Source organism: Juglans regia, chromosome 3 (assembly GCF_001411555.2).
Source record: "Juglans regia cultivar Chandler chromosome 3, Walnut 2.0, whole genome shotgun sequence".
NCBI lineage: Eukaryota > Viridiplantae > Streptophyta > Magnoliopsida > Fagales > Juglandaceae > Juglans > Juglans regia.
Window position 1 is genome coordinate 19700910 of NC_049903.1, and position 72089 is coordinate 19772998.

At 39.7% G+C, this 72089-nt stretch overlaps 3 protein-coding genes and 1 long non-coding RNA gene across 4 annotated transcripts; 1 reads left to right on the plus strand and 3 right to left on the minus strand.

The window, feature by feature from the left end:
* Positions 1-5211: 5211 nt before the first annotated feature.
* Positions 5212-10992, minus strand: LOC109005136 (transmembrane protein 184C-like). Its single transcript, XM_018983934.2, has 5 exons — positions 10803-10992; positions 8248-8545; positions 8033-8155; positions 6808-7098; positions 5212-5672 (listed from the first exon to the last, which is right to left on the minus strand). Exons 2-5 carry the CDS (start codon positions 8509-8511, stop codon positions 5463-5465), a joined length of 888 nt encoding a protein of 295 aa, XP_018839479.1. The 5' UTR covers positions 8512-8545; positions 10803-10992; the 3' UTR covers positions 5212-5462.
* Positions 10993-13148: 2156 nt separating this feature from the next.
* Positions 13149-25634, minus strand: LOC109005135 (quinone oxidoreductase PIG3-like). Its single transcript, XM_035688471.1, is given in 7 exon segments — positions 13149-13448; positions 14146-14304; positions 14460-14567; positions 14642-14674; positions 14677-14722; positions 17694-17873; positions 25380-25634. Coding segments are annotated over 7 exon segments (978 nt in total). The 3' UTR covers positions 13149-13251.
* Positions 25635-31526: 5892 nt separating this feature from the next.
* LOC108980784 (endonuclease 4-like) lies at positions 31527-42541 on the plus strand. The gene is made up of 10 exons (XM_018951790.2): positions 31527-31764; positions 31859-31974; positions 32422-32602; positions 37680-37790; positions 37878-37933; positions 38856-38939; positions 40008-40100; positions 40307-40374; positions 41147-41220; positions 42090-42541. Exons 2-10 carry the CDS (start codon positions 31861-31863, stop codon positions 42206-42208), a joined length of 900 nt encoding a protein of 299 aa, XP_018807335.2. The 5' UTR covers positions 31527-31764; positions 31859-31860; the 3' UTR covers positions 42209-42541.
* Positions 42542-62839: 20298 nt separating this feature from the next.
* LOC108980785 lies at positions 62840-70223 on the minus strand. Its single transcript, XR_001994434.2, has 3 exons — positions 68855-70223; positions 68174-68325; positions 62840-63049 (listed from the first exon to the last, which is right to left on the minus strand). It is a non-coding gene; the product is annotated as an uncharacterized LOC108980785 (long non-coding RNA).
* Positions 70224-72089: the final 1866 nt, after the last annotated feature.

Genomic DNA, 72089 nt, shown 5'->3' on the forward strand with positions numbered 1-72089 from the left:
AAACTAAAACAGATTTATTTATGTAAAAAGGGGGGCGGTTACAGAAAATGCAAATGCATTTTACATACAACATTCACCCACCCCACATTCGCCAATCCTATCTTAGAAGCTAACCTACCTCAGAGTGTCGGGCTCGCTACTCAGTCGTATATTTCATTCCTTGCTCCTCTAAAGATTTCGGCTCCACAAGGTCTTAGGTATCTAAGATCGTAAAAGTGAGATTTTGTCCCATATCCAAATCCTTTTTAAATGGTGAAATTGTTAGACGTCATTCTAACACATCTATAACTCCAGGTATATTTGATAGGAGTCATTTGGCCTCAACTGCCACAGTGTAGGATGACAAAGACAGATAGTTAGGGCATGGTCCGCACTTCCTTACAGCCTCCCAACTCCTCATTCCGTCCTTGAATGAGGGTCTTCTACATGACGTCAGGCCATACCACTAGGTTCAGATGATATGACTCCCGAGTCATAATCCCTCCAGCAGACACATTTCGGATATGACCTTTTAGGTGGAGTGTGGGCTTCTGCGTACGACACTGCCACTTTTTTGAACATCTTCTATGTTGTTCCAGAAAGCTCCCATATGTGTCGCAGTCTATCCTTAACTATTGCTCGTCTTGGGTGAATAGCTCTTGTCTCATTAGATGCACTAGCCTCTTCAGCTTCTCGTTCTCACCTGCATGGCGGGCTACTTTTATAGCTCACCTACCATGGGGTGAAACACTCATCTCCACCTTACTCTGGGTCATATATGCCAAGACGTCTACAAGGTACTTGCTCGCTCATATGTTGTACTAGCTGCACCTGCAAAAATTTTCTGCACCAATCAATGGAGTGTTCCTCATCTTTATTTCTACTCAGCTGCATGTGGCGCTTTGTTCCGAATGTAAAGGTCTTGGCGAGATTTTGTGGTGCCAAGGGTGCCAACTAGGTGGTCAACACCCAGGATTCGATTGGGTAGGAGTGCCTCATCCGAATGGAAGTGCATGTGTGGGATACAGGTATAAGCTTGCAGCAGAAAAGATAAATGTTTAGTCAATAAACTAGATCTTACAATACTAAAGTCTAAAACACATTTTAGAAATAATTACTGTCATTTCTTGTAAATACTAACATAGAGTTACATATAACCCAAAATGATATGGTCATCACCTAATAGGCAGCAAACCGATTACAATTGGTCGCCCCTTTCCAAAAGGCTAAGTACAACTCAAAATAAATCATGGCTCCAACAAAAGAGACATCCTCCTTGGGCATCACTCCTAGTTCTAACTCTGCATCAAAGTCTATGGTTCCGTGAGTAAAACCATAGGTACGCTAGAAACTCATGACAAAACCTGCTAATGAGAGATAATGCTCCTGAAGATGCAACAAAGAGTTCATGTAAATAGCAAAATGACACATATATGTTTGCTTTGGCAAGGAATCACCCTCGGAGGAGTTACCATCTTACACAATGTACTTTAAAGCATGAAGTACTATTTAGGTGAAAATCACCCGTCACTCCAATAGGTCAAATCCATAAAATCACATCGATCTCACCTGGCAACACACATAGATTCATCATTCAGACCTTTTCGTCACCTAATGGGTAAATAGGGGATAAGTTGCTCCATTGCTCGACATCGCTAAAATCCCTTTTACCTAATCGACATCGTGCAAGCCAACTCATCCGTACCCCAATGTAGGTCAACTCTCATACAAAGATAACATGTTGCATATGGGAATGTCTACCCGGCCAACCAACTTGAAAACCCCAACATGTGATATGCCTGGGGATTATGCATCTCGACTATCAAGTGAGGTCAACACAATACCACCCCACCCGAATCATTCACAGGGAATCCCTACCTGTTTGAAGCTCATGGCGATGTCTCGCAAGAATGGGCATGGGAAACTTCATTCCACCCCATGCAGATTGATGCACAGTACTCATACTCACACAAAGATAAATACATTCAAAGTCTCGAAAAATAAGAGATGAACATAAGATAAACATAATAATCTAAAATAGATTTATTTATGTTAGAAATGGGGAGGTTACAAAAAATGCAAATGACTCTTACATACAACATTTACGCCACATTCCTCAGTCCTCTTTTAGAAGCTTACCTACCTCATAGTGTCGGGCTCACTATTCAATCGCATTGTTCCTTCCTTGCTCCTTTGAAGATTTCAGCTCCAAATCCTTTTATAGGGTAGGACTTTCAAACGTCCTTCTAACACATCTTTGACTCCAGGTATACTTGAATAGGAGTTCTTTGGCCTTTACTGTGGCACTACAAGATGATAGAGACAGACGGTCAGAGCATGGTCCACACTTTCCTACGGCTTGCCAATTCCTCAGTCTGTCCTTGAATGAGGGTCTTCCACGTGGTGTTGGACCATACCTCTAGGTTCAGATGATATGACTCCCCAAGTCATAATCCCTCCAGTAGACCCACTTCGGATGTGACATTTCAGTTGGAGTGTGGGCTTCTGCGTACAATACTACCATTCTTTTTGTCATCTTATGTGTTGTTCCAAAAGCTCTCATATCTGTCACGATCTATCCTTAATTGTTGCTCACCTCGGATGGGTAACCCTTGCTCACCTTGGGTGAGAGTAATCCTTGCTTGCCTTGGGCGAGTAGCTCTTGTCTCATCAAATCCACTAGCCTCTTTAGCTCCTCATTCTCGCTTACATGGCGGGCGACTTTTCTAGCTCGCCTAGCATGGGATGCACTCATCTCCACCTCGCTCTAGGACATCTTGTTAGGGACCCTGGTCAAGTCCCTAAACACTATGACCTTCGTGCCTAAGATCTCCTTGTGATGACCGAGAACCCATTCCTCTCTTGCTTGGTTCGTAAACAATGGTTACCAAGGTGGCAATTTTGGTAGAGTGAGGTTAGGTGTTTAGGCTTGGCTTGGTGTGTGAGGGTTGTAATGGGTGATAGAGGCAAATGGCAATAGATGGTACTAGGGTTGGCGCCACCTAGGGTTTAGGATTAGGGTTGGATGAAGGAAGATGGAGTTAGGGCAAGATGTTGGGCGGCTAGGGTGGACGGCAACAAGGAAGGGATTGATTGATTGGTTGGGAGATTTTAGGAAGGATTCCTAAAATCTTGGAATTTCAATAAGGAAAGATATGGCCGGTTATGGGGGAGAATATGGTCAACTAGGGTTCCTAAGTTATAGGAATCCCAATATGGAAAGGGAGGTGGGCGGCTAGGGTTAATCCAATTAAGGCAAGTGTTGGCCGAGAATTGGACTTGTATTCAAATGTGATGGTGTTCGGCTAGGGCAAACAAGGATGGAAATGGGGTAAATATGGGAATGCCGTGTATGGAAGTGGGGAATTGGCTAGAGTTTTATAAGAGTGGCGGCAAAGCTATGTATGAAATGTGGACCAAGGCAAACACTATAGTGGGCGATACTAAGTGTTTGGTTGGATCAAATGGGGCAAATGATGGATTTTGCCAATGAACAATCCGAAGAACTCAATGTATTCTCATGAATAATTCAAGAACAATTCACAAGCAATACACATAAAATAATAGTATCAATGGAGAGAAAATAGAAGATACTAGAGTGAATGAATAATACTCATAAGATTGATAACTTGAATGACACTTATTCACGAATTACAAAGTGTGATTCTCTCCTTAGGGATTCACGAATTGCACCCCAAAGAGCTCAAGTGCTAAGCACCGAATTGTTTGATCTCAAGAATAAAGTCGTCCAAAAGGAATTTGTCAAAAGAGATAAAAGAAAAGACTAAGGGTTCTATTTATAAGAGTTACAACTTGGAAACCTCCAATAGGTCCCTTGCAAATTAATAATAATTAAATAAATAAAAAAGAAATAAGATAATGCCATGGACCTATCTTGGTCGTGACATGCATGGCCCATGGTGGGCTAGAATGGTGCATGGTGGTCTTCGGGTTGGACCATGGCTAGGTGGCACAACATGACTTGTTGATGGTCATGGCATGGTGCCATGCACGGACTTGCTGATGGGTATGGCCTGGTGCCATGCAAGGCCTGATGATGATGAGGCATGTGTGCGTGCTGCATGGCCCAGGCTGGTGGCCTGGGCGCTGGACTGCAAGGCATGGGCTAGAGCCATGCGCTGGATGGCATGCCTGGTGGGCATGCCATTGGCCTGCTCCGCAAGGCACGAGCTGGAGCCGTGCGTTGGATGGCATGCCGTGAGGCATGCCACTAGCCTCGCTGGTGTGCGGCTTGGGGCGCATGCTGGGGCGTGCGTAGGAGGGCGCGCACGTAGGCGCTTGTGTGTGGCTACTCGCAGGCGTGCGCAGTGGGGCGTGCAGGCTCATGAGCATGGTGGCGCGCAGGGCTACGCACATGTGCGTGCGCTGGGACGCGAGCGGAGGCGTGGGTGTGTGCGGGGGCGTGCGCTGGCGCGCACACATGATCGCGCCCAGGGGCGTGCGCAGGCGCGCGCTCATGGGCGTGCTCATGGGCGTGCGGGCACTAACCTCGCTGGCCTGCGTGTTGGGCACCCCATGCGTGTCAACGCACGGGCCAAGGCATGCATGCATGCTGGGTGTCCCGTGCGTGTCACGGCACGGGCCAAGGCATGCATGTAGGCTAGCCGTGGTGCTATCCTTGCCTTCCAAGGGCAGTGTCGAGACTTGTCTCGAGGCCACTTTCCTAGGAGTTTTAACACATCTACAAGGTATTTACTCTCCCTCCTGTTGGACTAGCTGCACTTTGTAGCACTCGCATCAATTTTCTTCACCAAACAATGAATTGTTCCTCATTTTATTTCCACTCGCGTTGGTGGCCTGTCCCCTTGCACTGGCAGGGCCCTCACATGTGTACTCTAACAATAAAACCCAACTTGATTAGTGCCTTTGATGTCGAGTTAGTTCAAAGAAAAAAAAGTAATTCTACATATAATTATAAAGCACGTAAATACCATGTAATTGCTTTGAAAAAGAGTAGTCTATTATTAAAAAATTAATTTTTTATATAGATCCCATATTTTATTCATTTTTTTCAAAACGATTATACAACAGTTGCACAATTCACGATTGTAAATATATTTTCTCAAGAAAAAAATTATAGTGTACCCAATGGTGTTTTTTGCACTGACTCTGCCAATATCAACTGCTACTGTTAAAAGGCCATTTATGCAATGAGTACAATAAAAAATGAGTTGTGTAATTCAATGGAGGATGGTTTGACAAATGAGTACATGTAAAACTGTTTTGTTTATTTATTTTAATTAGACTTTATAGTTTATACTCGCTCAAAATAAAAGTTTTGAGTAGAACAGACAAGGGGGTAGTATTATAACAACAGTCAAGCAGCAAAATTATTGGTACAAATCTCGTCTTTCAAACCACGAACATGATATTCTCTACATAACATAACCTCCATAGTCCATATCCATATCACTATGCTCGATGAATTTATAGTTTCCCACTTCCTATTGGGCTGTTTCAAATCACTCGTTCTTCTTATTTAATATCATCTTAGATTCAACTTCTCCACTGTAAGGTGCAACATGGTACGCATATTGCTGGAGAACAGAAAACACAACCATCTCCAAACATATCAACACATTCTGTATAGCTTCTTCAATGTGCTCCACGTCTAACCAAAAATGATGAGACCGAATAATACCCATTGCAGCTAGTACTTCAAGCACAACTCCCTGCATTTGGTCAGATAGGGTAATTTGTGAATCAGTAACCAACTCTGTATATAATTATCATATTTAAAGAGGGCAATTCAAGAACGAGTTAGAGGGAAGGAAAGAAAGATGAGTGAAAGAATATGAGAGTTGCATAAGTATGGAAAATTTTGAAGACAAAAAATAGCTGTCATTCGCCATTCAATGTATAAGTGGCATTTATGGTGATGCCAAGAACCATGAATCAAATCATAGCCTCTCTTTTTTTTTTTTTTTTTTGGTACATAATCAGAAAATAATAATTAATATATATTTAAAGCACGAAAAAGGTTAAAAGATACAGGATCCATACATGTCAACGGATTAAAGCAGAAGTTATTTAACTCCCTCAAGTTGTCAACTTGACCAAAAAATCCGAACTGATTAAATACCAACACGTTTTTTATTTTTTTTTTCAAATGATTTGGCATCATACAACCTGGAAAGAAGTCAAAGATGCATCAAAGTATAGGGCACTAAATCAACCATGGAAGACATTGACTCTTTAAAGAATCTCTACGCAGTCCTAATCAATGTAAGCCATCCACAAATAACTTGGGGTGCTAGTCTCCAAGAAAAATGTACCCAGCTAACAAGAACTCTGCCTAAAGTACAAAAAGATATTAAAAGGAAAAGGTGAAGAACTTGAGTGCCCAAATTGGCAGTGTTTTAATCAGTTACCGATGCAACCAACTGGAAATTTATGCAGTGCAAAATATATTTATTTGTGCATGAAAGTTCAGATGGCTAGAACAACCTACTCAAGTTATCTTAATCATCATGAGCTTCATGATTGAATTCGTCTGAAAATGATCTGTATTATTTTGGTCTTTTGCTTTTACGTCTAGAAGAGGTCCATTCTAGGAATATTCAAAAGTTAATAAGGTTTTCTGTAGGGACTGAAGAAGCCTAGTGTCTTTATGCCCAGCCTATTATGCAGTGAGAGGTGCTGTAATTTCCTGAGCACTGGTGCTTTGATTGTTGTTGCTTTTGGGGGTTCTGACGTGGCCTTCATGCCCTTCATAAGTCTGTATTGGGTTCTGTTATATCCTAACGAGGTTTTTTTTTTTTTTTTTTTAATCCAATAAATAAAAATGAACGGACTGAGAAACCTTACCTGCCAAAAGCAGAAGAAGACAATCCCCTTGATGCACAGAAACTTTGCAAGTGGCTTGTGTGGTTCAAGTTCCTTTGCAAACACATGGTAAAAGACAACTAGAGAATATAAGGCCAGTGAAACTGAAATGTTTAGAATGAAGGTGAATGTCCAGCTCAACCAACTGGGGTACATGCCAAGTATTTGTAGTGTTATCATCAAGATAGAACAAAGTGGGCGGATGATGACAAACTGCCACGTCCAATATTTGAGGAGCTTAAGGGTACGGTGATCCAGTCGCACAACATGAGGCTGCAGTTTTTGTACCCAGAGCATGTCAATTATCTCAGATGGCGAACAACAAAAAAAGAAAATTCCGATAAGAGTTAACGAAAATAAACTGAAGGAATTAGATGCGTGATGCTTTTCATTACCCCCGACTCAAAAAAAGGTTGTAAATACCAAAATAGTCCCTATATTTTGGTTTTTGGACAGATCGATCCCTATATTTTAATTTTGAACTTTATAATCTCATTTTAAGAAACAAAAAAACATTTAAAGAGTCACCTGGCTCTCCACCCAGGCCTAGTTTTTTTTTTCCTTAAAATGAGTTTTTAATTCTATTTTACAAATGTCACTCCATCATTGGGGATGATGGTATATTTAGAGAAATGATATTTACAGTTATGGAGTGCGTAAACGCCTCGCAATCTCTTTGAAAAAAGTGAGTAAATAAGGGATCCACATGGAAAAAAAAAATTAATTTTTTAATAGTAGATCCCACTCTTTTTCAAAATGATTGCATAGTGTTTGCGCACTGCACAACTGTATGCAACATTACTCGTATATTTAACAAAGTAGTACATTTTCCTAATGGAAAGATCAAAATGATCAGTGTTTGAAATACATGAGTAAAAAGTTCATCAAACCTAGAGTATAGAGACCAATCTGTCAAAAAGGCAAATTACATGGAATATTTTAGTATTTGACCCTTAAAATAATCCAGGATGTATTCAGATTTGCCCTGCTCATTACATCATCTCTCTACATGATATTCTAATCATGCCAGCATAAAAACAACCGACATACTTCAGTCCCATATCAACATGTTATTGGAAAACATTACTGCTCACTTTGCATACCCATGATAAGAATTAAAATCCATTTGATCACTCTGCTGGATCCTATTTGTAATCCCATAGCATAAAAAATCCTGAACATTGACCAAGTATAAAATATTTCCCACCTGGAAAAAAGTCATTGGAAATGAATGGTGAATTTCTCTTCCTTTAATACCATCTGGCACAATATTTTTGCTAATAGATATATTCAGGTAACTATACATCAAAGCCAGGAACTTAGCAATCACCTGGAAGGAAAAAAACATAAGTTAGTAGTGAGATGACAAGAGCAAAGTGGGCCATGAAAATGACATGTCACAACCGAGTGGAAGGCACTGACCAGAGCCTCATAACATTCCTTAATAGAGTCCAAAAACATGAAGAACGCTTTGCTTCCCCGGATATCTAACAAACCCACAAATGAGTCAATTGCATATATGGGAGCCATAAAGATAATAATTATAATAGCCTTCTGCTCCTTTGGGTTCTTCCAGAAAAAGAGATGTTGCGACAATAACTGTACTGTGAAGTGCATTGTAAGCATCACACAAAATGCAGATCCAAAGTGAGTCAGTTGTCCAGGGTTCATTGTACTTATATCCATTATTCCACAATGGGATGAGAACAAAACTCAGACTCTGTAACAATAATCAACAAAGGAAAAACATATTTAGGAGTTTAGTTCATTAAGCAGGGAAATAACATTCAGCCATATAACCATTGATAATAATCAAAGAGATCTCACCATGTAACATTTATAAGCGAGAAGCAAGTTCATGTTGCTTTGTGAGAGTAACCTCACATATGTTGATGTTTGTTGTACTAGTTTCATATGACTAAAACATGCACATAACTCTAAAATTATGCTCATTATGAAATTGAAATTAGTTTTTGAAAGACCCAACCACTGCCTTAAATTCTCCTTCAGAATAAATGTGCATACTAAAACCATTATTTGTCACACCCTGTACCCAGAGTGTTAGGGGTGAGTTCCTGCCACTTAAAATAAAATCCCAACAATACAAGTATAGACTCCAACAACAAATCTGTTGACATTTTCTAAAGAAGAACAACGAACAATCATTTGAAGAAGGCTAGCCCATTCGACAATCCATCTTCAAACTATATGGACATCACACTGCATCTTCCCATTTCCACTAGACAAAGTGCAAGGGTCCATGCTGCCTCATTATCAAAGAGGGCTTCTGATATTGCAGCTTCCCCTCCTAAGATAAAATCTTGCAAAAGACCTATATCCAGCAAAAGTCGTCTTCCCCTGTTGAGACTTTGTTTCCCTCACCATCAAAGAGAGTTAGCACCTTTCCCATTTCAATTGGCACAAATCTCCATCCCCCCATCTCAGATACTTCTGGGAAGACAATAGAGCCTCTACAGCCATCACCCAATGTATGTCGCCACCATTACAAACCACCCATACCTATTCACACTACTCTGGATGATGAAAAGTTTATTTTGTTTCCTCAAGCACCTAGTCACTTTGAACCAACTCTTCCAACGTGATCCTCAACCACTCAACGATCTCCCTCCATGGCTGCATAACATGATGTATCCCTTGAGTTTAAGCTAAACGAAGAAAAGGCCCCTCATTGTCCACTGAGAGCTCCAATACTTTAGCCACTATAGCAAACCATTTGTGAAAACCCATCTTCCAATAGGTACAATCATGGAAGAGGAAAACAAAGAGGGAATGCCGAGTGGTGAGAGAGAAAGAAGGAAAATCCACAACATTCAATGTACCAATCATGACAGCATTACATATACCAGTAAAGAGACAAAATGTTTGCAGCACATATAATAGCCACTGATGGTGGATGAAAAACCCTCCCCTTCCAAAATGTAATACAATTCTACATTTTAGCATAACTGAAGTAACTAAAGAAGAGCTTGGCAGCAGATAAGTTTCTAGTACAGATTCATGGGGAAAAATATGACCAATCATTATTACAAGAAAGCTCTGGTTATTCAGTTCAATACCTATCATTGCATTTGCATCTTTAAAAATAAGTGGTAAAGTATGGGTTCCACCACAATTATCCAGGAGCAGCCAAATATCCCACTCTAAAAGGGAATATGAGCAAATTCAATGGAGCCAAATGAACTAGACTGAAGAATCTAAAATGGGATCGCTTGACTTTTTCTTTATCTAGTTGTGAAGTCTCGAATAATAATCAGTTAGCAATTTTCTTCCCTCCCTTAGAAATTCACCTAATGATCAATTGGTGTGCCAGTTGATTAATTGGTTATGGAAATGAAGGGTGGGGATTCCAAATATATGGCTTCTTTCTCTTCCAATCTTATTCATCTTAAATAAACTAAAACTTTCTACTCTCCAGAATTCAGGCGTTGATTGAACGAACTGCATACCGTTCCCCTGAATCTTCAATTCAAGTAAGAAACAGAGTTTTAATAACTAAATATTGCAGGCACACCCTAAATAATTTAGCATCAGACAGTAAATAATGCGAATCTTATAACATCAACAATGAACTTGTAAACGCGTTGTGAGTAAAAACAACTAATTGGGGATTTTTTAATCATATCCTCAAATTTCTATGATTACTATCAGCAATCACAAGGAATAGAAATCAAAAGCATGAGACTAGGAAAGGCACTTTTTCGCCAGTGCTTTGAGAGCAGTATTTGGCATTTGGGAGCTGAGCAGCATAAGTAAATGTGATCTTCATAACAACGAAACAGACTTTCAAACACGGCACGCAGTATAAATAGTAATCGTACTCTTACGACAGTGAATTCGGAGGCTCTCTAGGTTTAATAACAAACAAAATCAAATATCGGAGTTAGTCAAAGAATCGTCGAATAAATCTTAAGAAATAAATAGAAGAAGAAGACGACGAAGAGTGGCTTCGGAATTACTTATGAAATTCGTTTTCTTCTCGGTAGTTTGGATCAAATTGATTGGATCAACTGCAAAAAGCTTTTGCTATCAGGTTGTAGCGTGATGTCCGAAATCCAAAAGAAGCCAGTTAAAGGTGCGAAAAGCTGCCCTCGGGAAGTGCGATTGAGATGGAGAGAAAGGAGAGAAGGAGAAGAATAATGCTAGTCTTACCAATGAGTTTTACCAATGGTTTTTACCGCTTTATTTTTTTTATTTTTTTATTATTATTTTTTTTTTACTTAATGATTAAGTAAGTAATTTTTAATAATATTATGAATTTTTTTATTTTTTTAAAAATATTTAAATGTATTAAAAAAATACATTAAAAAAAATACAAAAAAAATAAAACTCACAATTACATTAACGGTAGCTCCCAGCGGTGGCCCTAGCGCCACTCGAAGGAGAAATGGAGAGACTACGACAATGAAATCAAACAACACGTCTATTTTTCTCTTTTGATAGTCGATAAATACTTCTCCAAGTGGAGTGATACTTCAAGAGAAAAAAAAAAGACAGTTAGAAAAGTGATTTGTTAAAATGAGAAATGATTCCTATAATTCTTAAATAGGTAAGTTAGGCTCAAATCTTTATAAAGAAAAATAGATTTTATTTTAAAAATGTGTAAAAAATATATATTTTATACTAATGGGACCTAATTTTTTTTATTAAAATTTTATATGAAATTTATCTATTTGAGATTTGCGCTTAGCATCACTCTTGTTAAAAAATAATGTGTATAACTTCTAGATATGCAAATATCGGACAACCTGAAAACCAAAAAAAAAAAAAAACTCACCAAGGGCCGCGTATATCTAAAACTTCTATTTAGCATTACTCAATTGTTTAATAATTATGTTTTGTAAAGTAATGATACCCTTCATCTAAAATATTATAATCATACTTGCTAACTTATCATATTTTAAGTGGTTTTATGGGCCAATAGCTTGAATATAAATCATTTAAAATGCATCACATAATAATAAATGTAATTTGAGATTACAAAATTACGAAAGAGAGAACTAGTTTTTTATTATTGAAAGAGGTGGAGGTGATTTTCTTAATTTTATTAATAAAAGTATAAAAATTAATAATATAATCTTAAAGATATTGGCCAATATTACAATGGCGATATATCGAAATTTTCAAATCCAAACATTTGTGCCCACTTTTTTCAAAATTCAAACTTCAAGACAGATTTCATTTCTCTATTTTTTCAATCACTTTAGATTTTGGTGAGATGAGGAATAGCCAAGACGACGTGGTAACATAGTTTTGGTGGATTGGGTCCACTTTCGCCTCCACCATATCTATAGGATGATTTTTTCAAGCTTTTTTAGTTTTTCTTCTCTCCTCCTAGCTCAGTCTATGATGCCACTTCATCACGCCACTACCCAACCTCTGACCTCCAAATACCGAGCAAAATCGCTACAAAATAACCAACTCATGAGGCTCATGCACGGCCTAGACTGCATGTAGGCTCCATGCGTCAGTGCCTATGTGATTTTGGTAGTGACATGTGTCGCACTAGCATATTCGACGTCCTCAAATCTGTTAGATCTAACCCACCCACCCCAACATACAAGGTGCGTGGAGGACCAACATATATTATGTTTCTTAATTTTGAATGAGGGTAATATTGTTATTGTAATTTGTACTATCCAATTAATTCAAGTAGGGCTATTTTCTAACAATGTGATCCATTTGGATACAGAAACAGTTTCATCTCATCTCTTCTCATCACTATAATTTTTTTAAATTTCCTCACAAAATATAATAAATAATTTTCTTTGATCATTATCATTTCCACCCATCACGTTGGCTTTTTGTGAGGTGTTTGAAGATTGATTATCTTTGTCATCTTCAAACAATAGTAAGATGTTTTCCTTAAAGTGTGTTAGAAGGTCTTCATATTCAAGAAAAGTGTTCATTGTTTTGCTGATTATTTCATTCATTTCTTTAATTGAAAGTTGTTAGTTTTAATAATGATTTCTCCAATAGTCTAATTTTTTTAACGTTTCCATACTCACTGTAATCATAGTCGTCTTTTGCTGAAGGACCATAGTATCTTCTGTGCCATAGAATAAACAAGGGATTTTTGTAATCACCAGGATCATTCATGTCATCATGAAGATTTACAATCTATATCATTTGTCTTCATAATTTATTCTTATAAAAAAGAATGTATCATAAATTATCATCGATGGGAACTATGCCATCTTGAGTGACTTTTGTTTCAACAGGTCACACTGGAACAGGACATAAACAACACTAAATTTCACAATACGTACAAAATAATCCAAGTTTCCTAAGTTACAAGCCTGCAACAAAAAATATGCATCAGTTGTAGCAGATATTCGAACATCACATATACACATCCCAAAGGTCTTAAAGCCATACTCATTTAAGAGAGGAGAACTGATCATTCTGTCATGGAACAAGAAGTATCTTCCCAATATGCTTGCTACTTTCCATAAGCCGGTGAGCCTCTGCCGCTTCAGATAATGGGAAGGATTTGTAGACCACAGGTGTGACCTTTCCTGCGATGATAGCAGGCCAAACATTCTTCTCCACCTCATTAATGGTCGCTGCTTTATTTTCTGGACTTCTGTATCGCAAGCGAGAAGCTGCATTCACAAAACACATATTCAATCAAAGACTATAATTCTCTCTGCATTACTTTGAAAAAATGGACAGCACAAACGGAGTTGACATTTTAAGAAACATTTAAATCATCATGGCAGCTCTTACAATGAAACATGGAATTTCCAGCGAGTTTACTATTGGAGAAGGCAACTAGAAAGACATAGAAATGATTTCGGAAGCACTTTTCATTGATTAAAGGATGCATTCATAGGGAAAACAATCGTCAACAACCTCAAACTTCCAAAAGAATATTCTAATGAAACAGAGACAAATGACTGTACGGATGTATGGGCCTAAAGTTTTTCCGTAAGGGTCTCAGTTAAATGGTTGAAATAATGTGCAAAGCCTTTTTGCGATTCTTGAATCAAAGATGAGTGGGTGTATCAAATATGAGATCCATTTCTTTGTTTCAATATTGGGTCACTTCTAACTTACGTGTGGAAATAATAGGGGGGAGGGGGAGGTACCTCTTTTACCCAGGAAAATGCTTCAAGGCAGAGTTATTAATAAAGGTAGGCAGAATGTTTAGTTTTCATTCTATTGCTCAACTCGTGATGGAATGAAGAACAAAATAAGCAAACCTTTAAACGGTATTTCAAGAAAGGGAAAGATGAAAGCTCATCCAAACTCCAAAAACTAGAGACTGAAACTCAATATTAATGAATACTGTTGTAATACCTTTCACTGTGAGACACCTAGCAAGCAAACTGCTAAGATTTATTTCTGTAGCTGCCCCACCCATCATGCTGATAAGAAGAAGCCTCCCACCAACATTTAAGCTGTCAAGGTTTCGCTGAAAATAGGCTGCTCCAATATGATCCAGAATAACATCAACACCTGCCATTGATTACTCATGAAGTTGGCATTACTCCCCACCAACCACTAGAAAAAAAAAAAAAAAAAAAAAATCTATACCATACTCCCTCAAACATTGAGAGATGGTGAGATATTGTTAAATGAAGCATATGTGATCGATCAAAGCTGCAGCATACCTTTCCCTTCTGTTTCTTGCTTCACTCGGACAACAAAGTCCTCGGTCTTGTAATTGATACACACATCAGCTCCAAGATCCTTACAAACAGCTAGTTTTTCTTCACTCCCTGGTGATCAAGATCTGAAGTATATGAATACATGGATACTGAGTTTATGTAATGAGATGAGCGTGTTGTTGGACCTGCTGTGACAAACACTTGTGCTCCTTGGTATTAACTATCTGAATTGCAAATGTACCAATACCACTGGAGCCCCCATGGACCTGAAATTTAAGTTTTCAATTCATAATTAAGTGATGAATTGGGACTAGACTGGAATATGAATGAAACTGATTTGAATAGGCTATATATCATGTAAATTGGTTTTTCTCAGTATCAACTACAACCACAATGAATCTGGTAGGACCTCATGTGTTGTGGCCCATGGCCAAGCCACTAGCCATGTGGAGACAAGGCTAGACAGCCCCAAAACAGCCTCATAGACTTGTCAGCCACATGCCAACAGCCATGCTAGCCATGCTAGCCATGCCCATGGCCCATGGCCCATGCCATGGGCCAGCCTAGCCCACCCATGCGCTCATGCATGTCATGAGTCAACTTGGCTCATGTCAACTATGTTATTTTTCATTATTAATTTTTATTTAATTATTTATTTTCCAAGAGACCTAATGGGGGTTTCTAAGTTGTAATCCTTATAAATAGGACTCTTAGGCTTTGCATTTACATCTTTTGGCAAATTTCCTAGTGGGTAGACTATTTTGTTCTTGAGATCACCATTCGGTGCTAAGGCACTTGGGCTCTTTGGGGTGCAATTCGTGAATCTCCTAAGAGAGGATCACACCTTGCAATTCGTGAATAGGTGTTATTCAATCTATCTTGTTCTTGCAATTTGGTGCAATTCGTGAATCCAAGTTGTTGTTCTATTTGTTATTTTGAAGTTCAACAATAAAGAGGTTTATTTCATCTATGTGCAATTCGTGAATCATAGTTGAATTGACTATCTTTTGTTCACTTTGTTCTTGATTATTTATCACTTGTTCATCGTGTTCTTCATTGTTTTTGGTGTACATCCATTCCATTGCTCATTTGTCATTCTTTACATAAGTTTGTCAACTTACTACAAATTGTTCCCTCCATACACCTTGCCCTAGCCGAAATACACATAGCCTCCACTCCATATACACCATTTGGCCAACTCTAGTGTTGCCCTACTTTCCATATTAGTTTACATTTCCACAATTGCCCTTCATCTATCATAGTCATAAAACCCTAGCCACACCATCCACTTATCATATTCAGCCATCCTAAAGTCATCCACCATAAACCCTAGCCGCGAACCTCAAGCCCTATAAGGAAACTCATTCCTTTTAGGAGTCTTGACTTCCTCTAATTCAAATTCAAATTCAAATCCCTTAATTTAAGGAATTGCAAATCCTCTTCAATTCCTTAAATCACTATTCCTAAAATCTCTCTAGTCAACTATTGACTTACCATCTCAATTCAAATTCGAATTTCCAATTCCCTCCAAGATTCCTACCACTTAGGAATCTTCCCTCAATCATCTCTATCTACCAATCCTAGCCAAATTCGAATTCCCTTCTTTCCTCAAAGATTCCCTTCGTCTTTCAAACTTCCATATCCATTTCCAAATCATTCAAAATCTAACCAACCTTCCAAAGACCAAGTCAACCCAATCCCTTCATCTTAGCCACCCAACATCCAAAACCTTACCATTTCGGCAACCCTAGCCAACTGAACCCTAGCATCACTCTTCCACCTCATTCCTAAACCTTAGCATCATTCTAAACTCCAACCTTAAGCCAACTTTTCCAAATCTCGAAATTCACCCTAGCCATCTCACAAAACCCTAGCTACACTTCACCATTCCTACCCTAATCACCATCCAAGTGGCCCAAACATCAAGGGCAACCCTTAAGCCATTCTCATTACATCAAACACCTATAATCCTAAGCCAATCTTCCAAGACCACACCAACCCTAATTCTACCATAGCCCACGACATCCCTAGTTGCATCCAACCCGAACCCGAACCCGAACCCAAACCTCATATCATCCATTCAACCCTAGCCTCCATCATATTGGCACTTCACTCAAGAACAAGTCTAGCCGCCCACATTGATTTGCCTTAGCCTAAACACTTAACCTACCCAAACACATCATCATCCCATCACTCAAACACCATCCTTTTATAGAAGGCCAAACAAGTTGGCAAGAACACTCGGTCACCATCATCACCAAGACGAGCCCGTGGACCTTAGTGTTAGGGATAAGACCGGGGTCCCTAACAGAATCCCTAAGGTACCTACTTACACTATAGTAAGATATTTCAGGCTCTTTTAATTAAGATATTTCAGATTTTTGTTAATTCTACTGGTCAACTCGTGAATAAGGCATATTAATTAAGTGTTGCCTCGATTTGAACAATTTTCATTACAATATCTTTTTGTTTCCATTTTTTTTGTTTCGGCTTTTACCTATTCATTCTTCTATATATAGGTAAGCAGGGATGTGAAGGTGTTTTTGTATAGGTAATAATTGATAAAGATATTGAAAAAGAATAGTTGTTCCTCGCCTTAGAGTGAGACACTAGAAATTACCAATGGAGCTGAAATCCCAACAAATAATCCGAAACCCCTGCAAATGAAATAGCACAAAGGCTATCCACTGCAAGGCTCCAAAGAAAAATATGGACATGACTGATCCAATGGCAAGAGAAATGCCTCACTGATAACACATTTCAGGTGGGAAGAAGAGGACTCAAAAGGAAACCCTAGAGAGAACTGTATGCCTTGATTTTGCACAACTATGACTCGAAACGCTTCCATTGTTTAGTGCAGAAGGCGATCTTAAGGGCCGCACATAGAGATGGTTTACAAGCATAGGATAAAGTTAGAAAAAACCTTAGGGCAGAAACCCTAAAAGACTGTTGGGTAGCAACAAGGGAAGGGGAATGAGGTATGAAGGTATAATTTTGTCAAAAAGGTTAAATGTAAAAATGTAGTTAGTTGAGTTACAATAAATGATGGAGCACATAGATTAAGCTCAGTAATTATCAAGAATGTTCATTCCAAGTGATTACACCAATGACATCATAGTAAGATAGTAACATAATTAGTCATATACCATAGCAGATGCCAACAAATGTAAGATCCTAACCAATGCAAGTTCCACTAAATTATCAAGAATCAGAAAACAGATTAGGCTAAGTGTTTACCAAGAATGTTTCCCCAGCAGATAGCTGACTTATCATAAAAACAGTGGACCAAACAGTACACGCCACCTCAGGGAGACTAGCAGCATCCTCCAAAGAAACTCCAGGTGGGATAGGAAGAACTTGTGTAGCTGGAACAACCACTTTCTCAGCATATCCTCCCCCATTGAGAAGAGCGCACACCTAGTATTATGTACCAAGAATTATGCATCTCTATTATGTGTAATACAAATTTTGCACAGTTACAAAAGTCTGTAAAAAGGGGGGAAAACATTGTCAAAACAACAGTTACACCCAACTACTTCCAAATGCAACTACAAGACACGTCTTTGTATTGTTTCAAACACTTGAAGAGTCATCTTTTGCATGGACAACATGTTTCTCTGACTTTTATGGCTCAGTCTTCTCTCTGTACACATGCACACTTTCTTCTCCTCGTTGCTTTCTGTAACGCTTTTCATCATTGGCAATGTTATGTTAATATTTTCTGAAGTTTAGATGATTATGATGGGTTGTGCTATAGAAGTGGTGATTGAATCCAAATGCTTTATTTTGTCAAAATTTGGTGATGATGGTTTGCGAGTTACTAAGAGAAGCTGGAAAATAGAGCAAATGGTGATGCTGGGTCACTCTTCAATCCAGTGGCTTGAGAAGGTATTAGAGGAGAGTCTAAGTAGGGGGAAGAAGGAGGTGTATTCGGCAACGAGAGGCGGTTTTTGTAGTATGATTGCTCAACGATGTGCAAATAGGAGAGTGAGGTATCTTCAAATTTTAGAGTACAACCAGGGGGGAAGGAGGAATGTTTTATGTATTCCTAAAGGAGAAAATGGATGGGGATGGAGGAAGATGAGGGAGGTGTTGTTGGAGCAAGGGAAGGAGGTCACTAAAGTGGGTGGTTTGTCTGGTGGAGGTCATCGAAATCATGGTCAAGGAGCACTGAGACACCATGCTCAGTCGTATAAGGAGGCCCTGTCTACGTCGATGCTGAAAGCACACATGCGTGATGGTGGCGCGAGAGTCTCTAACAGAAGGCAAGGGCAGCGGCGCTGGGAAGGCAAGACGAATGGAGTGTTGAACCATTTCCATGGTAGGGGCACTGGGGCGTGTCAGGAGACGTGGGCTATCAGGAAGAGGTTGTTGGAAATGCAGGGGTAGCTGCGGGCACTGCAGAGAGACATGGCTGCAATAGTGGAATTTGTTGGTTCATTTAAGGCAAAGGAAGATACGGGGGATTTAAAAGGGAAGACACAAGTTACGGGCCATGGGCCTACCAATGCCCAGAATGAGGCCCATTAGAAATTAAAGAAGGGAAAAGGATGGGCTGTGTGGCGAAAGAGGGGTGGGCCGTCTCGGCCCAATAATCAAAACGTAACCCTGGCTGGTGGGGTTGGCTCGTCTAGGCCCAACATGCAGAACTTGAATGGGGCTGGGTCGTCTCAGCCCAGGGCCCATAGTGACACCAAATCAAATAGGGAAGCCCAACCCGCTTCGTCTGTCAAGAGCCCTAGCCTGTGCCTTCCACCCGAGTTGCACAAGTCTCGGGTTTGTGCCAGATAGTCAGCCGACGGCGAATGGTCAGTCGAAGGTAGCACAGACAACGCTGACGGTGGTAGAGGAGGCCGCCAATGAGGTGTCGTCAGCATTCTGTGCTAATCACACTTTAGTGGGGTTCGATATGCGTTTTTCTCAACCTAAGGAGGTGCAGAACTCGCCGATGAAGGGTGGTGGGATGGTCCTGGCTCCGGCAGACTTGTCTGTGAAACATTTTGAGAATTTTGAGGTGGTTGAGGAAGAGGAGGACTAGGATGATCTGATGCACTCGGTGGAGAATGAACTGTTCATCCCTGAGGCTTGCGGGTTGGAGGAGATTTCAGTGGGGAGAGGTTTTCAGAACTTGAATAACAATATGGGGAATCCTATCCCATTGAATTACTATTTCCCTGATTAAGCCTCAGATTGGGTAATACATAAAGCAAAAAAAATTCAACATATGGTGGGGATTGAATGTGATGGGTATGAGAAGCAGTTCATAGCTTTGCTAACTGCTATGAAAGTTGGACATCGCCAAAAAAAGAAAGAGGACTCAAAGAAAAGTCGGGAACCAAAAATATTGACGTGGTCGATGAACTTGGGGGGTAGCTCTAGTAGGAATAGGGCAAAAGGGAAGGGGCTGACTTTTTCCCAATGAAACCAAAGATTGTATCTTGGAATGTCCGGGGTCTAAACGAAGTAGAAAAGCGCCTTCGGATTCGGCATTTAATTCGTGAATGGAAAGCGGACATTGTTTGCTTACAAGAGACAAAGCTGAAGATGATCAGTAGGAAGGCTGTGCGGAGTTTATGGTGCAGTATTTATGTAGACTGGGTTTACTTGGCCTTTTCAGGGGCATCGGGAGGAATTGTGGTGATGTGGGATAGGCGGGTGGTGGAAAAAGTAGAGGAATACATAGGGAGATATATGAAAGCATGTTCTTTTAAATGTGTGTCAGATGGTTTTTTGTGAGCATTTGCAGGTGTGTATGGACCGGATCTAGATGTAGACAGAAGATTGTTGTGGGATGAGCTTGTAGGGGTACATAGCTGGTGGGAGCTTCCTTGGTGTATTGAGGGGGATTTCAATGTGGTTCGTTTCCAAAGTGAATGTTTTGGAAGCAGAAGATTGACACCAACAAGTTTGGAGTTCTCAAAATATATTTCTGACTTGAATTTGATTGACCTTCCACTTGCAGGGGGTTTAGCCACATGGTCGAATAATCAGACGTGGTCCCGCTTGGACCGTTTCATAATTTCACCTGAATTGGAAAGTCATTTTCCAGACGTCTGGCAAACGCGTTAGGTACGCCTAGCCTCGGATCATTGGCCTATTATGCTTGATTGTGGAGGTATTTGTAGCGGTAGAAGGTTTATCAAGTTTGAGAATATGTGGTTGAAGTCTGAAGGCTTTGTGGAAATGGTCAAACAATGGTGGATTTCGTATCAACTTAAGGGTATCCCCAGTTTCATTTTTGCAAATAAACTGAAAGCATTAAAAAAAGACTTAAAGGAATGGACTCAGTAGTCTTTTGGCAATGTAAAGGAAAACAAAATTACTAAGTGGAGGGAAATACATGATTTAGAAAGAATACAAGAAGGGAGACCACTTACTGAGGAGAAGCAAGCACAAAAAACTTTGTTGGTTGCAGATCTTGAGAGGATAATCCTACAAGAAGAAATGTCATGGCACCAGAAATCAAGAGCTCTTTGGTTAAAGGAAGGGGACCGAAGTACGAAGTTTTTCCATAAACTTGCAAATTCTCATAGAAGAAATAATACCATTGAGGTGCTGAAAATTGAAGGGATTGGATGCAGAGAAGAAGAGGTAATACAAAATCACGCGGTCGATTTCTTTGGAAAGCTCCTCACTGAGCAGGTGGGGTGGAGGCCTACTCTGAATGGATTGGTTTTTGACACTATTGAGCCTGAGGATGCTGCTAGCATGGAGAGGAAGAGGTTTATGGTGTAGTAAGGAAAATGGCAAAAGATAAAGCCTCCGACCCTGATGGTTTCTCTACTGGTTTTTTCCAAGAATGTTGGGAGGTGATTAAAGAAGATCTTCTTAAGGTGTTTCAGGAGCTTTTATCGTTTGGAAAATTTGAGAAAAGCCTCAACACCACTTTTCTTGCTTTAATTCAAAAAGGTAGGAGCCATTGAGATTATAGATTTTCGGCCTATTAGCCTAGTGAATGATACATACAAGATTATTGCAAAAGTGCTTGCTAATCGTTTAAGCGGGGTCTTGGGGAAGATTGTTACTAAGCCTCAAAATGCCTTTGTGAAGGGTAGACAGATTTTTTATGCGGCTCTAATTGCTAATGAATGTCTGGACAGTAGATTGAAGGCTGGCAGCTCAGGGCTTATGTATAAGTTAGATATGGAAAAGGTGTAGAGTTAACTGAGATTTTCTTCTATATCTACTCGATAGGTGCGGTTTTGGAGAAAGGTGGAGGTCTTGGATCAGCTAGTGTATACCCACGGTAATATTCTTTGTGTTAATCAACGGCAGCCCAGAGGATTTCTTTCCAAGTTCTCGTGGCTTAAGACAAGGGGATCCGTTATCTCCTTTACTTTTTGTCATTGTTATGGAGGCACTAAGCATGATGATCTCGGCTTTAGTGACTAATGGTTTTATTAGTGGTTTCCAGATTGGATTGCCCAGTAGGGGTATCACTACTATTTCACATTTACTGTTTGCAGATGATACACTTATTATGTGCGAAACCGATCAAGATCAGTTGAAGGCTGTGAAGGCGCTGCTTTGTTTTGAAGCAGTGTCTGTTTTAAAAGTGAATTATGATAAATCCGAGTTGGTGCCTATTGGAGAAGTTCAGAATATAAGGGAGTTGGCTGGCACACTGGGTTATAAGATAGCGTCCCTCCCTATGAGTTATTTGGGATTACCACTGGGTATAGCCTCTAGGGCACGCTCTATCTGGGATACAGTGATGAAAAAGTAGAGAGGAGACTGGCAGGTTGGAAGATGATGTATTTGTCAAAAGGGGGCCGGATTACGCTAATTAAAAGTACACTTTCTAATCTACCCACGTATTTCTTATGCTTATCCCCTATACTCGCTAGTGTGGCAGGTCGTCTTGAGAAGTTAAAAAGAGATTTTCTGTGGGGGGGTTTAGGAGAAGAGTTTAAATTTCATCTAATCAAGTGGGAGATGGTGTGCCGTCCTATCTCTAATGGCGGTTTGGGTATCAGAAATTTGAGGTTGTTCAATCGTGCATTACTTGGCAAATGGTTGTAGCGATATAGCAAGGAACCAGAAGCCTTATGGAAGACTGTGATCGAGAACAAATATGGTGATTTAGGGGTGGGATGGTGTACGAGAGAAGTTAGAGGGGCCTCTGGAATGGGGTTATGGAAACACATTAAAAGAGGGTGGGAGGTATTCCATCAACACACTAGACTGCAATTGGGTACAGGGTCCAAGATCAGATTTTGGAAGGATATATGGTGTACCGATACTGCTCTACAAGATTTGTTTCCTACACTATTTTTGATTGCAAATGCTCAAGATGCCATGGTGGCGGAGGTTATGGAAGTCGCAGGAAGGAACATTCACTAGAATATCAACTTCAACCGGGCGGCACAGGATTGGGAGATTGAGAGTTTTGTAGATTTTTATGGTCTCTTGTATTCTTGTCATCCAAATTTCCAGCATGATGATGATCTGTGGTGGAGTCTAGCAAGGAAGAGAGCGTTCACTGTTCGTTCCTTTTATAAGGTACTTATACAAGTTCCTGAGATATAGTATCCGTGAAAAAAGCTTTGGCACAATAAGGCTCCTCCCAAAACTTCTTTCTTTGTGTGGACAACGTCGTTAGGTAAGATTCTCACTACGGATAATCTGAGAAAGAAAAGAATAATTATTGCAGACAGGTGTTGCATGTGTAAAAAAAGGGGTGAGTCGGTGAATCATTTACTCTTACATTGCGAGATAGCTAAGACTATATGGGATGAGGTGTTTAACAGATTGGACATAACGTGGGTTATGCCGAAAATCGTGTCGGATGTTTTGGCTTGATGGACTTCAATTCAAGGTATGTGACAGATCAAAGCGGTTTGGAAGATGATTCCTATCTGTATTATGTGGTGCTTGTGGCAGGAGTGCAATTAGAGGATTTTTGAAGACAGAGAGATCTAGGGTGGAGTTGAAAATGTTATTTTTTTGGACTCTTTGTACTTGGGCCATTGTTGTGGACTTTAATGGCATGGATTTTCATGACTTCTTAGTTTCTAATGTTCCTACATAAAGAGGGCATATTCTGACTTTGTAATTGACAGTTGAATGGATGAATAATACTTATTTTACTTATAAAAAAAAAAAAAGATAGTTATTTCCAAAAACAAAGCTTCGGTAAATTAAACTCGAACAGAAAAAGCAGTCGAAAGACAACTCTTCCTTAACACGAGAACTGATAATGTTACAGAAAGAAGGCACATTGAAATGTCCTCTGTTGGACGGAGCCCAACACATCTTGTCTTCACCTACTCTCCTCATTCCAGTGGAATATAACGACAAAACAATAATAATAATAAAAAAAATAAACCTCACTGAATGCATCAATCTACCAATCTTGTGCAGCTCTAATGAAGCTCACGTTCCACCGAATACTGAAGACATCTTCCAATTATCTGCCACAGAAGCATCCTCAACATGGGCCACACTATACACATCAGGGAATGCTTCCTTAGGGCCCAATCACCACACCACCGATCATACCAAAAACGTATCATGATCTATCACCTACCTCAAATCTGATATGGTTAAACCTACTCTTCCTTTTCTAATATTCTTCCATAGACCTACTCTATACAGCCCTTGGACCTCATTTGTAGTCCATCTACCCACAAGCCTCCATATTGGAAACAACCAATTCTCTCCTCATAGCATCTCTCTTGTTAAGCGCCATAGCCACTTTCCCAAAAGTGCATAGTTGAATCGAGGCAGACAACCCCTTAGGCAGACAACCCCTTTCAAAAATCAGAGAACAAATCTTTTCCTAACTTTTTTTTTTATAAATAAAAATATTATATATATCAATAGGAGTAACCAAGTACACTGGACGTATACAAGAAACACCTAGCCCATACTAGAGAGCTCCTAATGACCCAAAAAGCTCGTGAAAATTAGAAACTATCCTAAATACACCAAGCCCGAATTGGAATAGAACACACCTTCCCATCCCTAACCCATTGTTTCCCTTAAGACTAATACTCCTCTCAACACTCCCTCTACGAGGACGTCTTCATAAAACCCTCCCTTTAGTCTTTTCTCGACTTGAGCTACTTCCTTTAACGTCGTAGTTGATTGTCCAAAAAAGACGCTTTAACTCTCTGCTTTTCTTAAAACTTGATTAGGTTTCAAGTGAGTAGTGCTTTAAATTGGTCTTCACATCTTCCATATGAAAGCCCCACAATATGCTGAATCTCATTAACCTTATGTAGAACCCAATCCGATGGTGAACCCGCTATATTGTGTATTGGAGGGAGAGAAACTAGGGGAACAACATTATCCTCAGACACAGTTCCCAACTGCACTATCAACCCTAGACATTCCTCCTCACAAGGCACCAACGACAAGCCCATAAGAAAATCCCCCTGAGCACCCCAAAGAAAATCTCATTGTATCTTCTCAATATGCTTAGCAACACCGAAGGGAAGTGGGAAAAGAAACATGAAACAAGTGGGCAGGTTAAAAAGAGTTTTCTTGATCAAAGTGATCCTACCCCTTTGGACATTATAATCTCTTCCATTTGGCAAATTGACGTTCAATATTTATAATCTCATCTCAATACTATTAATCATTACTTCAACCACCATCCTTTCATTATTCCACGACTGTGATTTTAAGTTATTGGCAGAAAGTAAGAAATTACAAATATTCTTACTTTAATTTTCTACACAGTTTATAAATTGCAGAACTCTTGTATTTGATAACCTGAAGCCAACGGGGACTTCTAAAATAACTATAAAAATCTAGAAGCCTAGACTTCTACAGCCAAACATTCGATGTTTTGAACTGTAAGAAAGCAGATCGAATTCGCTTGCTTACTTCTTTTCCTCCCTAATCTTAGCAACCAAACAACAGAACCAAAAGAATCCAAAGCTAGGATTCTTGGACAGAAACCAAAACCAAGACTACCTGATCGCCGATTTTCCAGCGTGAAACGTTTTTTCCGACGGCCAGGATGGTGCCGGAGCATTCGATACCCAGATAGGGACTAGCACCAGCGGGAGGAGGTGGATGAGAGCCGTTCCTCCGAAAGGTATCAGCTCGGTTCAGAGCGGCGGCGGCGACGTTGATCAGAACGTCCTCGTCTCGAAGTTCGGGGTCTCCCACCTCTCGTAGATGGAGCACTTCTGGGCCTCCCGGAGCGCTTATCACTATAGCCTTCATTTTTGTTCACTGCTCTCTTGTGCTAGTTCCTCTAATGGAGAGTGTAATATCCTTGTGATGTGTATGTTGCGGCTGGGTTGGATAATAGTATTTCTGGGTTGATTATTGATGGAAATCGTGATGCAGATGAGCTGTTTGTGGAAAGAACTGTAAGGAAAAAAACTGGGAAAGAGATGGATATAGGGTTCTTCGAGGGACCCTTAACCTCCCATAGACTTGATTCAATATTCTCCAAAATAAAAATGTCAGATCCCCTCCGTTTGTGCCCCGGACTGATCCTAATACCCACACAGGAGTAACTAACCAAAGCAGTAATAAATGGACACGTGTCCTTACTCTTAACAGAATAAAGTAGAAATTCAAATAACATGTTCTAGAATGTCTAAAGAAACACAACTCTAAAATGTAAACAACTTAAATTGAGCAAACGGGGCGTTTAATGAATACAACGAGACGGTGCGGTTTGATGAAACGGTGAGCTTCAATCCTAGCTGCTGCTGTGCGTTTTGGTACTTGGTTCAAGGTTGCTGTTGTGCGTTTTGATGACAGGTACTACTTCACTTGACTTCCTGAACTCCTTCACTTCAGTTCTCCTTGTCTTCTCAGCTGTCTTCGGTTCCATGTAACCCTAACTCCCTTCCATACGTCTCCTTCCCCCTAGCCTCATAACAATCCTCCCCTGTTAAAGGACCTTGCCCACAAGGTGCGGGTATAGGTCCTGAATCCTTGACAGCGACTCCCACGTGTTGTTCTCCGAGGAAGCTCCAACCCACTTGACGAGGATCTCCGTGATCGCACGGTTGCCTTGCCGTTTGAGACGGCGCTCAATGACTCTCTCGGGCTCTGGCTGGATTTCCCCCTCATTATTTACGGGGGGAAGCTTGGGAAGAGGACAGATCTGAGTTCCTAGCTTGGGTTTCAAGCAAGAAACATGGAACACGGGGTGGATGCGTGAGCTCTCTGGTAAATCCAGTTTGTACGCCACTTTCCCAACTCTTTTTAGCACTTGGAATGGGCCATAGAACCGAGGAGAGAGTTTGAGGTTGTGGCGTGTTGCAATCGAACTCTGCCGATATGGCTGCAGGCGAAGGTAAACCCAGTCTCCCTCTCCAAACTCACGATCTGATCTCTTTTTGTCCGCGTAGTACTTCATTCTCTGTTGGGATTGCTGTAAATTGTTGTGGAGTAGAATTCGGATCTTGTCTCTTGTAATTAAATGTTGATCCACCGCGTCCGTAAGGGCTGTCCCGGGAATATAGGAGGTAAGTTTAGGTGGGTAGTACCCATACAAGGCCTCAAATGGGGAAATTTTGGTCGAAGTGTGGTATGAAGAATTATACCACCATTCGGCCATTGGTAGCCATTGGACCCAGCTCCTAGGTTTATCACCTGCATAGCAACGTAAGTAACCTTCCAAGGTCTTGTTAAGGGCTTCGGTCTGACCATCTGTCTGTGGATGGTAGGCTGAGCTGTAGTGTAACACAGTACCCTGCAGCTGAAATAAGGTCTTCCAAAAAGTACGCAGAAAAATAGGATCACGATCCGAGAGGATAACCTTAGGCAACCCATGTAGTTTAAAAATTTCCTTAAAGAAGGATTGTGCAACTCCAGCAGTTGTGTATGGGTGTGCCAATGCGATAAAATGACCATATTTGGTCAATCTATCGATGACTACTAAGATGACATTGAACCCTTGAGATTTAGGTAAACCTTCCACAAAGTCTAGTGAAATTTCCTCCCAAGCTTGTGAAGGAATTGGGAGGGGCTGGAGCAGACCAGGGGGTGAAATGGTCTCAGTTTTATTTATCTGGCATGTGTCACATTCCCTTACCATACTTTTGATGTCCTTCTTCATCCCTTGCCAATAAAAGTCACGTTTTGCTCTTTGGTATGTCTTCACAAAACCCGAGTGGCCTGCTTGGGGGTCTGAGTGAATGTAAGTGAGGACCTTAGCCTTGAACAGGGACTGAGGGTCAATTACCACCCTGCCTTTTTTGAAGAGTAAGCCTTGCTTTAGAACATAATCTTTAGGCCCTTGCTGGCCTGATGTAAGCTGCTGGATAATCTTATTTAACTCAGGTGAGCCTGCATAAGTAGCTTTGAGTTCATCAATCCACATAGGGGTAGGAAATGTAAGAAGGCCCAGGAATCCTCCTTGAAGCAATTCTGGTTCATGCCTTCGAGAGAGAGCATCCGCTACTTTATTTTCCCTTCCTTGCTTATACTGAATTGTAAAGTCATAGCCCATTAACTTTGTGATCCATTTTTGCTGTTTTGCCGTGCCTACCTTTTGCTCCAAAAGGTACTTAAGTGACTGTTGATCGGTTTTAACAACAAAGGTCTGACCCAATAGGTAGGGTCTCCACTTGTGAACTGCCGTGACTAGAGCTAGGAGCTCTTTTTCATAAGTAGAGAGGGTCAAAGCTGTCCCCTTTAGTGCTTTGCTTAAATAAGCGATAGGCTGGCCCTCTTGCATTAATACCGCCCCCACCCCACAACCACTTGCATCACACTCAATAATGAATTTTTTGTAAAAGTTAGGTAACCGTAACACTGGTGGAGTTGATACTGCTGCCTTAAGTTCCAGAAATGCCATATTAGCCTTATCATCCCACTGAAAAGAGTTCTTTCGCAATAGAGCTGTAAGTGGGGCTGCAATAAGGCCATAATTCCTTATAAATTTCTGATAATACCCCGTCAAGCCTAGGAAGCCTCGCAAAGCTTTAGTATTCTTTGGAGTTGGCCACTCCACCATTGCTTGTATTTTTTTTGGATCTGCTTTAACACCCTTACCCGAAACTAGGTGACCCAAATACTCCACCTCGGCTACACCAAATTGGCACTTGGATAATTTAGCGAATAAGCAATGGTTAGATAAGGTTTGTAGTACCACTTTAAGATGCCCAAGGTGCTCATCCATGGTGTGGCTGTATACCAGGATATCATAAAAAAAAACTAAGACAAATCGCCTTAAATATGGTCTGAAAATTGTATTCATGAGCCCCTGAAAAGTTGAGGGTGCATTGGTGAGCCCAAAGGGCATTACCAAGAATTCATAATGTCCCTCATGAGTGCAGAAGGCCGTTTTAGGGATATCCTCCGGTACTACCCTGATTTGATGATAGCCGGATCGAAGATCCAGCTTTAAGAACACTGCTGCCCTATGTAGTTCATCTAGGAGTTCATCAATCACCGGAATGGAAAACTTGTCCTTGACCATTTCCTGGTTTAGTGCTCGATAGTCCACACATAAACGCCAACTCCCATCAGCTTTGCGGACCAATAAAACAGGTGAAGAAAATGGGCTAGAGCTGGGTCGAATAACACCTGTTTTCAGTAATTCAGCCACTATTTTCTCTATTTCCGACTTCTGGTAGAAGGGGTACCTATAAGGCCGTGTAGAAATGGGACTAGTACCCTCTTTGAGGATAATACGATGGTCATGAGACCTCATAGGTGGCAGCCCTGTGGGTTCCTTGAAAACTTGGGTAAATTCTGATAAAACTTGCTTGAGTTCTGGGTGGTTGACCTCATTGCTCAACAATGTAGGTGTAGCTTGTAATTGGAGAATTAAACCCTTCCCATGGTAACATGAATTGAGAAACATTTTGTGGCAATCCAAGAATGAAGTCTGTTGTAGTTGAAGGCCCTTAAACCAAACTGATTTACCCTCCCACTGAAACTGCATTTGTAGGGCAGAAAAGTTCCAATTTATGGAGCCAAGGGACGCAAGCCACTGAATTCCTAAGACTCCATCACAACCAGCTAGTGGTAATACAAAATAAGAGGGTTTAAAACAAACCCCTTGAATTCGAGTATCTATTTCATCACAAGATCCCAATGTTTCTACCACTGCACCATTAGCCACTTGCACTTGTAACTTTGACTGACTATTAATGGGCAGGTTAGCTTTTGTAACAATAGATGGGTCAAGGAAGTTGTGAGTACTTCCTGTGTCCACTAAAATAAGCACTGATGCATTACCAATATGGCCATGTAATCGCATAGTTTTAGGGCAAGGAGTACCTGTTAATGCATTCAATGTAATTGTTGGGCCTTCGAGTGTGGTTGGTGGTGCTGTTTCCGTCATATCCGTGGAGTCATAGAACACTTCTTCACCCTTGTCCTCAGTATTCTGGTCAGCAGCTTGTAGAAAGTAAATTTTTGGAGATTTGCACACATGACCCAAATGCCATTTTTCATCACAATGAAAACATAATCCACGCTTTCGTTTATCATCCATATGACTCGGTAACACCCTTCTCATGGGGTTAGGTGACTTTGGGGGTTGAGTGGTACTTGTGTTAGGGGCTGACCATTGATTTCCAGTGGTGCTTTGGTATGAATTTCGGTCTGCCCATGGTTTAGCATTTCTTCTTGTACTAACCCAAAATTCTTCTTGTATTTTTGCGAGGCTAAATGCTATGTTGAGGTTCGCTGGTTTGAGCAACCGAAGAGGAAGGCGGATGTCATCTTTGAGGCCGCTAAGGAAGCAGCTCAACTTATGGTTGTCGGAGAGCCCTTTTAATCTATTAGAGAGAGACTCAAACTGGGCTTTATACACAGCCACTGTCGAGTGTTGTTTCAGCCTAGTGAGCGACTCCATCGGATCGTCATACGCTGTCGAACCAAAGCGTAGTTGAAGTGCCTCAGTGAAGGTTGGCCAGTCCGTAAACTGCCCAGTATCAATTGCATCTTGGTACCACGTGAGGGCTTCTCCCTCCATATGATATGAAGCCATTAAAAGCTTCTGAGCATTAGGTGTTTGGTAAAATGAAAAATAGTGGTGCACCTTGAAAACCCACCCTGCTGGGTCCTCACCACGAAAATGAGGGAAATCCAACTTGACTCCCCTTGGTGTGTGTCTACGTTGCTCTCCATCATTTTCAACCTCACGGTCTATCTCTTGTCTCTCTTGATGTTCACGGTTTGGGTGCTGGGCTTGGTTTGCTAACACAGTTCTTAGCATTTCATGAATTTGTTGCATCTGTTCACTCATGTTGTGAATAGCTTGATCATGCTGGAGTAGCATATCTTGTTGTTGCTGCTTGGTGCGGATATGTTCAGCCATTAGGACGTTAGGCTCTAGATACCACTTGTAATATCCTTGTGATGTGTATGTTGCGGCTGGATTGGATAATAGTATTTCTGGGTTGATTATTGATGGAAATCGTGATGCATATGAGCTGTTTGTGGAAAGAACTGTAAGGAAAAAAACTGGGAAAGAGATGGATATAGGGTTCTTCGAGGGACCCTTAACCTCCCATAGACTTGATTCAATATTCTCCAAAATAAAAATGTCAGATCCCCTCCGTTTGTGCCCCGGACTGATCCTAATACCCACACAGGAGTAACTAACCAAAGCAGTAATAAATGGACACGTGTCCTTACTCTTAACAGAATAGAGTAGAAATTCAAATAACATGTTCTAGAACGTCTAAAGAAACACAACTCTGAAATGTAAACAACTTAAATTGAGCAAACGGGGCGTTTAATGAATACAACGAGACGGTGCGGTTTGATGAAACGGTGAGCTTCAATCCTAGCTGCTGCTGTGCGTTTTGGTACTTGGTTCAAGGTTGCTGCTGTGCGTTTTGATGACAGGTACTACTTCACTTGACTTCCCGAACTCCTTCACTTCAGTTCTCCTTGTCTTCTCAGTTGTCTTCGGTTCCATGTAACCCTAACTCCCTTCCATACGTCTCATTCCCCCTAGCCTCATAACAGAGAGTCGGAGACCATGGGTCATTCATTTTGGAATTAAACGACATTCTTCGTGGACAACAACTTTTACGTGAGGAAAGACGACATGACGTTTAACAATACGAAACTCAGCATGGCAAAGTTCAAACTGTCGATCCAAGAACGAAACGATTGTCGATTGGCCGACCGGGTGGTCCATAAATTTGCGTGCGAGTAAAGAAACGAGAAGAGCAGCCAAACTCACTACACCCACCTGGGCTCTCTGAGCCCTCCTGATTCGTTCATGCAAGAACGTGGATGATCAACCCCTGCCCCGCTTCACCCACTTGGATTCTCAGAACCCCTTTGTAGCACCTCCATATAAGTCTCACCAGAGCTGGAGCCTGAGTTTATCACGAGGAATTTCAATTTGCGGCCCAAAGAACAGGTATCTGTACTTGCTTTTGTTGTAGTTTGAACAGATTTGTTCTTAGGCTAAAGTAGTTTATATGTTTGTGTCATTTCTTTTTTTACTTTGGTAGATATGGGTAGGTCTGAGTTACTGTGGATTGGGACGGCACTGGGTTTTCTGCTATTCGTACCAGGAATTCTGGGTTGGGGAAAGGAAGGCCACTATGCAATTTGTAAGATAGCAGAGGTGAGCATATCCATTTCAACTCATAAGAGTTTTTTCTTTTAATTGTTGATGTTATTGATCCTGGATTGAACTATTATTTTGGCTACTTCAAAGATCAGAGTCTATATATCAATCTTACGGAATAAGATCCTGTGAGCCGTGAATATGGCTTGGTATCTGTCAACAAGTTGGACATAAATTGTGGGGGAAAAACCAAATGTCGTAGACAAAAGAAGACATTTGACAAAATGAAGTCGAAAATAGGCAGTAAAATTATTAAATCCATATAGTGTCTTGGTTCATTCCATCATCTTATCCTTATAGTTGCCGCAAGAAATACTTAAAAAAAAAATTGCAGAAAGAAATATTTCTTGAAGATAACCAAGTGAGAAGAGTGGCGTGACATGGGGCTCTGCTGTAACATTATGAAAGAGTGGTAATTTGATGAAGCCCTTATGGGTTTTTCAGGGATATCTGACTGAGGATGCTCTAGCTGCTGTGAAAACACTGCTTCCTGAGTCTGCTGGAGGTGATCTTGCAGCCGTTTGCTCTTGGCCTGACGAGATTCGACATAACTTCCACTGGCGATGGAGTAGTGCTTTACATTATGTTGACACACCAGATTTTAGTTGTAACTATAATTATTGCCGTAAGTACTTTTTCATTACTTCCAGAGTTTTTTTCCTTCTTTTACTTTCCACGGTTTGTATAGGCTATTCATTTCTCTACATTGGGAATATTGCATTTTGACCATTTGGATGACATATGTTAGTCACAGTATTAACGTCATGAGTAGCATTTGCATCCTTATTTCATTTGATACATAAATTTGATACCATACACATTAACAATTGATGGTCCGTTTTGTATGGCATTTTTTATGGTTGTGCAATCAGTGATAAGGTTCAGGTAACTCCTCTGAACATGACCCTAGATGGAGCCAAGTGACATAAGGAAACCATTGAGACAACCCAATTACTTGGGAATAAGGCTTAGTTACGTCGAGTTATATTCTTTTTGGAGGTCATTGGGCTACTACCTTAAGATTTAATATTGTACAAAAGAGTTTCCTTGTCATATGGTTAAAATGTAAAAAGGGACCTATAACTCTCCCTTTCCCTTGGGTTAGGAAATGCGGCATTACATATTATAATAGCAACAGATATGAGTGATGCATGATTATAAAACCTCAAACATAACTGAAAATCTTATTAATTATAAAATTAATGTATCAAAACAAATATAACTAAACCAGAATCCTCAATGAAGTCATGACATCTCAAATCAAGCCTAAATACTTGTCTTGAACACTTGTTAACGTTTGGCTAAGTTTTGGTCTTTATCACTTGTTTCTGGCCTGCAGACCATCATCATGATCTCCATGGACTTCTTAAAACAACAAGCAAAAATGAATCGAACCCTCAATAAGTAGTACATCATACAACAAAAAATATTTTTAGTCCAGTTTTACCTTTGAAAACATCTTTAAATACATTTAAGCATTTGCACATGTAAGGGCTGGCGATCACAAGGATCTCGGTTCCATTCTTGTGGTCCCAGGTTGAACTGCATCTAAGATATGGAAATTACACGATCAACTAGGTGCGCTCGGGTGAGCCATTCTCAGCAGACCGTACAAATGGTTGCCCCTGCCCCCCCAAGCTTTAGTACCATCTGTGTTAGTTATAAGGTCAAGAAGACAATTCAAATCCTTTTCATGCATCCATACAGTCGCATCATTTTCTTTCCTTTCTTTCTTTTCCTTTGCTTTCCAACAGATATCATAAATCTTAATAAAATTTACATTTCATATTGCATAACAGACGCATGCACATGAAATCATTTACATTCACGCCCTTTTCGCATAGTGTTGGATGCATAAAGAAGGCTACCAAAAGTAAGGCTACACTACATCATAATTGAAACAATATTCTGATAAACATTGCATTGTTCTGAAGAAACAAAGGTATTGAGTATCTCTGCATACCTTACTTCTTTTAGATTGCAAACAACCAACATTCTCTTCGCAAACTAGGAAGAAGAGCATCCATAGCCGTTACTATCAATCCCTTTTCTCTCTTGCTAAGTTTGAAGCTCTTTCTGTACACGTTTTTCTAAATGAAGTCAAATCTGTTTTCCTTGTTTAAACCCTTATATATTCAAATAAAACAACTATTTTGCACCAACCATTCTATAATTGATAGGTCTCTAAAAATATTAACTAGAGTCACTGACTTGAGCCATTTGGGCTGCTGTCCACTGCTACACATTCAGCTTCATGGCTGAGTTATGAAGGGGCATGTGCTGGAATTTCTGGCTAATGTACCTTGTGTTCTTGGTGACTTTTAGGGCCCTCTTATCCATGATTTATGGTTGTACTTTCTAGAGTTTATTTTCCACTTTAGGGCCTAATGTTTGATCTGAACTTAGGCTCTTACAGTGAGCCTATGAGGCCTCAAAATTGTAACAAGTGTGTGTGTGGCTGTGCAAGCAAGCAGCCTTGTGGTTGTGGAGTTTCACCTCCTACAACTTGGGTGACCACTGAAAGGGGGACTTCATGGGGTTAAAACTTGGGTCTTAACTTCATAACAGAGCCCTGGAAAGAGTCCAAACAGCAACTCCTATCCTTGCTGCAGAATTCTCTGCAATGGCCCACTCTTGCCCTTGAAGGTGATTTCATCTCATTCAAAGATATTTCTGAATCAAAGATTATCTTACTCCCAAATATACAAATATTACTCAAACTTTTTAAGAAATATAAAAAATTCAAAAAATAATTTTTAAAGATAATATTTTGAACAAAAATACATATAAATAAAACAGTAGCCACCCCATGGTGGGGGTGGCCAGCCTGGCCACTGATAGAGACGGCAGTCCCATTTGGGCTGCCCCGTGGCTGCCAGAGGCCTTGCCACAATGGGCAGTCCGATATGGCCTGCACCATGGCGGCCAGAGTGTTTGGCTGCCACGGGCAGCCAGGGGTCTGGCCACTCACAAGGGGCCCAATATGGGCTCATGCCGTGGCAGCAAGATGGTGGCAGCCATGGCTGCCACCAGTGAGGCTCACTATTAAATAAAAATGATTATTTTTACTATTCATCAAACATCTCAAAATCTAATCTCAAACTCATCCAAGACATACATTTCTTAGAGATTTTCATCTCATCTTATATCCAAGCATGGCCTTAATGTATGATGACTATACTGCATATAGACATGCAACTCATGAATTCTATGATCTATGCAAGGTGTGATCATGCCAACAAATAGATTTTAGACTGAAAATACAATGAAACCGGTCTGTTTATTCTTGGACAGCAGGTATAAATCTAAGGAAAATTACTGTTTAGGTCCCTGAGGTTTGAACTTTTTACAAACCGGTACGTAGGGTTCAAAAATTTTCTGAGTTAGTCATTGGGGTTGGGGAGTCATATTTCAAAATGGTCTCTCCTTCAGGACCCTGTTAGTATGCTGGCAGGAAAGGTTGATGTGGCTGTTAACTACCATGTCAGAACAATCTTAAGAAGTCGTCTGTCATCTCACTGTCATCTTAAGAATATGGACAATTTTCATGACCTGCTTGTATCTCTTACTAGTACCTAGATGTAATTAGGTTTCATGATCTGCTTGTAGGCTTCTGGTGTACTTTGTTACCATCCTTATTTCAATAAAATTTTACTTTTACCTTTAAAAAAAAAAAAAAGAAGAAGAAGATGTCTGTCATCTATATATTCAGTCAGCATTTAAGCATAAATATTAAAACATAAAAAATCATTAAAATAAAAAATTAATTAAAAATGAAATAGTTACAATAATTTTAAAAAATTGTAAACTAATTTTCAAAAAATTATTTAAAATTGTTAGAATGGCCATTGTCTGCCACCCCTTCGGGCAGCCTAGATCAGGCCGCCAAAGTAGTGGTTGGCTGTGCCACCCTAGGTGGGAGCCACCCACGAGGCCCAAATCAGGCCACCCTTTGGTGGCCACCTTTTTCTTTTTGTTTAATGTTTTGTTTTTATAATATTTTTGTGATTTTTCTGTTTTTAATTTTATATGATTTTATTCTTTATGTTATTTGGTATTTTTTTAAAAATTTTCTAGCACTTTTAAATATTCTAATTATTTATATAAATTAGGTTATAAGTTTTAATAATTTTATGTTTTGAAATTTTTTCCTGTTATTTTTTAAAACTTTTTTATGTTGTTTTTATTCTAAATTATTTGATTTTTTAAATCTTTGTAACTTTATTTAATTTTTAAGATTTTTCTATTCTATTTTTTAGAAAAACTTATGCTGATGTCGCACATTGACTATGAACTTTTTAATTTTTAAATGTTGACTCAATCTACAAATGGCACGTGCCTTCTTATGATTGGTTTCAACATATCAGTCAACTACCACGTCAGCTTTTTCTTTAAGCAGGCTATCTGACAGACGGACAATTTTGATATATTTTCCTCACACCAAGGACTAAGTCCATACTTTTTGAACCCCAGGTACCAGTTTGTAAAAAGTTCAAACCCGAGAGACCTGAACAGTAATTTTCCTTAAAATCTAACACTCAATAACAAAACTCCTACTTCTATAATCAATCTATCATATACTAAAATAAACCATTGCCAAGCCTCCAAAAGTCCAGAATCATGAAGAAAATCAAGTGGCAGATTATGTCCAATTGAGCTTCTTTGATGGGGTTTCGATTCCTGGACTCCTTTCACTTTAAAATTCTGTATTTTTTCATAGGAAAACACTAAGGACTAGATAGACACATGATAGATAGAAAATTACAAAACTGAAAATGATTGCCCATTAAAACACACTTTGATTTTTGTTTAAGAGCTGTAAAGAAAGTTGCAGCTCCTGGAACCCTTTTGGACTTAAAAGATGTGCTGTTGTGATGTCATGGTAGTGGGAAAACATAGGGTTAATTTTCTGTTTTTCACTCCCAGAATAAACTCAAGGATTATTTCGTTCAAAAGTGAATTGAATGTAGTCACCAAGCTGCGGCTGTGTATTGAGATCTTGATGATTTTAGTATGAAAGATTGGGTCTTGTATTGATTTCCATGTCAAAAATCATTCAAGAAAGATATAGAATACATTAGAGGGTCATTAGATATCTAAACCTTAACCTTGATGAAAAAAATTGAGAAAAATTGAAGGAAACTCACCTAAATCACCAAAAGTAAGCCAGCAGATAGGATTTCTGTTGAGCGAGGAGAAAGATTACAATTTTATGAAATTCTTTGGATTTTATGGCCTTCTAGCAACCTTCCAATTTTCTATTTCCAAATAAGAAAATTCCCTAGGCTCTTGAGAGGCATGGCAGAACTACCCTTAGCGCTTCTAGAGTCCTAAATTTCTGATTTGGAAGCTATCCCCATCAAGGCAAGTTGAACCATGTCGCCATTCCAGTATCAGCTTTCTAGCTACTTAGGCTTTGCATGCTACTGCAGAAAAGTAATCATGAAGAGGGTTTTATGTGCTGTTAAACAGGTGTTTCTAAATGTGGTGGTCATTGAAATAATCTTGCTTGTAAGACTAATGAGGTATATGTTGCGAGTTCAAGCCTAAACATGGAAAAATTACATACTAGAGAAAAAATACAGATGAGTATAATTGTCTTTGTGGTGCAATCAAATCTACTTTACTAATAAGCCTGACATAAAATTAGCTACTTCGGCATAATTTTCAAATGAAATGATCTATGCTTTTTTTTCCCGTAGGAGATTGTCATGACTCTGCTGGACATAAAGACATGTGTGTAACGGGAGCAATTAACAATTATACAATGCAACTCTCATCCTCTTATCAAGAGGCCAACTTAAAATTACAGTGTAAGCACTTTGTATCTCAGAATTCGGTGGTTGTGTAAGATATAAACTGATAATTTTATTACTTCATTTGTGTTTTGTCCATCGCAGACAACTTGACAGAGGCACTTATGTTCTTATCACATTTCATTGGAGATGTCCATCAGGTGTGTTCTTTCTACTGTCAGTACAAAACCTCAAGGCAGTTTGTTGATGTAAAGGATGCAGTCATGCAATGGCAAACTAATTGTTTATTTTAAATCAGTTCACAAATTTTTCTGGAAATATTTGTGCTGCTTAGCATTTAATTTCATAATAATGCTATATTGATATTTGTAAGACCATCAACATAACAACCATGTAAATACCATGGATGTGGTATGCATGTATCAGAGGTTATGGTTTGATCTTTGAATTTCAAATTTTTTATGGCGAATGCATGTCTGCCACATCAGTGGTGTTACGCTGGTGGTGTTACAAGTATCATTACTCTTAATTTTAAATTGGGTAGTCACTTTTCACAGGCACTAGAATTTTTCATTCAGAATTGTGAAGTTTTATACAAGAATGGTTGAAATATTTAATCAAAAATCGGCGTTAGGATGGTGTGTTTCAGAGGTTTATGAGATCTGTGTATAATTTGGAATAAATAATAGTCTTTGTCATAGAGTGTAGACATATTTATCTATAGGCTGTCTCTTTGTTTGTAAAGTGAGTGATTCTTTGATAGTCCTAGAATACTAAATTTCAAGTAGGTTCAGTAAAGTTGTTAAGGAAATCTAGTTCAGTATTTTTTTTTTTTTTTTGTCTATTATTTTACTATATCCATTAGGATGTGTATTATTGTCAATATGATGGCATTTCTTTTACAATCGTGTTAAGAATAATGCAATATGCATGAGAAGCACGGCTACAGATCATAATATCACTACTAAGTACGAGACATCTTCTGTACTGATCAGTTAACTGCCAGTTATTTTCAGCTTTTCTCCCTTTCCTGTGTCCATAAAACTAAACTTTCTATGAACATGTTGTAGTGAGGATGATTAATGATCCATTTTGTCTTATCCTTCTTTTCTTTTATGGAAGCCCCTACATGTTGGTTTCACCGAAGACGAAGGTGGGAACACAATAATTGTCCGATGGTATCGACGGAAGACAAATCTCCACCATGTAAGTCTTAGTTGTCCTCCAAGTGTGTACAGAATTCTCTCTCTCTCTCTCTCACGCTCTCTTGCTTGTATTTAATGCCTGTACTGAGGTATTAGAGCAAAGGAAACATGCACGAAACTCGACTACTATGCAAGAGTTAGAATTCATGCTTTATTTTAAAGCAGTTTGCATATGATAGATTGCAAACTGGATAAATTTAAAATCGTTTGGATTAGGCACTGTTGGTGGGAGAAGTAAAATTACATATTGCAGGAGCTTCTATCATAGATTAAGTTCTTCATTTTTGTCCTGTTTCTGGATGAGTAATTGTGTTAATAAAAAAAAGTCTAATATGTACATTTAAGTGCAAAACAAGCAAAAGGGATCCCTAGTCTCTTAAGTACAAACCAACCTTCTTGTCTTAAGTGACGATACACTAATTATAAAGGACTACTGACCTGAAGAAAAAACCCATTTTTTAACCTCGCTTCTAATGTCATTAGGGATTTTGATCCTTACTTTTCCTTTTTTGCTGATTTGAAGTGCCATATTGAGGTATTTGAGTATGTATGTCTGGTCTTGATATTTCAGCTTTCTACTCTAGGAATTTGAGAGTGAACAAGGACGGAGAGGAGGAGGAGGGGCTGTTACGTTCTCCTTTGATTCTAAATAATAGGGTGTTACATGAAGGAGGACAACAATATTTGAAGCCGAGGTCTTTAAATCAACCCATGGGGAGGGATTTGGTGGGAGAGGGGACACTACCCATATTACGTACCCGACTTCTGCCATCTCATCACATAAATGATCATTCCTATCTTTACCATTTATCAAATGGAAAGGATTCAAGGAAAAACCCACATTCTGTTGTTGAAATATATACCAATACCTATAGTGAAGTATACGTAGGTATTCAAGACAGATTCTGTCAGGGTCTGTGTGTCAACTGAATGGTTTTGAAATGCAAATGACTCTCACAAGAAGGTTTGGAGTTAGTTTTTGTAAGTCAAGGATATAATATGTAAGTAGATATAGCAAAAAGTGGTAAATTGTATTTTTTTCCCTTCAATAAAATTTGTTTTCTTCCAGGTTTGGGATGACATGATCATTGATTCTGCTTTGAAGACGTTCTATGGTTCAGATCTTGAAATCATGATACAATCCATTCAGAGGAATATTACGGTATACTTTCAGTGAGGCATACAACTGAACATATTTTATATACTACTGCTTGTGAAGCTTAGGTTGAGACATGAATTCATTTATTTGTCATTCTTATTTTGTCTGTTTTTTAGTCGCTAGTCACATAATTGTCCGCTGTACATGCCTGCGCAGTAATGAGATACTTACCAGCATCTTATTGTTCTATTTCACTCTCTTGTCTCAAGGATGGTTGGTCGACTGAGTTAGCGTTCTGGGAAAACTGCTCAGATAATGACACAGTTTGTCCAGACCCGTAAGTAATGGCCTTCTTTCTTTTTCCTTGGATGCTTCTATATCCAGTTCTAGTTTGTGATCATGCCATTGAGATCTTGAATTGCTGACGGGTTCATACATACATTCACAAATAATATGCCAAGATAACATGAATAAAATTGACAAGAAAGTGGCTTTATTTTATGCTTCCTTGGTTATCTAGTCATACTTCTAAATGTTTAATTCAATCACCATTTGGTTGGGTGTATGTTAAAGGGGAAATAGGAATAAGACTCAATGGGGATATCTAGTCATACTTCTAAATGTTTAATTCAATCACCATTTGGTTGGGTGTATGTTAAAGGGGAAATAGGAATAAGACTCAATGGTGGAAGTACGGATCCAAAGAAGCTGTGTTGGGTCATGGAAAATTAACGGTAGAGTAGCATAGTTGGCTTAGTCTTTCCTATGAATACTATGAAAAGGGAAAGAGAGGGATGGTGTGATAGAGTACCAGTAAAGGGACAATATGAATAACTTGCTATGGGAAGAATTGGAGTGAATAAACAATGCTTGGTTGTGGAAGAAGTTGGGTGACTGTCTGGTTTACTTGGTTTGAATATTATAATGAATTGAAAACGGTCAAAATAGTGTGGAAAACCTATTTGTATAAAACTGAAATGAGACCATTGCGTGACCACATTGACATGCATGTCTAGATTTTTTATCTCATACAGAAAAAAAAGAAACTGACTATATTTGTTTCATATGTAGGAATTAATAGACATGATTGAGCTGCTTCTAACTTTCAGGTATGCTTCTGAGAGCATTAGTTTTGCATGCAAGTTTGCATATAGGAATGCCACACCAGGAAGCACTCTGGGAGGTATTTGCTCTTTTCTATTGGCTTTTTGATCTTTACTGTCCATCTTTTTTATTTGTATAATTAAAAACAAATCAAACTTGAACTTTTTAAGGGCCATGATGTGGCACTGTTGTGCTTATAATATTTTAGCTTGATATGACTTAAGCCGACTGAAAAATTTGTCCAAAAGTCTGTGAGGCTCCATTTATTTTAATGGTGAATGTAAATTAACTATGGATTGAAGCCAGCCTTGGCAACCCGGGGGCTTTGTGGAGGAGGTGTGATTAGAGATGATCATGGTTGATTGATAGCTGCTTTCTCATCTCACTAGGGTGGGGACAAACACATTAGATGAGGTTTGTGCTCTCTTGGATGGGTTAGCATTTTGTCGAAACTGGACTTGGAACATGTGGGGTTGGATTCAGACTCACAGCTGGAGGTGAACTGGCTGCAAATGGCAAACGCCAGGGGGGGGTTCCTGGTCAGTGAGGGATTATTGGGTCAGAATTACCATATTGGCTATTCTTGAGGTGTGTTTCTCACATGTTCAGTGAAGCAAATTAAGTGGCAGATGGGCTGCCTAAAAATGGAGCAATTAGGAAAAATAGGGAATACCACAGTTGTCAGTTAGTCCCAAGGGAGGCTCAGGGCTTATTGCAGGAATAGGGGCATTATGGCATCATTGAAATACGGTTCTTTTTTCTTTGGTTCATGTTCATAGACAGTTTGGTATTCTGCTTTAGGTTAGTAATTTGGTTTTTGCAAAAAATGGTAATAATTCTACAATCATTCTGCCACTGTTTTTTTCCCCTACCCAATCAGCTATCTGGAATTCAATATGTAATATCTAACAGTATCTTCTCAAATCTCCCTCTTGGTTGGGGTTGCAGATGATTATTTTCTTTCACGGCTGCCTATTGTGGAGAAGAGGCTAGCCCAAGGTGGGATCAGACTAGCAGCTACTCTCAACCGTGTTTTCACTTCTCAAATGAAAATTGCTCAAGCATGATATGGATAATGATGCATATTTCCCGTAACTAGACCACCAGAAGCAAATTAATTATCCTTCCACCTTCACTCAACTCTTCTAATACAAGGCCAAAAAACTTCTGCTTTGTAATTAATTCTTGACTTCATGATGCTCTTTTGTGTGCCAGAATATCTCCATCGTACTTGCGTTTAACGTCCCATTCGGGTACTTAAAAAAGGAGGGAACTAGAAACTTCAATTTAATGAGTACCTCCTATAAATTGTATGTATGTCACTTGCACGTTTTGATGGAGCTGAATTCATCTGTTTTGTGTTGTAATATTGGAGGAAAAAAAAGATACTGTTTATCCAAGGATATATTTATATAAAAAATATATACACACACACACATATAAGAGAATTGGCTAGTATAGAAACTTTGGGGAGATGGTCTCCGTTTTGGTTTCCATTGTTGCTGGGTTTTGCTTTCATAATAGGACTCGGAGCACAGGTCTGGAGCAAAGAGGGTCAAATCATGACATGTTGGATTGCACAGGTACTTGCAGACCATTTTCTGGAATTTTGGGTTTCGTTATTTTATGCATTGTGCTATATAAAAGTTTACACCTTGCTGCATCATGAATGGTGACAAGAAAGTTTCACTGGTGGAATTGATTATCAAATCTGTAAGGTGAAGTGGACATACTTCCCAAAAGCTCTTTTTTTTGTTTTTAATCCTGGAAAATGGGTTGGTCGAGGTATATTCTATTTAGCCTATATCTCATCATGTTATTTCCATGTCTGATCGAGATTTCACCTTGATGTCTAGGAAAGTTTCTTTTTGACTCGGAGATTCACGTTGATGTTTCAGTAGGTGCTTTGACCCGCCCTTTTCCCTGTAATTGTCGTCGATTTTTGACCAGCAGGCTGACTGGTTTTCAGTGTTTAGGGCCTGTCCTTGGCATAGATATAAATAATACGTGTAAAGCACCATAATGCAGCACTGTAACTGTAGGGATCCTTTTCTGTTATTCTCTCCAGTTATGTAACAAACTTCGATTCCATTTTGCTTGTAGAAATACATGAGAAATTAATGAAAAGAATATCGAACATTCCAACCAAAATGGGTCTTTGATATGGTATCAGAGCATTCCAGACCTCAGTCTCAAAATGGCCGATGCCTCTGCTGCGAATATCTCAACCTCTGCACCCTCCTTTTCCCATGTCGTAACCAGCAAGCTTACTATCGATAACTGTTCAGGTCAGTGCCTATCTCCAGGGCCAAGACTTATACCAATACGTCGATGGCACTCTCCCTTCTCCTTGTCAATTTATTCCTGACCAACCCATTGTTAACCCTAAGTACTCTGCCTGGAAGAAGACAAACCAGCTTGTGCTAAGCATTTTGTTTTCTTCCATATCAGAGTCTGTCCTGCATCATGTTCTCTCATCTACAATATCACATGAACTCTAGAGATCTCTTGACTCCCTTTTTACCTCAAAATCTCAAGCCAAACAATTCCAAGTTCGTTTTCAATTAGCCAACCTTGCTCTGGGTGAGCTCTCCATCACAGATTTCTTTTCCAAAGTACGAGCATTAGCTGATACCTTAGCCTCAACTGGAAGTCCCCTTCCTGATCAGGATTTTGTCACATACTTGCTCATCGGGCTTGGTCCCTCATAGGAATCCTTCGTGACCTCCATTACCACAAGATCCAATCCTGTCTCCTCCCAAGAACTATTTCATCTTCTTCTCATTCATGAGAGCAGGTTAGCTCACTCAAATAGGACCATGTCCCCCAATGAACCTTCGGTGAATGTCACAACAACTGGAGGTCGTACTCAGCATGGTCGAGGCTACTCAAGAGGAGGCACATCCAGCAGAAATGGGAATACCAGAGGACGTTCCAACTCATACACCAGAGGAGGTCATATTGGTACCTACCCCAATCCACCCTCAAATACCTACCCTCCATTTCCAAACACTTGCCAAATCTGTCAAGTGTGTGGTAAGCCTGGCCATGTAGCACTACAATGTCGGCACTGTTTCAACCATTCCTACCAATATGGGGCTCCTCCATCTTTTTCAGCCAATTTCACACACACTTATCAGCCATCCCCTACGTACCCAGACACCACTTGGTACCCTGATTCAATCGCAACCCACCACATCACAAACAATCTTGACAACCTCAATATCTCCTCCCAACCTTATACCGATGGTGATCAGGTTCGAGTTGGTGATGGGACTGCATTATCCATCCAGAATATCAGTGACTCGACATTCCTCTCTTCTTCTTCATTTACTCTAAATAAATTGCTTGATGTTCCTTCAATCACTAAAAATCTTGTCTCCGTTTGTAAATTATGCTTCGATAATAATTACTTCTTTGAATTTCACTCATCTTTTTTCTCTGTGAAGGACACTACGATCGGGAAACTCCTCCTCATCGGTCCCAACATTAATGGTCTTTACGTTTTTCCACCTGTGTCAGCGCTATCTTCTTTCCCTTCCACGCACGTCGGCGAAAAGACCTCCACCACTCAATGGCATCGTCGTTTAGGCCACTCCTCTCTTCAGCTTGTATCTCACTTTTTACATCAACATTGTTTGATTTCTAGTCGCACAAACCATTCTTATGTCTGCTCAGATTGTCCCTTGGCCAAGAGTCATCGACAACCTTTCTTCTCAAATCGGGCCCAAAACTCAAAACCACTTGAACTCATTTGTGCTGATGTTTGGGGCCCAGCCTCGTATTTGTCTAGAAGTGGTTTTCATTTTTACTTATCTTTTATTGATCAATATACTCGGTTTTGCTGGTTTTTCCCTATAAAACTCAAGTCTGATGTTTATCATGTTTTCACTAGTTTCTTACCATATGTTGAACGTCTATTCAATTCAAAATTAATTTCTCTTCAAACAGATGGTGGTGGTGAATTCAAGCCACTGACCCCCTTTTGCCAAAAACTTGGCATCACACATCAATTCACATGTCCAAATACTCATCAACAAAATGGACTTGTGGAACGCAAGCATAAACATATTGTTGAAACCGAACTTGCCTTAATGGCACATGCAAAATTACCATACAAATTTTGGGCCGATGCTTTAGAAACCACCGTTTACCTCATAAATCGTCTTCCCTCTCCCACTTTAAACAATAAATCTCCCTATTCTCTAGTTTTTAATAAAGATCCAGACTACAAATTTCTCAAAGTATTTGGGTATGAATGTTGGCCTAATCTTTGGGCTTATAATAATCACAAAATGCATTTTCTGGGCTATAGCCCATCTCACAAAGGCTACAAGTGTTTGGACCTCTCTTCAAATAGACTCAATGTCTCTAGGGATGTCCTATTCAATGAGGCCTCTTTTCCGCATGATCATCTTTCGGTCCAGCCCACCTTACCTCCTATTCAATCAACTGATGCCTTCTTTCCTCTCATTACTCCTCCTATTCTGGGCCCAAGCCCAAACCTCTCAATCTCAATCAGTCCGGCCCCTTCCCTCTCCAACCCATCAACATCTTACCAACTCCATCGTCTTCTCCCTCGAATCCATTCCCAAATTTCACAGCTAACCCTAACCTCAACTCTTCAAATCGCACGTCTCACCACAATCTCAACCCTCCAAGGTCTCCCATAATCACCAGAGCCCACACCCACTCGTCTCGCCCCCGTATTCTCATCGATGGTACTATCCCTTATCCGGCTCGACACTGTCTCACCACTGAAGCCATTTCCATTGAAACCCCTCTAAGCTACTCTGCGGCCTCCAAGCTTCCCGAATGGTGTTCCACTATGAATGAAGAGTACAATGCTCTCATTCAAAACCGCACTTGGACCATAGTTCCTCCTAACCCATCTTGTAATATCCTTGGTTGTAGGTGGATTTATCGGACGAAATACAACTCAGATGGCTCGATTCAACGACGAAAAGCTTGTTTGGTCGCAAAGGGATACCATCAAAGAGAAGGGGTCTATTATCATGACACCTTCAGTCCCGTTATTAAAGCTCCCACCATCCGGTTGATTCTTTCGCTTGTTGTAGCTCAGAGATGGTCCATGCGCCTAATCGACGTTCAAAATGCATTTCTTCACGGTGATTTGAGCGACATTTTCTATATGCACCAACCTTAAGGCTTCATTGATCCCCTGCATCCGCAATATGTGTGCAAATTGGAAAAGGCACTATACGGGCTCAAACAGGCCCCACGAGCGTGGTTTACTCAGCTTAGCTCATGGCTACTTGGGTATGGTTTCATTGCTTCCAAAGTTGATCCATCGTTATTCATCCTTGCTCATTATGATATTAAACTCTATCTACTGGTTTACGTAGACGATATTGTTATCACTTCATCACATGATAGTGCTATTGATTCCTTAATTGCTGCATTGAGTCAAGCATTTCCTGTTAAGGACCTAGGCCAATTGTCTTATTTTCTGGGTTTGGAGATCAATTATCTCAAGGATGGTGTTCTGCTCACTCAGCGAAAATACATCAAGGACTTGCTACATCGTAGCAACATGTTGAATGCCAAACCCATGTCCTCACCCATGGCAGCATCTTTAAAACTGTCATCTTATGATTCTTCTTCTTTTGATGATCCAATTCTTTTTAGAAGCACTGTTGGAGCACTTCAATACTTGTCACATACTCGGCCAGATATTAGTTTTTCAGTGAATAAAGCATGTCAATTCATGCATGATCCCAAAGCATCTCATTGGAGTGCTGTAAAAAGAATTTTGAGGTACCTTAAGGGAACTATCAATCATGGTATCTCCTTTCAAAACCTCCTTGACTCTTCAAACCTATTCCGATGCTAATCTAATGACAGAAGATCAACCAGTGGATACTGCATTTTTCTTAGCAACCACTTGATTTCATGGAGCTCCAAAAAGTAGAAAACAGTTGCTAGATCGAGCACGGAAGCCAAGTACAACTCTATTGCCACTGCTGCAGTTGAGACAATCTGGTTAAAAACAGTCCTGCATGAACTAAGGATTTCCCTCTCACATGCTCCAACCTTATGGTGTGACAATATTGGAGCAACCTACCTTGCAACGAACCAAGTTTACCACTCTCGGACGAAACACATGGATATTGATTTTCATTTTTTTCTTGACCGAGTGGCAGCAAAATCATTGACAGTTTCATTTCTTAGCTTAAAGGACCAAATTGCATATATATTCACCAAGCCCTTGGTCTCTAAAAAATTCTTTCATTTTCGGTCGAGTCTCAATGTTCTTGACACGCCATTGGACTCGAGGGGGCATATTAGCATAGATGTAAATAATACTTATAAAGCACCATAATGCAGCACTGGAACCGTAGGGATCCTTTTCTGTTATTCTCTCTAGTTATGTAACAAACTTCGATTCCATTTTGCTTGTATAAATACATGAGAAATCAATTAAAAGAATATTAAACATTCCAACCAAAATGGGTCCCTGATATTTAGGGCATGTCTGACGTCTGTGACTATTTTCTGTCTTTTTCAGTTAAATTGCTTCTCTTTTCTCCTTTTGTCCTTTTGAATTGCAAGTTCACATACCCCACCAAAACCTTATATTCAGGAGTGGGTCACATTTCATCTATACAATGTGGATTCATTGTCATTAACTCCATTATTTAGGACGCACCACTGCAAATTCAGTGCTACATCCTCTTGCATGCATGTGATCTTGGTCAACCCACTGACAACAGAACACGAGACTAAAAATAGAAATGGAATAAAATGATCAAGTTACTAAAGAGTAAACGATCGAGCTATTAGAACCAATCAATCATCAATGGCTACAAATATATTTACGGATCACTTGCCAAATGAAGATCCACACCTTATGGGAAGCACCACACATGCAATGGCTACTACACAATATCACTAGAAGGGTATCTTGCGGATTGCTCATGTTGATGCTGTAAAAATCACACAACAGGATAGAAGGGGAGAAAGAGTCGTTCCCAGCCCACTAGAGGGACTTAGGCCTCGTTCAATATTGTGTGGAGCCCCCAGTAGTGTTTCGGTGCGGCTGTACGGTGGCGATGCGTACATCCATGATGGTGAATGGAAAACATAAGTACAGAGAAATAAAAGAGATGAACACATAGATTTATATGGTTCAACATAATGCTTAGGTCCACAAGCGTTTGGGGAGGAGAAATCCACTATAATATTCTTGTTTACAGTCTCTCATGGTCTCTCATTCCTCATTGTACAACGGTGTTTCGGATACATTTACTAGAGGAAAACCGGTCGTTGGAGCTCCCTGTTCTCAGGTTGGAGGAGAGGTTGAAGAGGAAGGAGAGCTAAAAAAGAAAACTGATCCAATGGTCATCTGGCTGAAGGCATTTTATAAATTTATTTGCATGTGCCCGATAGGTTTCTTTTTCCTATTTCCCCTGACAACCCTCTCCCTCCTAGCCGTCCCTTTCCCCTGACAGCCCACTACCTGACATCATGCCCCTACCCCTGACACCCCATGCATCCTCACCCATTTCACCCCTTCTTGTTCCCTGTTGGGCCTGGGCCAAATATTTTTACCCCTCATAGTACCCCGCGATTCTTAAGGGCAACTTGTCCAATAAGGATCTTGAGAATCTTTAAGATAAAATATGCAGCATAGAGTCGTCAACAAGAAAACAAAATAATCCACTTGTGTTAAGTAATAAGTGTCCCCATAAGAGAATTTAGGCAGGTGGTGTATTTGATTGCGTATGATGCGAGCGCAGAGCTCGGATGTGTTGGGAGGTTGACTCGACCGCATATGGTGTGAGTGCAGAGCTTAGATGTGGTAGGAGGCTGGCTCGACCACGCATGGTACGAGCGCAGAGCTCGAATGTTTATTGTCATTTGTAAAGTGTATGTTCGTTTGGTGCCTTTGTTTTGTTGTTGATGTTAGAGATTGTGTGAAGTAACCCACGCAAAGTGGTCAAAGGGCCCGTCGACCTCCTGGCCTACCTTAGGCGGTTTCCGAGCCCGTCGGCTCATTCTCGAAGGTAACCCACGCAAGGCGGTTGTGGAGCTAGGAGGCCCGTTAACTTGATAGGCTCGTTCCCAAAGGTAACCCATTGGCAGTGCTTTGGCTTGAGCGTGGCATTTGATGGCAAGTCAAGGGACACGTCTTCTTGTGAGTGTAGGAACTCAGTTTTGTTAGACGGGGGGTTGGCGGCAAGTCTAGGGACTTGGCCTTATGCCACAACGAGTCAAGAGACCCGTCTTCTTGCGAGTGTAGGGACTCGACTTTGTTGGACAGGGGGTCGACGACAAGTCCAATCACTTGGCCTTACCCCGCAGTGAGTCAAGGGACCTGTCTTCTTGCGAGTGTAGGGACTTGGCTTTGTTGGATGGGGAGTTGGCAGCAAGTCCAGGGACATGGCCCTACCGCAGCGAGTCAAGGAACCCGTCTTCTTGTGAGTGTAGGGACTCGGCTTTGTTAGACGGGGAGTCGGCGGCAAGTCACTTGGCCTTACCCCGCGACAAGTCTAGGGACCTGACTTCATTGAACGAAGGCGCTCGTATGTGCCAAATCGCTTTGCTGGAGCGCGAGGCCACATGACCGGTGTTTTCACACTACAGAAGTAATTTCGTTAGTAGAAATAAATTCATGCAAATTTTGAGAGACAATACCGGGAAATTTTTAGTCGATGTAGTCGATCTTTTTGTTTGACTAAAAAATTGTCTGTTGTTAGTGGTGATTCCTGCGCAGGTGTGCTTTGGCGAGGTGGGTCCGAGCATACATATCCCGGGCAATGAGTCCCGTGCCAAGCAAATAAATCCCGAGTGAAGAGTCATATCTTGAGTTGGACAGTGACTTTTTCGAGTAGGGGAGGCCTTTGAGCTACTGACGAGGTGTGTCCAGCGATGTTCTTCTCGAGCTGAGTGAGTCCGAGTCAGAGGAGGTGCCAAGCAAATCATTTGGTGTGGAGCAAGTGGTTGTCGAGCTGGTGAGGTGCTGAACAGGTTATTTCCGAGCTGGTGAGGTGCCGAATAGGTTGTCTCCGAGTTAGTTACCGTTGGGCAGGTGATTCTTGAACTAAGTTGCTCTCCTACAAGTGATCTTCCGAGCAGGTGGCTGCGATGGTGACTCTCGGGTGAAGTTGATTCCGTGCAGGTGGTCTGCCAAACTGAGGGGTAGGGTCCGTGCTAAGGAGATGCCGTGTGGTAATCCAGAGCCCCGAGCTGAGTTCCCGATCATATTTTCGAGCGGAACAAACCCCGGGCTGAGGGGGTGTTGAGTTGGTGGGCTAAGGAGGTCACTCCAGAACAAAGTGTGGGTCTATCCGAGCGAGATTTCCCGAGCCGAGGAGGTCTCGGTCGGATGAACCCCGAGTAAAGGTGTGCAGACGAGTCCCGTGCCGTGATTCCTGTGCAACACAAGGACCTCCTCGAGTTGTGTTTTCTGTTCCATGTTTCCCAAATGGAGGCAGAGGGGACTTTCCTGAGCGGAGGAGGCCGAGCAGAGGAGGTGGTTATTTGAGTTGGTGGTCTTGGGGGACCGTTGTATGTGTTCGAGCTGAATGGGGCTGTATGGGCCAGGGTGGCTACCCGTCGCCTGTTGGCCAGGGTGCCCAGACGGTGGAGCATGCCACCAGTGACTAAGATCGTCAATAGGTGCATGGCAGTGGCTCGGCTAGCACGTGGGTGCCCTTAGAGGTGGAGCCTTGGGTGCACGGTGTTGAGAGTTTGCTGTTCGTTGCGGTGCACAGAGCTCACGTCTCCTGTCGACCAGGGATGCTCGAACCGAGACAGAAATTGTCGACGGGCCACGTGGTGGTTGTTGGTTCTACTTTTAAAATACCTCCCAAGTGCATAAGGTGTCTTACTTGTGTATAATGAGAGTCCCAAGGTCGATTTCACAAGGATTAAGGTAGATTTACTGCTATGGAATTGTTTATTGGAATAACAGGAAGCAAGAATGTGAGATATGAGATGTGGGCAGCTTTGCAAGCCAGATTGTTCATACCAAAAGACTCAAGGGGTTGAAAATAGTTTTTTTTTTTTTTTTCCTCTTAGAATCCTAGATGCAATGAGATGGATTTGGATGCAAACTAAAATTAATATATAAAAAAAACTAAAGAAATTGAATTCTCTGTATTTATAATGAAGAACAAATTCAAAACTCAAGATCAATGTTCTGAAAAGATTTTAGAAAAGAAATACCTAGGCTTCAGGTTACCTTTACACAGAGGGATTCTAGGGGAGTTTTGCATTCCTCAATTACTTTCAAATGCGATTTCAGTCATGATAAAAGAATTTGGATAATGTATATGATTAAAACTCTAACAACACATTTACTAAATAATCTCAACAAACTTCACATCAAACTGACAATCAACATATAACTCGAGTTTAGGGTCTACATCCCTTAAGCATCCACCATGCTTTCAATCAACGATGGATCAAAGAAGACACAGAGAAATCCTAATCCTAGTGTCTATAAGAATGACAGAGATTCATGGAGAATACAAATTAAAACTGAGAAGAAATCAAAATCCCACTTAAAACCCTACTGCCCAAAGGTTCCCCTTGACCTAGGTCACGAAATTACTCTTCCATACAGTATGAAAACAAGTTATTAACCAAATAAAAAGACTGATCCACAATCCAGAGAAAGGAAAAACAAAAACCCTAGAATTAGAAGCCGAAATTGTAAAGTGATTTTCGGATTCTGCCAAAAATCCCAACATCCCCTTCTCATACGTCCCTTGATCCCTTTTAAGCTCTCATTCCACATCCTCTCTAGTGCTTTCGCTTGTTTCTCTCTCCAATTCCATGAGATTCTAAGGTGCGAAGCCTGAGATGCAAAGTAGTAAGGGTTGCGGGCTTGAGAGGATTCTTTCTTCTCTTTTTTCCTCTAAGTGTTGAGTGAGTGTGTGAGGTAAGTGGTCAAATATTGATTTTTGCACATTTATTTCTCATTTTGACCTTGTGGTACCTTTGTTGTAAACTTATTGTGTAAATAAGCATATGTTCTCATTTTCAAACCAAAACCATTAATTTTCGTGCTTAATTTTCATATCATTTCCACTTAATCAGCCGTCAGCATCAACAACGGACCTAGGCTATGCGCCGGGACCCCACGTCGCTAATCGCAGCAAGCAAGGGGTGACAACGTGCTCGGCATGCCCCTTGCTTCAAGGGGAGTTTCCGACCGGGGACATAAACTTTCGGCGGCCCAAGTGGTGGCCGTCGAAGAGTCAGAAGGACTCACGGTGGCCACCATGAGCCCCTCGGGGGCATGGGGCAATGTTTAGATGTTACCTGTGCACAATGTGCACTGCCTGCACCTCCAGTGACCTCCACAACCAATGCAAAGAATGCCTGCGACCCTAGAGGGTGCCAGGAGTGCGCTCTCACGGTGCCACTATGTGGGCCGAGGCTGCCCACGTGAGCACTGACGTGCTGGTGCACGTCTGTTTGCCATGCATGGCACTGTTCAAATGCATGTTTACGTGTGTGGCATTATGCAAGTGCATAGTGCCGTGTGTGACCCCTGTTCATGCAGTTCACTGCACAGTAATTTCCTACTAGTACATGTGCCCCGAGCCTAAACTACACTCACTCGGGAAGTTGAGTGGCTCAAGCATTTAAACTGCAAGCGCAATGTGCAAACCCTTACGAGCGAGCCCCCGTTTTGCCATGACGTCGTTTAATAAAAATGAGAGTAGAGTAGCTGAGTATACTCATCTAGAGTGAGCTTCGCTTCTTATTTGGAGATTATTCAGCGCACTGGAAAACTGTCCTTCTTCCACCTCCAACTTAGAAAGTGATCAGATCCTATAGATAGCGCCACTGTTTATGCTGTAAAAATCGCACAAGAAGCTAGAATGAGAGAGTCATTCCCAACCCACTAGAGTGACTTGTGCCAGTTCGGTATTGTTTAGAGCTCCCGAAAGTGTTCCGGTGCAGTTGTTCGGTGGCGATACGTATGTCCATGGTGATGAATGGAAAACATAAGTGCAGAGAAATAAAAGAGATGAACACATAGATTTTACATGATTTGGCATAATGTATACGTCCACGAGCGTTTGGGGAGGAGAAATCCACTATAATATTCTTGTTTACAGTTTCTCATTCCTCATTGTACAATGGTGATGCTGTAAAAATCACACAACAAGCTAGAAGGGGAGAAAGAGTCATTCCCAACCCACTGGAGCGACTTGGGCCTTGTTTGGTGTTATTTGGAGCCCCCAGTAGTGTTTCGGTGTGGCTGTACGGTGGCGATGCGTATGTCCATGGCGATAAATGAAAAACATAAGTGCAGAGAAATAAAATATATGAACTCATGGATTTATATGGTTTGGCATAATGCCTATGTCCACAGGCGTTTTGGGAGGGAAATCTACTATAATATTCTTAATTACAGTCTCTTATGGTCTCTCATTCCTCATTGTACAATGGTGGCTTCGGATACATTTACTGAAGAAAAACCGGTCGTTGGAGCTCCCTATTCTCAAGTTGGAGGAGAGGTTGAAGAGGAATAAGGAGAGCTGAAGAAGAAAACTGATCCCTGGGTCATCAAACTGAAGGCATTTTATACATCTATTTGCACGTCCCTAACATGTTCCTTTCTGCCATTTCCCCTGACAGCCCACTACTTCCTGACACCATGGCCCCTACCCCTGACACCCCATGCATCCTCACCCCTTTCACCTTTTCTTGTTCCCTACTAGGCCTGGTGGCTGGGCCTGGGACCCCTTCACAGCTCATCTCCATATAAGGGAGCCTCCTATCATGCAATGGCTACCAGCATTAAGTAACTAAGATTAGTCAACCTAGTATCTCACTTGTATTGGTAATTACCATGTATAACACCTCTCAAATGGTCAAATACATCATGGATTTTACATTGCAATGTTGTAACATGCTCTATAAATATCAACAAGATGACTTTCAATACTCTCACGATGACTGAGTAATTCATCTAGGGGAGGTAATATGTGACAACCAGTGAACCCGACACAAACATGACACAATATAAGCGGGTTTGGGTTTGATATAAATGGGTTTGGATCAAAACGGGTTGACCCGATAAGACACGATTAATAAATGAGTCAATTGAGGGGTCAACCTGTGAAACTCGTAATCAATCCGTATTACACAAATAAATTATATTTTCAAAATTTATAAATACTTAGTTTTATATGCCTTTTATTGTTGTTGGGATGTAATTTAATATTAGTATTTGACTACTTAATATCTCAAATTATTAAACTTTGTGTTAATATGTAATTTTCTTATATATTATTGGTTCGGATATTGATAATAAAATATTTTATCATGAATCTAGTTGTAATTGTGAATGACATGTACAATTATCTTTGTATTATATATGAAATTATATTAATTGGGTTAAAAAATAAATATATGGGTCAATTTTACCCATTTATATAAAACGGGTTAAATTGGTTGAAACAGATTAAACAGGTTGAAATGGGTTAAATGGATTGTGTCTAGTTTAACCTAATAAAGGTTAATTATTAAATGGGTTAAGCAGGTCATTCCGTGTTGCCCGTTATTTAAATGGATCATGTTAGAGTTTTAGGGTCTGACATGTTTAATTAAATGGGTCGAGTTCGGGTTGACCCATATAGTTTGACTTGATACGACATGAACACGACTTGCAAACACAAATTGCCACCCTTAATTTCATCAAGCACATTGCACTCACTGTCTTTATTCTCCAGAGCCCGTGTAAGAGGAAGAGAGTCTTCCTGCCATTGCCACCATTTCATTGAATGTTGGTAATTTCGTTACCCTCTGCCTCAATGTACCAACTATCCTCTTTGGCGTGAACAAACTTTGGCCATGGTTGAGAGACAAGACATTGTTGAACACCTCCTTAGTGTGACATTGGCACCCCGCGAATTTGACAAGTCATCCAATGGTGCCTCTACTTCTACCAAGTCAAATTGTACCCCAGCCTTTCTCTAGTGGCGCAAGTCGGATGGATTATTGGAACCCTCTCTAAAGAAGCACTTGGACTCGTCGTGGGCCGCACTAGGTTTGGGTTGCGCTCAAGTAAACCTAAGCCCACGATTCACAAGAACGTGAATTTCACTTAACACAACAACTCACTTACCTACGAAAGGAGCCTATCACACCGCTTGGAGACCGCTTGCGTGTGTTCAGGGTTATTGGCCTCCATTGCACGTTCTGTGGAAGATAAGATAGCGAACTCTTCATTTGCAGTTTATGAACAAAAAAACAGCGATCCATCCTCTAAGGTCAACCACAACTCTCACCACTATGAGTCTCGCTCCTTCTCTTGAAAAGGTTGTGTGTTCCAACCTGCAAGTCACTCGGCTAGGACTAATCAAGCCCCTGCCCTTTCCAACACTCATGAGTTTACACCATCCTCTGGCCGATCCAACCTAAATAATAAGCCTTGTGAATCCTCCTGCAATGACACCTACCAAATATGTGGCAAGAAGGGCCAAATAAGCCTTATGAAGCCAACGGTTTATCTTGCTCGTCTTATGTCAATCCTGACATAACTTCTACCATGCAAAAAAGTCTAAAAGACAAAAACTTCAAATCTAAAATTATGCCTTTACATTTGATGGACAACTTAGAGTATTGGCAATGGCCTAGCCATTTGCCAATGCAAGTCCAAATTAAAAGTAAATGTGAGAAAAAACACCTGCATTGGCCTAGCTAAACTTCTCAAGTTTAACATTTATGCTACAGTATATGTTAGCAGCTCTCCATATCTAGCAAGGAACTGTACACAAACCAAATTATTTTTTTATCATTTCTCTACCTCCCGCTCATTCTTTCCCTTAATTTTTTTTTTTTTTTTTTGTCTCTTCATTTCATCTATCTTTTCTTTCTTTCTCCCGAAACCCCATTCTCTTCTTCGCCCCTTTCTTCTTCAACTCGCAAGCCATTTTCTTTTCTTCAACCCCATTCTTCCCCAGCCCGCAAGCGTCCCCTTCTCTCCAGCAGTTGTCGTTGTCTTCGTGGTCTCCAACGTAAGTCTTTCTTCCTCGCTATTCTCTCCCTCTTCTCTGTGTATTCTCTGTGCCGTCTCTTCTCTCCCTCTTCTATGATTCTCACTTTACCTTCATTGAAAATGCTCATGGGTTCTGTTGGTTTGACTCTTCTGTTTCTTACTCTCTTAGGGGAAAATGCTCATTTCTACTTTCAGTCATTTATGTTGGTTTGACTCTTCTGTTTCTTACTCTCTTAGGGGAAAATGCTCATTTCTACTTTCAATCATTTGCTACAAGCAATTTGTAGACAACAGTTTTACTCCCATTTTGGGTGCTTTGTCTCCTTCCCTTGTATTCAGTTCTGGGGGAATTGTCTATAGGGACTGTAGTTTGAGTCGTAGGGCTAGTATCCAGGATAACTATTGTCTCCATTGCTTGATCTAATTATACTACGTATCAGCTTTAGATGATTGGAGGACATGTTTGTTTCTCATGCATAAATGCATTTTAAGCTTTTTAGCCAACCATGAATTTGGCTATTCCTACTAAAGTATTTTAATTAGATGCTTCCCTATTCCTCTATTCTTGACTTGAAGGTGTTTATATGCCTTTCAAAGATTCAGAGAATATTGATACCAACAACCCTAGGTCATAATAGTGTTTACCACTCAATGCCATTTCATTTTGATAATAAATGACTGGAAACTGATAGCTGAACCATGGTTGGTTGTTTTCAACTCCATTTTGATGTCCACTCATCTTAATATATGTAAGTTGATTGATTAGTATTAAGGATTTTGTTCTTGGATGGATATACACGTTTTGGATCTCATTTCATTCATAAATCCATATCTTTCTATTATTGTATGGATGCCTATATTTTTGCTTGAGTGGAAATGTCGTCTATTATCAACTCTTTGCAGTTTGGATGAGGGGGCTTTACATCAATGAAATATAAAGACTAAAGAAGCTCTTTTCCCTAACAAAGGTTGATTCAGAACATTCATTTTCCCTTGTGTTGTTTATGATTTGTACAATAGCATAAATTTTACTCTCTTTATTGGGTTATATAGCCTTTCTTATATTATTATTGTTGTTGTTGTTATTATTATTACTATTATTATTATTATCATCATCATTAGCAGTAGGGGTGTAAATTTAAACCGGAAAACCGAACCGGACCGGACCGAACCGGACCGGTTGGTCCGATTTTGAACCGGTCCGGTCCGGAACCGGTTCCTATTTTATGAAAACTGGCCGGTTCCGGTCCGGTTCCGATTCCGTAGTTTCCGAGACTGGACCGGACCGAACCGGACCGGTTGGAAAAAAAAAATATAAAAATTAATTTTATATATTATACAAAATAGTTATATATATAATATATAATTATATGTTAAATTTTTATATATAATATATATAATTATATATCATATATGAAAAAATTTCATATTATAATTTATAAATAATAACATAAAATGTTTATCTTAAATATGAATATTTGTAATTTATTTGATCATATGTTATTAATATAATTATATATAAGATAATGTTGTTATAATTTATAAAATAAAAGTTTAATCTTAAAAATGAAAATTTAATTGATCATATGCTTTAAGCATAATATATATATTAAATTATTAATAACATTTTATAATAAGAATTAATACTTTATTATATATTTTTTACATTTAAAAAAAACGAGAAAACCGGACCGGACCGGACCGGACCGGTAAAACCGGAGGTACCGGTTTAGGAGGGTAATCGGGGCGTAATCGGTTTTGAAAAATACAAAACCGGTATATACCGGTTCGGTCCTAAATTTTGTCCAAAACCAGACCGGTTACACCCCTAATTAGTAGCTTGAAATCGGTAGACTTGACTTGTAAGTATAGATTGGGGAACACACTACATGGTTTATTTGCTTTACTTAATGAGAAATTTCTGTTGTCGGTTTGTTTGTATGATGTTGATATAGAGATTATCCTTTTGTTCTTCTGTAAAACTATGAAGTGCAAAGTTTTGATGTTATAAAAAAATAATGACTTTAATTTATTTCCTTGTAGCATTAAGGTGGTAATATATGAGAAGTTGCCATTGCTTATCTTTTCAGCTTTATCTAGGTTTTGCAAATTCATTGCGGTTAGTATTAATAATTCTATAGTTTCTAGAATTTGTCTTTGATTATTGCTAGTGTAACAATGGAAATCAAGGAAATCTTTCCCTAGTAAGTATGTAAAATTTAAAATAGCCCAAACCCTGCAAATCGAAATTGGTAATTAACGATACCAACTAGATATGCCTGCCCAAATAATACATTGTTCCCCATATGTTTGACAATTTATGTATGATTTAATTATTCTTTTATATGTGTTGAATGATTTACCGAGTGCTTTGTGGATTGTGTGGACTGTGTCTTGTGAATTTGGAATCTTGTGAATTCCTTTATATGAATTCAGAGTATGAACATTAAATATGAAGTGAATATGGACTAAAAGAATGCAGTTTTTTTTTTCAAAAAAAATTAAACATGAAGTGCTCTTTTTTCACAGGTTCTTGAACATGCTCCTCGTTTGCATTCAAAACCTACCTCAACTCAACTTATCTCATCTCATCATTACAATTTTCTCAAATTTTCACACAAAATATAATAAATAATTCAACTTTTATTCTACTATTTATTAACCATCTCAACTCATCTCAACCCATATATTAAAAACTCATCTCTAATGATCTACTTCTTGGAATTATCTCTAAAAAAAAATTGTCAAATATTATTAAAATATATAAAAAAAAAATTGTCAAATAATATTAAAATATATAATTTATATTACTATTTTGACTTTAAGATAACTAGTCCAATGTGGACTCATTTAATCAAAAGTTGATACTATAGCCAAAAGTTAAGATTCTAGCTAGATTTTGGACTTGGCAATGGCTATGCCAATGCCTTTAGTAAGTTGAGATCTAAAATTAGGGAACTTACCACTGATTGGGTGACGTAAGGATAACTTTTACATTTGTAATCACTTACGAATCTCACTTCTCCACCCAAATCCAGACAGTCTTTAAATAAGTGTGGAACTAGCGTTTGGGACATTCCCAGGCCTTTGCTCTCTGAGTCCTTAAATCTAAAGGACTCATTCAAAGTACTGGTTTTACTAAGGGTTATTCCATTAGTGAAAGTTAGGCAAACTTAGCAAATTTCCTTTTTAACCTTCCTCTAGTATTACCCATGCTACTTCTGATAAGGTCTAATGTGACACTTGGGGTCCTACCTTTGTTATCTCTGTCGGTAAATTTCATTACTATGCATGTATGGTTGATGTTTTTTTTTTTTTCGAAATACACATGGCTTATTCCCTTACAAAAAAAAAATAGTTTTTTCCTACCTTATTGTATGAAAAATATGTTGAACCCAATTTAATAATAAAAGAAAATTTCAAACTGATAGTGAGATGAATTTGCTAACACCCAATTTACTTCCCATTTACATCAACAAGGCATTCTTCTTCACAATTTTTCTTGTTCACATACGCATGAACAAAATGGTGTGGTGGAGCATCATCGTTGTACCATTTGTGAACTAGGTATGGCCATGCTTTTTCCATAATAATGTTCTAAAACGTTTCAGGGGCAAAGCCTTTGCTATTGCTACATTTTTTATTAACTTACTCTCCTCTACCTCCATTAATTAACAATTTTCATTCTCCATACTCTACGGGACTTACCCTGACTATAGTTCCTTAATTGTTTTTGGGTCCAAATGCTATCTTTATCCTTCAGATACCAAACAAAATAAAAATTGGCCCTAAAACCTTACCTTATGTCTTTATGTGTTATAAAAATAAGTATCGTGGGTACAAATGCTATCGCCCTCCCTCTTGTCACACTTTTATTTCACGACATGTTGTTTTTTATGAACCTACTTTTCCTTTTAAACAATCTGAAAACCTTCACGTCACCACCCGCTAAGCCGATTATGTCGACTTTCAATATGTGGATTACTACTCCCTCCTCAACTTTCCATATGCCTATTCCCACCACACCCGAGGTTCTTCTCCCTGCTACAATAGGTGAACACCCTCTCCCACGACAACACTCATCGACCCCCTCACATTCTCGTTCCCCTACCACACATGCAACAAATTCCTCTTCCAACTTGGTCCACCAGCCACTACATCCTTAACCTCACCCACCACTGCCCTCATTGACCCCACGCCTCCTCTAGTGTCCTTTGAGCACATAATGATTACATGCTCAAAAACTAGAATTCACAAACCTAACCCCCAAGTATGGTAATCTTCACAATTTCACTACCATACCCAAAGAACCCAAAATTGTTCAATCTACTCTCCCTCATCCAGGTTGGTCCCAAGCAATGCATGATGAATTACAAGCCTTGCATGACAACCATACATAGAACCTTGTCCCTCGTAAGCCCAACATGATGGCCATAGGTTGCAAATGAATTTTTAAAACTAAACTCAAAGCCGATGGCAATCTTGTCCACTTGAAAACTTGTCCAGTTGCTAATGATTTTCATTAGGTTGATGGCATCAACTATCACAAGACTTTTTCTTCATTAACAAACCGAATACTATTTGGATTGTCAATATGCTTGCTCTAATCAACCGATGGACTATTCATCAATTAGATGTCAAGAATGCCTTTTTGTATGTTAACCTCCATGAGTTTGTCTTCATGGAACAACCTCTAGGTATATCCACCCTACTCACTCTTCTCATGTTTGCAAATTAAATAAGCTTTTTGTGGGATAAAACAAGCACCACATGCTTGGTTTGACAAGTTCAGTATTTTCTTACTTATGGATTTATTTGTAGCATTGATGATTCCTCTCGTGGTTAACTTATTCTATTACTGTATGTTGATCACATTTTATTAACTAGTTCCTCTTCTGCTTATCTTCGTGAGTTATTTTAACTCTTCTGAGTCAATTTGTCATGAAAGATCTTGACCCTTTCTAGTTTTTACTTGGTATTCAAATCATTCAAACTTCCATTGGGCTTACTTTGTCTCAAACCAAATATGCACCTGATATTTTAGACGGTGCTCAAATGAAGGATTGTAAGCCCATGGGCACTCCCATGATGCCCAAGACTAAAGGCCTTTCCTCCAAAACTCCTTTCCTTGAACCTGCCCACTACTGCAACATAGTTGGTGCCCTTCAATATCTTACTCTTACTCGACCTAACAGCTTCTATAGTTTTAATTTTCTTTCTCAAGTTATGCACTCACCCATAAAAGCTCATTTTAAAATGGTCAAATGCATACTAAAATATTTACAAGGCACTGTTGAACTTAGTCTTCATTTTAGTTCCAATTCTATACTTAATCTTTATGCCTTTTCATATGCAGATTGGGCAGGCTGTCCTCTCACCAGATGTTCCACAATAGGGTACTATGTCTTTCGCATTAGCAGTTGCATTTCTTGGTCTGCCAAAAAGTAACATACAGTTTCTCGATCAAGCTCTAAAGCTAAGCACAAATCTATGGCTCAAAATACTACATAACCACATAGATCTTGTCCTTACTTCATGATCTTGGTGTTCATCTACCATCTACCATCTTCTCAACTCCTACTTTGTGATAATCTGCGTGCTCTTTACATGACAGTTAATTCTATTTTTCATGCCTGGAGCAAGCACATCAAGATTGACTACTACTATGTACGTGAATGCGTGGCCCTTGGACTTCTTCATCCTTAGCATGTCTTGGTTTCTCTTCAACTTGTTGATCTTCTTACCAAACCGCTTGGTTGCCTTATTCTTTCTCATCTTCGAACCAAATTTGGCCTTGTACCTTGGCACAATTTGACTTCTTATTGTGTGGGTCTACACCTTCTCAAAGTTTTTCAGTATAGTTATCCTCTCCAATATTATATAGTATCGGTATTGTACTATACTATATAATTTTAAACACTATCTATCTTATCACATGATTAATTTCATAAAAATGGAGTGCATGTTTAACATGTAAATGTAACCGTATCATAAATCACATGAATCTCTATGAAAATCTTCAATGAATATGCCAGGACAAAATTCGTAAGTCCATGCTATGAAGCCTTTCTTTTTCTTTTAAACTCAAGTCACACATTACATGAAATAATATTTTTCCTTAAGGTCTTCCAAATTATTATTATCCAATGCAAAAAACTTTTTTAAGTGATATCATTTCATAACATGTTTAAGAAAATAAAAGTACACAACAAATTTTAATAAAAATACCAAATTAATTAATTCCACTTACCTTGATTTGGCAAATAGCCTCGACGTTCTCAGCAATATCACTCAAGACCGAAGTAGAATATTCGTACAACTTATTAAAAGTCAAAATCAAAGTTAATATCACAATAATCTAGTGTGCTAATCTTGTACCATACACGGCACTTGCCCCCTCACACGGGGTTGGGGTACTCCATCCGAATGTCGGGGAGTGGGGGTGGACACCCATCCGTCTGCACCCCCGCCCTCCCAAATGGGCCCTCGGCCTAGAACAAGTTTATGGGCCCAAAAACACTTCAGAATTGGCCCAGTACCTATTTCTCAGCCATTTTGGGCTCAGAAATTAACTAAAAGAAATAATAATACTAATAATATACAATAATACAAATTATATATTACTAAATTACAACTAATAATCATAACTAAGCTATTACAATAATACAAATTAACATAAAACTATTACAAAATTACAAATTCATCTAAAAAATATTACAAGTTGTCACGTAATTTAAATAAAAGATGATAACACAATAAACTATTAAGGGATAAATTGTAGCAACATTACAATTAAGTGAATTAACACAAGAATATCATTTCAATCGGATAATTGACTTTGATTGTTTAACATTGGAATTTGGTGTGGCCATGGTGCTGGAAAAGTCAGTAACTGTGTTGTGAGATTGTAAGATCATAAAACCTGAAACATTAATAGGAAAACAACTTAGAATTACAAAGTCACCAACCTACCACACAGGACACGACCCAAGAGAGTCACGCTGAATTAAAGATGATAGCATGGTACCCAATACATACGGAGGATGGGCACCCCTGACACAAGATACGGGGGACCATCTCACTAAGAGGTATAAAAGTCAAATCTCTTGTTAGAATTCCCTCTCACGTACTCTCACATACCAAATTCTCTCTAAGGACCAAAGGATTGACTTAGGCATTGGAGGTGTATCACCACCCTCTTGAGCCCTCACATTTCTGATGTTGCCAAAGTATTGAGCCCGATGTGCGAAACAAGTAGTTAACAGTGGCACCGTTTGTCGGATCTCCTTTGTAAATTAACGTGTCCTTCGCACGCCTGCTACAACATGCTCACAAGTGACCCGCAATCTAGAAGCAACCTTGAGGAACTTGGAAGGAAGATATGCAAAGATGGAGAAGTGCATGAGGAGAATGGTAGCAGAGATGGAAAACCTCCGACAAGAAAATGAAACATAAAGAGAAAAGGCGCGGAGACTCAAGAAGATGCAGCACCAAGCAAAAACAAGTGCGACGAGTTGCCAACTAACGAAGGGATGGATGCTGGCAAGAAGAAAGAAAGAAGATGTACCACGATTTGTGTACCCTCATCAACAAGTATGAGGAGATGGCCAAAAGAATGGGAGAATCGCCATCGGTTGACCAGCTGCTCAACAACATGGACCACCATACACTACAGAGGTGTCGTCATACACTACAGAGGTGATGACAGCACCTCTCCAGCCAAAGTTCAAAGTTCCGCAGATAGAAATGTACGAAGAGCCCAAAGACTCCCTCGAGCACCTGGATACCTTTAAGGCACATAACACTTCATGGATTTGGCAAAGAAGTGGCCTATCGAGCTTTCTCGCTGATACTTAAAGGCACAGCGAGAGGATTGTTCAGATCTTTATTGTCGGGATCGATAGCTTTGTAGAACTTGCCCGACTATTTTTAACGCAATTTATGGCGAGCAGAAGAAGGATGAGGCCCATGACGTACCTCCTCACCATCAAGCAACAGGATGAACAGTCTCTGAAGGCATGCTTAACATGATTCAACAAGAAGCGTATGACAACTGATGACCAGGATTAGAAAATCACGCTGGCAGCGCTATTGGTGGGCATTACTATTGGTGGGCATATGGCCTCGGAATTTGTTCATGGTCGAGTTGGCGAGAAAGACCCCAATGACGTTGCAAGTGTTCATGAACCAAGCGGATGGCTTCATCAACGCAGAGGACACTCTTGAGCCTTAACAACCCGGAGGAAAGCCAAGTTAGAGCAACAAGAGAAAGTGTCTAGTAGGCCAAGCCGCATGAAGGCCCCATAGCAGTCTAAAAAAAAGCATCCTAACTGAAGGCAAGAAAAGAACACGTTCTCAAGAGGGCAAGGCGCCCGACACGCACATGCTAGCTTGAATGTGCAAGAGGAGAGTAAGCCGACCGTTAAGCCGACTACTGCGAACGGAATGGTCATCACATTTGCACCTACCACTGGACAGAAAGCCACAGGACTGAGGGTTGCTACACTCAAGAAAAAGATGGAAGAAATGAAAGGGAGTGAAGAGCTAGAACGACTGGTTACCCAGCATTCGACGAACCGGGGGCAACCATCCGAGTAGCGAATGGGACGACCTCGAGTGCAGCGCAAGAGTGAGAGTCCTAAGTGGCACAGACCGGACTAAGGGGTGCCCGGAATGGGCCTTGCTAGACCCCAGCATAAGCCATCCTTGAGGGAGATTCGCACCATAGCCAATGGTTTTTACGGAGGCGGCCCCACCTACCCTAGCAGGAAGGCATATGCCTGAAAAACCAGGTATAAGGAAGTATATTCCACAGAGAATCACTTGGAAAAGTGGGTAAGGCGTTCGGTAGACCTTGTTGTCTTGTTCAATGAAGAAGACTACAAAGGGGTACTCTACCCACACGACGACGCGCTGGTAGTGACCATGTTAGTGGCCAATTACACAACCTGGAGGATTCTGATAGACAACGGAAGCTCGATCGACATCTTTTCTAGAATGCTTTCACAAAATTGAGAATTGACCCGAACCACCTGCGCCAAGCTCCCATGCCGTTGAAGGGTTCTCGGGGGATGTGGTCCAACTCATGGGTGCCATAACTTTGCCGATCTTGGTCGGCGAAGCACCCTGCACCATTGTGACCATGACCAACTTCCTAGTAGTGAACGCTCCATCTTCCTACAACGCCATCTTGGGGCGACCAACACTAAACAACCTGAAGGTAGTTAAGTCGACCTACCACTTGAAGATGAAATTCCTGACAGCAGCAGGTGTAGGAGAAGTCCAGGGCGAGTAGGTGTTGGCACGAGAATGCTATGCGTAGGAACGTAGAAATAGGGGAAGAGAAGGCGTGACTTGCGATGACGAGTTGCCACCTCCACTAGCACTCGTCAGTCGAGGGGAAGAGATCAGGGATGAGCAGAATATTCAGCAGGCAGAGCCGAACTAGCCCCTGGAGCTAGTGTCCCTGGATTTGGGAAAACCTGAGACCGTGATGAGATTGGGAAACAAGATGGAACCGGAGATGAGGCGTTCAATGCAGCGACTCCTAACCGAGAACCAAGATATGTTCGCCTGGAGTCACGAGAACATGCTCGAGATAGATAATGAGGTCATCGAGCACTAGTTCTAACTAGACCTAGAAGCCAAGAAAGTCATATAGAAGCACAGATGCTTTAGTGCGGAAAAGAATACTGCCATAGCCTACAAAGTCGACCGACTTCTAGCGGCAGGGTTCATTCGGGAAGAGCAATACCCTAAGTGGTTGTCCAACGTAGTGTTGGTAAAGAAGTCAAACGGGAAGTGGAGAATGTGCGTCAACTTCACCAATCTGAATAAAGCATGCCGAAGAACAGCTTCTCGCTGTCGTGCATCGACCTAATAGTAGATTCCACAGCAGTCAATTGCATGCTGAGTTTCATGAACACCTACTTAGGGTACAACCAAATCCGAATGAACCTCGACAATGAAGAGAGAATGTCATTCATAACAGATCGATGGCTCTATTGTTATCGAACAATGCCTTTGGACTCAAAAACGTAGGGGCAACTTACCATGGATTGGTCAACTGCATGTTCAACGACCAGATAAGGCTGCAACATGGAGTTCTATGTGGATGACCTACTCGTCAAAAGTAAGAAACCCGAACGCCACCAAGATGACCTACGAGAAGTCTTTGTTGTCCTATATGCCCGTATAAATACAGCAAAGTGCACATTCGGAGTAGGCTCAGATAAGCTTCTTGGCTTCATGGTCTCAAAAAGAGGGCTAGAGGCCAACCCAAAAAATATCGGAGCCATAATGAACATGTAGCCTCCCCAGAACGTGAATGAAGTACAGTGGTTAACCGGATGAATAGTCGCCCTTAACCGGTTCATTTCTCGGTCAACGGACAAGTGCTTACCATTCTTCAAAGTATTGCGGAAAGCACAAACCTAAAACGAACAATTGCTTACCTTTTTGCATTTCCATTAATAATAAAAATCTATCCCACAGCCATCATTAGTAGTCGAAACCATTGATGGGCTAGGATTTTTCTTAATCCATATATATATATATATATATATATGAGGGTTTTTCAACGACTTGTAAGGGGTTTTTCCTTCTAGCTTGCTTCACCCAAGGAATTAGCATTTTAGAGTTGTACGAGGGTTTTTCAGCCACTTTATGTTGTAAGGATTAGGTGGTGATCTCAAATGTAGAGGTGCCAGAGTTTTGTAAAGTTATTTTATACATTAAATGTGATTAACCTTGTGTTGGGATAGAAAACCATCTTATCGATTTCTGGTTTGAAGTGGAAGAAGTTAGAGGTCTCTCATGCAAATAAACTTCAAATGAGTAAAACCAGATTAGTATATGATCCAAATGTCTTGGCAAGTCTGGTTAACCCGGGGCAACACTCTGTGATAGCTTTATACAAGCAATGTGATATGCATATATATCTAGTCTAGAATATTTGTATTTTATACAAGCTGAGCTCAAACTCTTGTGCTGTTAGCCATCACCAATTGTATGCATTAAGCTTGGTAAAAAAACATTCAGATCTCTCACGCAAACCAGTGGCATGACCATGTTAGCAAATCCCATATTAAAGGCATGTTAATTAACTATTGTCATGCAAATTCAGTATGCTATTGTATAAACTGGTTTTACACACGTATATCCAGTTTGCTATTGTTTTATTAACTTCTATTTGCACTGCCTGATAGCACACATTTATCATGAAAAATGTTATAAATCTTATAGAACTTATGTTTAACTTCAACAAATTTCCTTCGGAAGTATAGTGACTATTAAAAAAAAAAAAAAAAAAAACAACAACAACAAGATGTGGCATTCTGTAAAGGAAGTAAGGAGGGGACAAGCTGGACACAGTAGAGCAGGATCAAAGCTTGGCACATAGAGGCCCAGATGCAAAACAACCACCAAGAAGGAACTTATTTCCGGCGCAGCATAAATCGCTGCGAAATGTTATTTGCAGCGAGTTTCAAGGTTATTTGCAACAATTTTTGGTGCCGGAAAATGCCAGCAAACTAGAAAGAAAAATCCCACAACAAGAAGTGGCTGAAAAACCCTCATATATATATATATATGGATTAAGAAAAATCCTAGCCCATCAATGTTTTCGACTACTAATGATAGTTGTGGGATAGTTTTTTATTATTAATGGAAATACAAAAAGGTTATAAATTTAATACGTTTTCCCCTTGGTCAGAGATTGTACATGCCTCATTCATTGTGTTATAAGTTATGAGGCATTTTTTAGAACTTGGTTCATAATGGAAGTTGGAGGTACGGGAATTTTTCGCATCGCATCCAGAATTTGTTTTCCATAACTAACACAAACAAAATATGCCTCAAGTCTAGTGAAAGTTATGAACCGTCCACAGGATTGAGAAAACCAACACATTTAGTGCCACAACATATAAAGGCACCCAAAGCAGGAATTGACACATGTATTTGGATTAAAAAATAAGGATAACAATTTGAAGATCGTTATACTTCAATTATGTTACTGAAAGAATGTAGAAATAAGTAGGAAAATCACCTTGAGTAATTCTGCTGATCAGTTACTAAATCTGACAGAAGCCCCGTCAGTTCAATGTTCTCGTCTAGTGAAAGGTTGGTTGAGAGCCAAATGTTTAAATTCAGCCAATTTCTAATTGTTGCAAGAGAAATCAGTATGATGGTCTCCAAACCCTACCCAAGATAACCATATGAAATCATAAGAAACTGATATTCAAAAAGTAGGGGCTGCTCAATTAATAATGATGTCCTCTCAAGATTTTAATAAATTTTTTGTATAGAAAAAATGAATGCAAACATGACCAATGCTAAGTCAATCTAAGTTAATTCAACTTACGTCATATCCACAAAAGCTGCAAATGAGCCCGGGAAGAAGGGGTTGGATAACTTATGATACAGCAGAAAGGAAAATCTGGAACACATGAAAGCAATACCTCATTCCTATTATCTCACTCTATGGTAGCTTAGGATTAATAATTAGCACTGTAAATGTAATTGAATTGGCTTATAAAATTAATCTAGTTTACAGATACCAAGCTAATTTGTAATGTAAACTCCCCTGCCCCACCCAACAAAACAAGACAGAGGAATACAATCCCATGGATTGGTCCCAACGCAGATCAATATCTTATCAAGGTAAATTAAAAAAATTAAAAAAATTAAAAAATAAAAAAATAAAAAAAAGAAAAAAACCGGATCTCACCTCACGACTGAAGAAGAAATTCAGATTCTCAAAGAGTTTGTTGCACTCCCTTGTATCTTCATCTTCTTCATCCTATGCACAAATTCACAATCACTATGCACAATCAGCTTTTTGGAATCTCAGCACTTGGTGATCTTCTGGGGTTGATTGAGGGCGGATGATAGCCGTGGGACAAGATCCAGCGGCCAGTGGACGCCGACGAGTTGCTCCGTGTCTCAATTATCTCTGAAAAAATCTTACCCTAATTTCCGCATACCCACGGAAGCGTTGATAAGAACGAGATGGAGCTATGTGCAGAGGCGAAATTAACCACCGTATTTTGGTCCCCAAATCGATCTGATGAATTCCCCATCAACATGCAGATGTTTCAGACTGCCTGCGGGAATGGTTTGTGCGAAATAACCAATCTCAACAAAAGCCCTAATTCCCACCGAGTAATTTCGTCACAACTGAGATCGGCTTTTACAGATGCCGGTTTAGATAGAAAATTCATCACAAGATTTTATTCTATTTTTCACAAATCATCTCTAATCCGAACGGAGCATTAGTGAAAACAATTTTGCGGTGACTTATTCTCGCCCCAATAGGATTAAGTTTCCACCAAAATTAAGCCATCTGTCGCTATGTCGTGGCAACAAGTTCTATCTTTTTCCACGCACAGACTTGATGCCATAAGCCAAGTATTTCCCACCATGGTTGGCCTTGGGAAATAATTTTGTGGGAAAAAGTCGAATTAATTGTAAGATATGACTAGAGGGGAGAATATTATGGTAAATACGGCAAAGATCGATTTGCAAATCTTGAAAGAAGAGATCTTACAATATATACGAAATAACAACACCTTCCCATAAAAGGGAGAAAAAGAAAATCTACGAAACCAGAAAGAACTAAATTCATTAAAATCTACCAAAAATACATTACAAAACTTTCTAGTCTGTACTGTGCATATCCTCCTCCCATCTGTCTGTATCCGTAAAGGACTCAAAACTGGCTGTGCCAGCCAGCCGAGTCAAGATATCTGAGCACCGCCACGTCGGGTGGTACGCGCACTAAGCGAGAAGATAGAAGAGACAGTGTGAACCAGGCCAAGCACGACGGCCACCTTCACCTGGCCCCGCTTCGGCATCGGACGGCCAGTAAACCTCCGACAAGAACTCCCACCGTTGCTCATCAACTCTGATCTCCTCCTTGCACCTCCCATCTCGCTCTCTCCCTCAATACTCTTGATCTAAGAAATATATCAAACGGGTCGATCTCTATGCGGACTCGGTAGAAAAGAAGAAAAGCGGATGGTTTTGCTTATAGAGAGAGAATTTCTGAGAGTGGAAAAGGTTGTGTAGCTGAGTTTGGGAAACGCATGTGGGTGTGCTGTTTAAATAGCAAAAGAGTGGGCGAGGCTTTGCAGCTTTGTTTGTTTGGACTTTGGATGGATGCATTGCATGTTTACGATGTTGACCAGTCCATAGCAGCCACTGTCGCGTCTCCACTCATCCTAGCTCATTTTGATTTTCTTGAATTTGACTGACCCCATTTCATATTGTTTATAATTCATTCCATTCAAAGCTATTTTAGGTCACGTTTGTATTTATAATTTATTATAATTTATCTTAATTTATCTTATTTTATTATTATAATTTTTTTAAATTTTTATATAAAATATAATAAATAATTCAATTTTTTCAAATTTTAAAATAATTTTTTCAAATTTTCACATAAAATATAATAAATAATTCAACTTTTATTTTACTATTCACAAATCATCTCAACTCATTTCTGAATTCAAATCACTCTTTAATTTGATATTGATCATACCTGACCACTTTTATTGTGCCTACTGCTTATATATCTATGTTGAGTTTAAAAAAATATATTAAAATATTTTTTTTCTAATAATTGTTTAGATTTAAAAATGAATTAAGATGATTTATGAATAATAGAGATGGATTGAGATGATTTGTGTAAAAATTTGAGAAGTTATAACGATGAGATAAAATAAATTCAAGTATATTTTAAATATAAACGAGACTGACTGATATTAAGAATGATTCAAATTATTTATAAATAATAGTAAAATAATTTATAAATAATAATAAAATAATATTTAATTCTAAACATTCATCAAAATAGTCAAGAATTTCCTAAATAATTTAGCCTTTTTTAAGGAGGAATTGACAAGCGGATAAGAAGATTCTTGTGGTACTCATGTCACAAAGGGTGAGATAAATTGTATTTCCAAAAGAACACGTGCTAATTGCGTTCCCACTAGTCTTTGCTTTTCAGGGAGACTTGTAAAATAATACAAAAGGTAAGCGTCAATGTGTCATGATTTGCAATTTTGCAGGGCCCCACGGTGCCCACTTGCATTCCCATTAGCACTCATCTACTTAAGCAAGCATGCCACTCGTTTGAAAGTAGAAATACGGGTTGGAAAGTCTAGATCAAGCTTCGTTTGGTTGTCAAACTTCTCTCAACTCATCTCAACTCATCATTACAATTTTTTTAAATTTTAACACAAAATATAATAAATAATTTAACTTTTTCAAATCTCAAAATAATAATAATATTAAAAAATAATATTCTAATAATATTTTATCATCTCAACTCAATTTAATTCAACTCACTTCAACATCCAAACACAACCAAATTTTAGTCCCGTTTGAAATTTGGATAATTTAATTTTAAACTGAATTTAATATATAAATATTTAATTTTTAAATTATTAAATTCATTTAAATTTAAAATATCTTTACACATAAAGTCTACAATCTTTTCTAACTCAACATATTTTTACACGCGAGATTCACAATTTTTTTAATTTCTCGTGAATATATATAAACTCATCTTAATATCTCAACTCATCTTAAATGGGCCACACAAAACTCACTTCACAATTTTAACTCACTACTATTAATAAAAAACGTAATTCATCTCAACTCAACATCCAAACGGACTTTATGTATAAGACTAAAAATTTTTTGAAAATAAATTTATGTATAAAATGAAAAATACACCCGTCAATTTATTTTATTTATAAAATTTCTTTAGGAAGCTAGCATTTTATAATTCCTTTACAACTTTTTCACAATTAGTGAATAAAATTTCACAACTTTATAATTGACATGTTAACAAGTTATGAATGAGTTGTGGTCCGGTCGTTAATCGAATCAAGGGAAAACTACCCTTCATGGAATTTGAAAGTCGCATTGATTAGACTGTTTTGGATACTTAGTTATTC

Excerpts from the sequence above, each read along its gene's own strand:
- LOC109005136 (XM_018983934.2), bottom strand. The coding sequence starts at position 8,511 with ATGGATATAAGTACAATGAACCCTGGACAACTGACTCACTTTGGATCT. Across the intron at positions 8,156-8,247 it reads AGGAATGTTATGAGGCTCTG|GTGATTGCTAAGTTCCTGGC; the intron begins GTCAGTGCCTTC and ends TTTTCCTTCCAG. Across the intron at positions 5,673-6,807 it reads TCTTCTTCTGCTTTTGGCAG|GGAGTTGTGCTTGAAGTACT; the intron begins GTAAGGTTTCTC and ends GACCAAATGCAG.
- LOC108980784 (XM_018951790.2), top strand. The coding sequence starts at position 31,861 with ATGGGTAGGTCTGAGTTACTGTGGATTGGGACGGCACTGGGTTTTCTG. Across the intron at positions 38,940-40,007 it reads GGAAGACAAATCTCCACCAT|GTTTGGGATGACATGATCAT; the intron begins GTAAGTCTTAGT and ends GTTTTCTTCCAG. Across the intron at positions 40,375-41,146 it reads GACACAGTTTGTCCAGACCC|GTATGCTTCTGAGAGCATTA; the intron begins GTAAGTAATGGC and ends TCTAACTTTCAG.